General features: G+C 45.7%; 1 protein-coding gene across 2 annotated transcripts; it reads right to left on the minus strand.

The window, feature by feature from the left end:
• Window positions 1-20,907: 20,907 nt before the first annotated feature.
• On the minus strand, window positions 20,908-33,678 carry Apln (apelin). 2 transcript variants are annotated; one of them, XM_052738851.1, is made up of 3 exons: window positions 30,351-33,678; window positions 24,335-24,506; window positions 20,908-23,649 (listed from the first exon to the last, which is right to left on the minus strand). In XM_052738851.1, exons 1-2 carry the CDS (start codon window positions 30,415-30,417, stop codon window positions 24,340-24,342), a joined length of 234 nt encoding a protein of 77 aa, XP_052594811.1. In that variant the 5' UTR covers window positions 30,418-33,678; the 3' UTR covers window positions 20,908-23,649; window positions 24,335-24,339. The 2 variants fall into 2 exon arrangements, with proteins under 2 accessions (XP_052594811.1, XP_052594803.1); XM_052738843.1 differs by having other exon boundaries at window positions 20,908-23,701; window positions 30,351-30,830.
• Window positions 33,679-72,089: the final 38,411 nt, after the last annotated feature.

Consider the following 72,089-nt stretch of genomic DNA (forward strand, 5'->3'; position numbering starts at 1 on the left):
AATTTGGGTCCTCAGCTACTCTGTTCCCTGAAGCACTCCAGCTGACCTGCTGTGAGTCAACACTAGCTTGTTGGTGTACACCTACAGGGTGATGAGCAGGCTGCTCCCTGGTGCTCTAAGGAGGTCGAGCCAAGCATAACTGATGCTGTACCTATTGCCTGGCATCTACACCTCCGGTCATTACTACTCCAACTGGCTTCAGGTGTCTGTGGAAGAACCTTCTACTATAGGGTCCTTCTTATGCATTCCTTAAAGGTACATGTGTTAAAAGACTTGGTACCCAATATGGCATTGTTGTGATGCAATGAAACCTTTCAAAGTTAGGGCCTAGCAGAAGGAAGTTGGGTCACTGGGAGCTGTACTAAACAGACTTTGTGTCACTGTGAAAAAACACCTGAGCAGGTCACTTACAGGAGAAAGATTGGGGGGCTCATGGTTTCTTGGCCCCATGCACTTGGGCAGACCATCATGGTGGAAGGAGTGTGTGGCAGGGGAGCTTCTTCAATTCATGGCAGCCAGGAAGCAGAGAGAATGCAACTGTCCTCTGCTGTCTCTCTCCTTTCTCCCCTTCTGTGATGCTGCTGACATTCAGAATAAGATGTCTCCCTGTGTTATTTTTCATTGTCAACTTAACACAGCTTAGAGTCACCAGAGAAGAGGGAGCCACAACTGACAGATTGCGCTGATTAGATTAGCATGTGGCCATGTCTGTGGGGGCATTGTCTTGATTGCTAATTGGTGCAGGAAGGTCCAGCCTACTGTGGCAGCACCATCCCTAGGCAGCTGGTCCCAGGTTGTATAAGAAAGCCAACTGTGCAAGCCAGGGAGCAAGCTAGTAGGCAGAATTCCCCCATGATGTTTCAGTTCCTGCTTGAGTCCCTGCCCAGACTTCCTTCAATGGTGGATTGTGACCTGGAAATGTAAGTCAAATAAACCCCTCCCTCCCTTAAGTTGCTTTTGGTCAGATTGCTTTATCACAGCAACAGAATAAAGCAAGAGCATCCCCTTAGTCAACCCTCCCTGAAAATAACTTAATGGACACACCCAAAGGAGTGTTTTGCTAATCACATAGGTGCCTCTCAATCCAATCAAACTCACAGTCCAGCCCAACCAGCACAGGGGGTGCTACTCTTGAAGGAGATTGTGGGACCCCAATGTCATCATCTTTCTTTCACTTTCCAGAGATGAGATGAGCAATTCTCTCTGCTACATGCTCCCACAATGAGGTGCTACCTTGCTGCAGGCCCAAAATGATGGGGCCAATTGATTATGAACTGAAATTCCTAAAATGGAACAGACCTCTTCTCTTTACAAGTTGATAATCTCAGGCATTTGTTCCAACAATGGAAAGCTGATGGCCTCTGGTGGAAACCCCTTTCAAACAGCAGAGTCAAGACAGTTGTAGAATGTCATCATAAAGTATTAAAATTTGCAACGAAATGATTTTGCATTACATCTAAGGTTGCATCATGGTGATCTTCACTGCAGGGGTGCAGTTGGAATTATTCCAAGAATGAGGTTACTTTCCCTCCAGTGAACCTTCTTCAGTAGGACAGGAAGGTATAGCTGCTATGCTGGGAATTGCATGTGACCCTAGCTTATCCTCTCCATGCTGAAACCTTGCATAGCCGCTAAGGATGGCTGAGAGCTGCATCCCCAGTGATTTCAAACTGGTGGGGGTGGATTATCATACTGAAAAGGAGCCAAAGGAGCACATTTGGTGTGTGTTACAGTGCAGAAAAGATTTCAGAGTCCTGGAATGGAGTACCAAGGTGGGGAATAAAAAACAAGAGGGTCTTTAAAGAGAAAGGCTTCAATCTGCCTGTGACTAAACATTGTTCACCAAAGCACCCATAGAAAAGATGGAGGCTGGGCAATGAATAGCATGACTAGGAGCTAGGTAGGCCTCAGTGAGAGCAAGAAGGCAAGCACACCTTCAGACTCAAATGCCCTCCTCTCCTCTTTCGGCAAAGATGAAGAAGGGCTACATAGGCAAGCACTTTGAACACCCCCTACCACTTTCCTTTAGGCCAAGATGGTACTCTACGACGGGGTGAGCGACGTGCCTGCTCTCCTCTAGGACTGGGTGGGGTGGCAAGAGTGGACGTGGCTCACTGGGGCCCACAACTCCAGAGTTCTAGAATGGACTTGGGGGGCCGGATGGAAGTTGTAGCATTTGCTTTTGCAGCTGCGGTGGAAGTGAAGAAAGCAGGAGGGCATCCTGAGGCGGGAAATGCCGATCGGTGTCATCTCCAGCTGCTTCCGCCTCTTCCTTCAAGGATTCCTCAGCCCCTCTGTATCCCTGCCAGCCCCCCTCCCCTCCCCTGAGTTCTGGCCAGCAGCTGTGCATTCCCCCTTTAGGGCCCACGTCACAGATCCACGGAGAGGCTGTCAGCTCCCCATTGTTCTTGGGGCTTCTCTGGCATTCCTTTGGCTCATGAGGGGAAATGCCAGAGGCTTGGCCCCCACCTCCTCAAGATGCTTGGCCTACTAGTCACCAGCACTCCTGGCCCCTCCAGGGACACTGGAAGGATATCACTAGATCCTAGTGCCAGCCATACTAAGGACACCTGCTGGATGCCAAGATGTGACCTATAAGGCTAACTAGGCCTCTGGGCCTTGGACTTACCCTTCCCCAGCCGAGCATATTTTACCTCTCCACTCCAGAGCATGAGCACACAGCCCCACAGTCACACCCTGCCTTCCATTCCCAATCCTACCCACATCCACACAGGTCTTCACACACTCTCACATGCGTACTCTTGTCTGATCTATTGTTCTGGGAAGCCTTCAAAAATGGCAGGGCCAGATGCTACCTTTGCTGCAGGTATACAACTGAGCCACATCCAGGAAAACGTCCATGACAAAAAAAAGCAAAATGTCCTAGATGGAGGCTGTCCCTAACCCCCACCTGCTGCATAACCCCTTCAGGAAACACAACAGACAAAAGCTTGTCTTCTTAGAGCAGTGGTTCTCAACCTGTGGGTCACAGCCCCTTGAGGGCCAAACAGCCTTTGCACAGATGCCCTGCGTATCAGATATTTACATTGCAATTCATAACAGTAGCAAAATTACAGCTATGAAATAGCAATGAGAATAACTTTATGGTTGGAAGTCACAACATGAGGAATTGTGTTAAAGGGCTGCAGCATTAGGAAGGGTGAGAACCACTGTCTCAGAGTTCACAGTCTCATGCGAGGAAAGCAATAAACAAAGAAGTAAAACATATCTGATGTGATGGTCAGTGGTGTGGATGAAAAATAGAGGAAGAAAGAGGACTAGTTAGAGCATTTGTATTTTAAAAATCAGAGTGCTTTAAGGAGGTATCATTTAAAACAAATACTGAAGGCCATTATCTGAGAGAAGAACATTCTGGACCAAGCACAAAGACTGTCAGGTGGGACTGTACTGAGTGGACAGGGACTAATCAGCAAGCTGGTGTGTTGGGAGTGCCTAAGGTACCAGCAGCAGAAGGTCATGCTAGGAGGCACTGAGACTAAATCTGGAAGGGTCATTTGTCGTCACACTGAGGGAGATGAATGCTAACAAAGGGTTCTGGACAGACGCCTGGCCATAGACAGTCAGTGATCATTTCAGGGAATAAAGCAAAAGGCTGGAGACAGGGAGACTGATCTCAAGCCTTTTGTAACATGCGGGGTGAAAGTTGATGTATTAGTCCACAGCAGGGATGCTGGGTGTCCAGGAACTTTACTACTGTGATAAAACACCATGACCAAGACAACTTGTAAAAGAAAATGTTTAACTGGGCTTACAATTGGAGAGTTGGAGTCCATGATTGTAGAGCAAATGCTTGGCAGCAGGAACAACTAAGAGGCTACATCTTGATCTGCAAACAGAAGGTAAAGAGAACACTGGAAATGGTGAGTCTTTCGAAACCTTAAAGCCTACCCCTAGTGACATACCCAACTCCAAGAAGGCCACACCTCCTAATCCTTCTCAGTCCTACCAATTGGGGACCAAGTATTCCAACATATTAGCCTATGGGGGGGGCGCGTTTCATTCAAACCACTGCATTCCACTCCCTGGTCCCCATAGGCTTGTAGCCATATCATAATGCAAAATGCATTTAGTACAACTTCAAAACTCCCTAGTCTTTCACAGTCTCAACACTGTTTAAAAGTCCAAAATCCAAGTCTCTTCTGAGACTCAAGGTAATCTCTTCATTGTAACGCCCTGTAAAAATCAAAAAGCAAATTACATACCCAGCATACAATGGCACTGTATATACATTATCATTCCAAAAGGAAGGGGTCAGGACATACTGAGGAAATACTAGGTGAAAGCAAGACCAGACCCAGCAGGAAAAACTAAATTCTGTCATTCCATGCCTGTTATCAGGGAGCTTAGATGGCTCGACCCTTTTGACTTCGTTGTCTCCAACACACTTTTCTTTCTTGGGCTGGTTCCGCTGTCTGTGTGCAGCTCTTCTTGGCGCATATTCCACAGCTTTGGCACATCTAATATCCTGGGATCTCCAATGCAATCCAGGCTTCCCTCTTCCAGCTTGACACAATAGCCTCTCGGGGCCTCCTCCCCGCTGCCACCTGTCTTGCCTCAGTGGCTCTCCTTAACCATGGAGGAAGCCTCCATAGCCCTTTTGCTCATGTATCCTTCATGACTCTGAAGCTCGCCCCACATGAATAACACTATCAAGTCTGGGTGCTGACTTGTCCCCCTTGAATCACATTGGCAGCAGCTTTGATTTTTTTTCTTTTCTAGGAGGAGAAAATTCCTTAGCCCTTTTCCTTTTACAAGTTGGAAGCTTAACTGGATGGGGTCTTGCCCTGAGGGCACCCCTCCCTTTTTTCCAGTGCATATCAGGCCTCTCCTTAATCTCCTCATCTCTTTCAGCATAAGCCTTAGTGCCAACATTAAATTTCCTGGAGCTTTTTCTCTTCAAAATGTTTATTTTTTTATTTGTGTTTGCCCTGCTTGCTCTTTGTCATGGTAGACCTACATAATAATCACAGTGTCTTGAAATCTCCTTTGCCAAAGAAATTATTTCATTACTTTTTTATTTACCCCCCTGCAAATTCTTAGAACAAGGGCAGAAAGCAGCTACAGTCTTTGCCAAAATATCACAGCAATGGTCTCTAGTCCACTTGCTAATATTGTTCCCACCTCTTTAGCTAGGCCTCCACATTCCACATTCCTGTCAGGACTACTGTCTTCCATGTTCCTACTAGAGTGGTCCATCAAGCTCTGTTTTCAACATGCAACCATGTTTCTAGTCCAAAGTCCTCCATATTCCTAAAAAAAAAAAAAAAGTCAGGTTCTTCACAGCAATAACCCACTCCCTGGAACCAACTTCCACCTTAGTTACTTTTCTATTGCTGTGATGAAACACCATGATCAAGACAATTTATAAACAAAAATGCTTAATTTGACATGGCTTCAGAGGGTTAGAGTCCATTATGATAGAGCAAAGGCATGGCAACAGGAACAATCAAATGCTCCCATCTTTATCCACAAGCAAAAGGCAGAGAACAACACAAGTCTTTTGAAATATCAAAACCAACTCACAGTGACATACCTCCTCCAAGAAGGCCACACCACCTAATCCTTCCCAAACAGTTCCACCAACTGGGTACCAAACATTTAAACATATAAACCATTTTCATTCAAAACACCACAGTTAGTATGGTGAGGCATAGGCAAGATTCTCTATATAAAATCATAGAATACTTCACAAATTTGTACAGAGGTCATGTTACTCTATACAGTTCAAATTTTACTGTATGTGCAACTGAAATGAGCATTATTTTAATACTTTTACAATGCATTGCATCTATAAACAATGCAAAAGGTGGTTTTATGAGTATTTGAACTTTATATAAAATGATAACTTGTTGCGGAATATTTGTTTACACTGTAAAGATGTGTCTCTGCCTAAGGCACCTTCTGATTGGTTTAATAAAAAGCTGAACACCCAATAGCTAGGCAGGAGAGGATTAGCAAGATTTCTGGGGAGAGAAAGGAAGAGGAGAAGGAATCTAAGTGCACAGGAGATGCCAATGAGACATGAAGAGGAAACAGGAGGTGCAAGATAAAAGAGAGGTAATGCCATGTGGCAGAATGTAGATTAATGTAAGTGGGTTCATTGAAGTTATAAGAGCTAGTTGAGACAAGCATAAGCTAAAGGCCAAGCTTTCATAATTAATCCCCATGTTGTTATTTGGGAGCTGGCTGGAAGTACAGAGAAAGACTAGCTACAATATCCTGTTCGTATCTTTTTGCAACTTGCTCTTCTTACTCAAAATTAGGTTTTTGAGATTTAGCATGTTGAAACATGTATTTCAATTTAACTCTATAGAATCCTACTATATAAATGTACCCTAATATGTATATCTACCTCTCTATTGAGATAACTTCAGCTGTTTGACTTTTTGAATGCTTTGCTTGTATTTCTATAGATTGTGATGCAAAGCTCTGTGGTACTAGTCATATAGAGAATACATGATTGACACAATGCATGATTTGATACACACCTATAATCCTATCACTCAGGAGGCTGAGGTAGGAGGATTGCAAGTTCAAGGCCTACCTAGGCTATAAGAGAGTTAGAGACCAGCCTTGTTAATTTAGTGTGACCCTGTCTCAAAATAAAAAGTAAAAGAGAGAGGTACTAGAGAGATGGTTCGGCAGTTAAGAGCACTTACTGCTCTTGCAGAAGACCCATGCTTAGTTCCTAGCACCCGTATCAGGTGGCTCACAAGCATCTATGACTCTAACTCCAGATGCTCCCATGCTCTCGTATGGCCTCTTTAGTCATCATACTCATGTACACATACACACACAAAATAAGATAAAAACAAATCCTTCAAAGATGAAAGGAGAGCAGGGCATGGTGGTGCATGCCTTTAATCCCAGCACTTGGGAGGCAGAGACAGGTGAGCCTCCATGGGTTCATGGCCAGCCTGGTCTACACAGGGAGTTCCAGATCAGCCAGGGCTACATAGTGAGACCCTGTTTCAAAAAAGAATGTGATGTAGTTCAGTGGTGGAATGCTTGCCTGGTATACACAAGACTCTGGCTTCAATCTTTAGTACTTCAAAAAAAATGTTTATAATGACTCATAATCACTGAGTCAAGAATCTAGGTGTAGCTTAGCTGGATCCTGCATCTTAAGTTCTCTTCCAAGCTGGGGTCAAAGTGTCAGCCAGGCTGTAGTCATTGCAGGACTCAAGTGAGACTTCACTTCCAAGCTCAACCACATGGATGCTGGCAGGAGTATCCTGGTGCCTGCTGGTTATTGGATGGAGAGTCTCAGTGACTTGCTGGTTTGGGGCAGCCCTCAGTGCTTTGCCATGTGGAACGCTCCAGAGGGTAGCTTACAACATAGCAACCAGCTTTCTCTGAGCAAGGAAGGGGTGGAGAGAGAATATGAGAAAGAGAGATATCACTGTCTTATAGTGTAATCTTAGAAATGCCTGCCTATCCATCTACCATTGTCCATTTGTTAACCTTTCTAGGATCAGTCCACAGTTAAAGCAGGTTAGATTGGACAAGGATAGGAATACCAGGAGCTGGTGCTCTCTGAGGACCATTAGAACCAAAAGGGTCTGATGGGACCATAAAGGAAGATGAGAGGTGAAGAGTGACATCAAGAACCAACAGATAGGAATGTAAGGATGAAATAAAATGAAGGCATATGGTTAAACACCATTTATATGAGAAGTTTGGTTGTGGAAGAATGTTGGAGATAGACAGGGAATCTCTGAGCACATTTGAAGGCCAAGGAAGGAGGACAAGGAGCTGGTAAAGGGAAATACACTTCAGAGCTTGGAGGAGTATGGTGAAAGCCAGATACCTAGGAAAGTTAGAAGGGCATTGTGGTATGTAATTGGCCCCCATAAGCTCATAGGGAGTGGCACTATCAGGTGGTATGGCTTTGTTGGAGTAGGTATGGTCTTGTTGGAGGTATGGCCTTGTTGGAGGAAGTATGTCACTGTGGATGCAAGCTTTGAGGTCTCATATATGCTCAAGCCACATCCAATGTTTCAGACCACTCCCTGTTGCCTGCAGATCAAGATGTAGGGCTCTCAGCTCCTTCTCCAGCACCACGCCTGCCTGCATGCTGCCATGTCCCACCATGAAGATAATGGACTAAATCTCTGAAACTATAAGCCACCCAATTAAATATTTTCCTTTATAAGAGTTGCTGTGGTCATGGTGTCTCTTCACAGCAATAGAAACCCTAAGACAGGCATCTTGTCACCTCCTATGGGTGTTTATAAGCACATTGCAGCTTGAAAGGGCTTTCAAGATGGAAAGATCCATTCTTATGTGAGCCTCATATTTCCCTAGTGAGACTGATAGACTATCGCCTCAATTTCACAGATGAGGAAGCAGTTACAGAGAAGGAAAATGGCCTTCCCTAAGTCATATACACAATGCAGAGATGAGCCAGAATGGAGAATTCAAGTATTCAATTTCAGTGCTAGTTCCTGTGCGCCAGCTCAAAACCAATCTTGGTTGAATTCCTTGTATCTGTGAGGCTGAGGAACTGTCCTCATGGCACAAAGAACTGAATGAAGGACCACGGTTTAGGTCCAAGCAGGAAAATGAGCAGAAATTTCTTCACTATTAAGAGGCTGTAACTGAAATAGTAAGGCTGGAGTATGAGGATGGTGTGTTGGGAAAAGCCTTGCAGACTGGCCTGTTGAACTTGAAGCCACAGGAGTTAGTTGGGCTTGGATAAGACCTAATGAGATAGTGCATGGAGATCAATGCCAACTAACAATGCCCTGCAGGGACAGCAGGCAGGCAGGTAGCCCTGCTTGAGATCTACCTTTCATGTCCCCCTCTCCCAACTGCTCAGTCTCTCTTGCTCTTCAGGAAGCTGCCTTCAAGCCCAGTGCAAGAGTTTTAGGTTAGACCTGGTAGGCACTAGGCAAGCTTGGGAGGGGAGAGGTTGTTTTCATCCAGCCTCAGCCTGTAATGGAGCAGAAGTTGAGATTGGGGTCTCCCTTTAGAATCCCTATCTTAGGCCACATTCCTGCCCTGACCTGGCCTTCCATCCTTCCTCAGGAGAGAGCTAGAGCCCTTGCAGAAGCCAGGGACCCCAGCCCTCCATGCCTGATCTTAGGTAGGACAACCCAGTAGAAACGCACTTCACTGTAACCATCTGTGCTATCAGGGGGCCCAGAGACTATCCAGACTCTCATGTTCTAGAAAATTGGAGTAAAAAGCAATGGGGAGTATGGCTCAATATCACAGTCACTGGGGCAGGGCACAAGGAGAGGGCTGCAGTTGGAAGGAAGGACCGTTAGGCAGCTACAGTAGGAATTCTGAGTGGAGTTAGCATTGCTCCAAAGGACACTCAGGGGAGCATGAGAGTAGTACATAGTAGGCTCTCTGGCCTTTGTAGGAACAGCAAAGCTTTAAAGACACCAAACGAGGGTAGAAACACAAAGGAATAGAGGAAAGGTGTTTATGGCCATCTGTCCTTATCTCTGTTCATTTGGCGTTTATTAGGCACCTAGTGTGTGACCGTGAGAGGTAGTCAGGGAGAGGCAGGAAAGTGACCCTACAACAGATAGAATTCAAGGGAGAACGATGACCTAAATAAGTCCTCTGAATCCAATATGACCGTAGTAAGAGGTCAGGTCTTGGGCTGGAGAGGTGACTCAGCAGTTAAGAGCACTTATTACTCTTCAAGAGGACCCAAGGTGGGTTCCCAGCACCCATGCTGGGTGGTTCACAACTGCCTAGAACTCCAGCTCCAGGGGATCTCATGTCTATGGCCTCTATGGGCACCTGCACTCATATTCACATACCCCCTATGCAGATGTACTTATACATCTTTATGAGGTAAATCACAAGGGTAGAGCCCTCATGGAGACTTCCTGGGAGACTGAAAAGATGACTTGAGAAGGAGATGGGCATCCAGTTCTACTCTTCTGCCATGTGAGGACACAGTGTTCCTCCTCTGGAAGACTTGGCAACAGGTTGCCATCCTGAAGCAGATAGCAAGCCTCACCAGGTACCTAACCTACTGGCACCTTCCTCGTGGATTTCTAGCTTCCAGAACTATGAGAAACAAATTTCTGTGGTTTATGAATTATCCAGTGTTCAATGGTTTTCCCAAACAACACAAAGGGTTCGAGGTTAGAAAAATGTTCATGTAGGGACTGGAGAAATGGCTTTGCAATTAAGAGCACTGATTGCTCCTTCCAGAGGCCCGGGTTCTATTCCCAGTACCCACATAGTGGTTCACAGCTGCCTGTTCCAGGGATCCAATGCCCTCTTCTGACCTTCGTGGGCACCAGGTACAAATGTGGTACACAGACATACATGCAGACAAAACACCCATACACATAAAAATAAATAAAAATAAATTTTTAATGAAAAATAAAAGGCTGTTCAGTGGAGGGAGTGGTACATCCTAGAAAGCTCAGTGCTGGAGTCCAGGTAAAGTCCTGGGGAAGCCACTGGCAAGCAGCCTGAATATTTTGCCAGTTGCTGTAGTACAAACAAAAGGGACTACATCCACCAAACTCATGAGTCAGACACATGGCCCCACAAGTCCGTACACTCAAGGAGTGGGAAAGCGACTGTGCTGCTGCCCGAGACCAAAGGAACTGCAGACCTTTTCAAACCATTTTGTTTGTTCTTACTGTGGGTGTGGTGTGTGTGCAGGTGCCCTCGTGCACAGCACATGTGACAATCAGAGAACTACTTTGTAGAGCCCACTCTCTGCTTCCACCTTTATGTGGTTCCAGAAACTGAACTCAGGCCGTAGGCTTGCACAGCAAGTGATTTACCTGATGAACAATCCTGCCGGCCCTACAAACTGTTTTTGTCACTGCTATTTTAGTTTAGTTTGATTTGAGACAAGGTCTTAAATAGACCTGGCTGTAGACCAGGCTGGCCTTGAATTCTTTATCCCCCCGCCCCCACTCAGCTTCCCAAGTACTGGGATTTTAGGTGTGTACACCACATGCAATAAGTGCAGACCTCTGATGCAACTCATGTTCATACACCTTCCTGAGTTTCCATGGTAACTAGGAATCACCATAGCTATCCTCATACTAACAAGATCGTGTGCCTGTTATGGCCTGCAGCTGCGCAACTTTGTGAAGAAATAATGCTTCCTGCTTTAAAGAGTAGAGTTGCCCTTCAATGCTCCCTGACAAGACAGTGTATTGCATGTGGATATTGGTGGGAGTCTGGGAAGCAGGTAGTAAGGGGTCTCTAATGACTTAGATGAATCTGCCTGCTTCAGCTCAGTGTCACCAGAGAGAGGTCATGGGTCAACACTGTCCACAAAATTCTCTGCTGGAGCTATTAAGTAGCACCCCTGTGAAGTGATAGATGCTCACCCAGGTTGGTGCACTGGGGTTCACTTTTCCCTGCCTTTAGCTTCCTTTTCCTCCGTTAAATGGAGCTGATCATGCCTGCTTTGACGGCTTCTTATGAAGACGACATGTTGACTAGCTCGGAAGCCCGTCTTAGCCTACTGGCTAGCACACAAGTGTGGGAGTCAATTCTGGAAGGACCATCCTAAATGCTTCTCCCTGGCCCCACAATGGAACCTTCTCTCCTCCCCACACACCTTTAATATGAACTCCAGAAACAGGTAGAAAAACTAGTAGTCAAAGAGTCCAAGTTAGAGATCTTCCAGAAGTTCATAGCATCTTGATTTAAGAGAAGCGACTCCACAAACACAAGACCCCCAGGGACTGGTCCTGGCTAGACGAATGACTGCCTATGGGGCTTTAAGCAAGTCAGTCAATCTCTCTGGTTCTCTGTCTCTCCACAAAACGGAACACAAAACGGACTGACCCAAAGTTGGGGCTTTCCAAATTGTGTTCCACAGAATTGTAGGTGCCTCAGGGAGACACTGGTAGGAAGAATGAGACTTGATGGTTGATGCGGAGGGCTTTGATCCTGCTTTCATACAATTTATGTGTTTGGAAAGTTTGAAAACTCTGGCCCCATGGTCTTCGCTTTGCTCCTCGACTACATGAACTCAAGTGGCCTGAGAGCAGCCGCAGCAAGAGGGGTATTCGACTCCAAAGGCACCTGAGCTCTATTTGCTCCCACATCTATCAGGCTAAGCCCTGTTCCTGTCCTTCTTCCAGACCCAGGCTGCTTCAACCAGACACTCTGAGAAGCAGTATGGTAAGCAGAGTGAGACTGAGGGCGGGCGGGGCGGGGGGGGGGGGGGGGGGGGGGGGGAATAAACCTGGACCTTCCCTTCCCTCTGGAAAGGAATGGCAAGGGCCAAATCCTAAGCACACTGGGCTAGGGGGCCCACCTTCCAGGGTGTTCTTTGCTGAGGGTGAAGGGTGGGGGCCTAATCTGCATTCGGGACAAAGCCAACCGGGTGTTTGAGTGTTGTTGTCATAGAGACTCAGAAAGGTGTTATTAGCATCTTTTCAACTCAGCAGCCGTGTGTGGTCCAGTCCCGTGCAATCTTAGCAATAGCGCTCCGTCACCCTGGCAACCCATTAGCCTAGTGTTGTTACCATGGAAACCCCAGCAAGGTCGATGGGCCCAAGAACTTCCCTGAGGAGATATGCTCTGGGGGATCCGCCCTTGGCAGTGCCTACTCCTCAGGTCTCCCATCTAACAGTGGCCTGCTCCTCAGACACTGGAGGCATTTAGGGTATTTTTTCTGGAGTGAGCTCAGATTCTGTGTGACAGAAAAGAATTTGGCCTTAGAGTGGCAAGTCTATGCTTTGTTACCATGGAAATGCTGCTTTTAAGGATCTCAAAGCAGGATGTAAAACTAACTCTTCCAGGAAATTGAGGCCAGCCAGAAAGGAGGCTGTGGGCTTGCACTTCACACTCTTAGAGCCCATTCATTCATTTGGCATTAGTGAGTACCTATCAATACACTGAGTGCTGTGGATGCTCTGGGTTATAACTAGAGATGAAACCTGATTATCCACTGTCCTCAGATGAAAAGAATGCTGAGGCGAACAGAACCATTTTAAATCCTGCTTTAACTGACACAAAAGCTTGGGCAAGTCACTCTCCCTGTCTAGTTTTCGCCACTGCATCAGGACCATGAGGTGGCAAAGAAGCCTAGGTACCTTGGAGAATTCTGTGATCAGGAGAGAGATGTGAATGAATGCCAGCCCCCCCAAAAAAAAGTGATGCCATGATCTATGTGAGGATGCACAAGGAGAATATTTGCTATAACCTACTCCCTGCTTGTATCTACAGGGAACCTAGATCATTAAGGTCTGGATCACTAAAACTTGGCCAGACTTGCCAAAAGAGTCTACCAGTGTGAAGCCACAGCAGGCTACCTTGGGAAGTAATGAATTCCTCATTACTGGACGAAAGCAAACAGAGGCAAAACAACTCCTCAGAAAGGATTGTATAGACTGTTAGATCATAGTAGTGACTGTGTCAAGCACAGGTTCCAGAACTAGGTTACAATCTTTAAATCGTGGCGCAGCTTACTGGCTGTGTGACTTTAGGCAATTTGCTTAGGCTTATGAAGCCTTGCTTTCCCCATCCACAAAAGGAGGGTGAGAGTTTCTACCTGGTGGAGCTGTCTTAGGGAGTCAATGAGTATAGTAGATATAAAGAACACAGAATAGTACCTCATACATCAGTGCTTGATAAATATTGGCTTGCCTAATGGTATGATGGTTCAGCATAGGCTCCCATCAATTGGGGGATGCTATAGGACTGTAGGCTGTGCACGCTCCTGCACCAGCTGGGAGAGAGAAGGCATCCTGCCAAGGACAGGGCTCTGTGCTGGCCCAGGAGCTTTGAACTCTCCACTTGCATGCTTCTAGTAGTGATTTTTCTTTTCAGGTTGCTTTTGGTTTCCGTGTCTTCTTCACGGAGCCTAAAGACCCCCAGCAAGAGCTACTAGGGTCATCTCCACAGTATAGATAAGGGAAGTGAAGGGAGGTGATCAGAAGGGATCCGGTTATCTGGCATGTAGAGCTGGCACAACAGCTTCCTTTCGTTCACAGCACTTCTCAGACTCAGGACCACACTATCGAGAGGACAGCAGATGGAAAGAGCAAGGTGTGGAGTGGATGAGAGAAGAGCCATGCCTGGCAATGGTAAGCCGAGGCAAGCAGCTCCTCCTTGCTTGTACTTGTGCATGAAAAGCATCACAGCCACAGGTGGGGAGCTGAAGAGGGTAATTCCTAGAAATGCTGCGACTGGACTGGTGTGCTTTACCTGCGGGGAGAGGTCAAAGTGATGCCTGCATGTGAGCACTTACTTGAAGCCAGTTTCTAGAAACCCAGTGGTCTTTTCCAAAGCTCCCATGTCTCTGAGCTCACCCAGAAGCTTTCCCTTTGACTGAAGTCCAGGGGTTCATTAGGATCTGATGTGACACTTTTGTCCCAATATAGTGGCTCAAATACTCAGCTAATAACCTCACCAGGGGATTTTGCTTACTGAGACTAGGCAGGGTGGGCTAGTATTGTTAGTCATTTAGAAGAGGCTTGGAAACAGGAATGATTACCCTACCTCATGGTCTCCTAAAGCTCTGGGTTAAAATACACATGATGTCCACGAGAGTGGGAAGTAGGTGGAGTGACACCGTTGAAAATCTTGGGTAACTATCATGGCACAGAAATGTCCAGCGATCAGAATGTTCTCTGGGCAGAAACACCCTATACAGCTTCACCAGCACAGACAGGGGCAAAGACGATCCCAGGGTATGGGCCTTAGCAGAGGCTAGACACGCTCCTTGAGAGGTTTCCCAAAAATACATGCAGTAATATCTGCTGTTGCCTGAAAAAGCTATGCAGCTTCCCTCAGTCACTCCCTGATACGGAAGAGACCAGTGGTAACATGGAGTTCACTGAAGGAAGCATTCATTGAGGGCCAGAAACCAGTCCAGGACAGTCCTGAAAAGACACCACCGAAGGGGCAGGGCTGCTGCTCTTTCGCACCACAGGATTCATGCCCGGCACCCTTAGATGTCAACCTCTCTCCGTGTTTCAAACAAATACGCTGCTCAAACACAGCTCGTACAGTCAGAGGCTGTCGTAGGCGTAAGAGATAGATCGGAAGCAAACAGCATAGTAGCCATTGAAGAGTTCACTGGCAAGTGGGGAGCTCAATGGAGGAGAAAAAGTCGCTGCAGTTCCAACACTGCGCCAGCAGGGGGAAGCCTCTCACGCCACACCAGATTTCACCCTAAAACTGAGCAAGCCCACTGGAGATAGCCCCGCTGAGCCACTGTTTAGGATGGCAGAATTCAGAAGCTTTCAAAGTATCCTGCCAGCCTGCAAGTTGGCCCAGGTGCACTCAACCACCCCGTCCTGTAAAGGGGAGGGGCATTGCCCTTCCTAAGCAATTGGTAAAATTGATAAGAGCATCTGAGCAAATTACCAGAGACAATGCCTTAGCTATCTATCATCAGGTACCCAGCCTTCCCAGTCTACGGCAGGGAAGGGAATCAGTCCAACATGTCGGAGGTCAATGGAATCTCTCATTGGGCAAGTCACAACCTCTCTTCCTTACCTGTAAAGTGGCTTTAAGAAGAAATCATATCCATCCCGTTGTACATCAGTGTTTCAATAGGAGCCCCGGGCTCCTTCTATAAGGACCTCCCTCCTTCTTGCTCCAGACTCATTCCTGAGGTCTCATCTCCCCAGTCTCCTGTAGGAAGCCTTCTGAAAGCTGTACAGTCCCCAGTGAAACTGCCTTAGAAGCCTTGACCTTTCTTCCAGGGCCCCATGGTTAAACATCTACTGTGATTTTGAATGACATCTGTCCCTCTCTCTCTCCAACTTAGACGGAATGTGGTGCATAATAGGCACTCTGTACACATTTGGCAAATGTTAAGATTTCTTTTTTCTAGGGGTGGTGGTGGAAAGCTGGACTTAACCGCATGCTAAGCACACACTCAACTACTGAGATATATTCACAGCCTCAGAAATGAATTTCTATAGCTTTCTACACCTTATAAAACACTTCCACGTGCAAAGCGGGGCGGGGGGGGGGGCTCATAAGCACCTGCTGAAGGAGGCAATGTTTTACACACACACACACATGTGTGTGTGCGCGCGCAGACACTGGCTCATGGCACTGTACCAGGCTTTTTTCTTTCAGGCCACCAATCAGCTCCCAAATCACGACACAGAGACTTACTAGTTTTGAACGCTCAGCCTAGTTTAGACATGTTTCTGGCTAGTTCTTTTAACGTAAAACCTGTTTCTCTTATCTACCTTCTGCCTCAGGGCTTTTCCCCTTTCTCACTTTCACTGCTTCTCTTATGTCCAGTGGCTGCCGGCTGCCTGGCTTCTTGCCCCAGGCATGTCCCTCTTTCTCCTCTTCGTTCTTCCTCTTTCAGCCTAGATCTCGCCTCCTTTTTTATTCTCTCTGCAGGCTAGCCCGGCTTGTCCTTTCTGTGCCTAGCTATTGGCCATTCAGCTCTTTATTAGACCAATCGGGTGCCTTAGGTAGACAAGGTGAAACAATTGCAACACATCTTTACATAATTAAACAAATGCAGCAGAAACAAATGTAACACACCTTTACACAGTTAAAGAAATATTCTGCAGCATAAACAAATGTGCCACATCTTTGTCTTGTTAAGGTGACATTCTACAACAACAGCACTATACCAAACATTTTAACTTCAGGAACTTCAGTTACTATAAGCCTGCAAAGGACTATGATTTTTGTTTCAGGAAGGATAAAATTGAGGCTCAGAAAGACGAAGTGATGGATCCAGTCTCCAGCTCCATTGCCTTCCTTTAAAGCAAAACGACTTTAGTTCTCTGAGATCACCTGCATGTGCCATGCAAGACCCTTCCACTAGTGGGTGATTTAGCTCTTCAGTGCCTCTATCTCCTCGGCTACAGAATAGGATTGTGATGGAGACCAAGGCAGAGCAGGGGACACTCCATGCATGGCACCTGAGAAGCACTCTAGTGTTCCCTAGTCACGTCCTCCTTAAAGTGCCACTCTCCTGGTCTGAGTCTCAATTTTGCCATCTGTAAAAACGAAGGGGTTTGACTCACAGAATGGCCTCCCAGGCTCGTCAGCTCTGACTTTGGGATTCTTTATGGCTGAGGTAGGGAGGCCACTGGTAGATTTTTCTATGCAGATAGATGAGGGGAAATGGGAATCCCAAAAGATGAAGTGACCTGGCTGGAATCACATGGTCAGCTACTGGCCAAGCTGGGGAAGGATCTAGAGCTCTGAGTTTGGGAGTTCCATGCTACTGGGCTCCCTCGACTATGGCCTGCCAATTCTTCAACACTGAAGAAGATAGGAAAGCATTTTGTTTGCACAATGAGAGAAACACAAGGGGGTACCAGCCTCCCTGGAGTAAAGGGAAGTGGTGTAGACACACATAACCCAGCAACGGCCTTCCTCTCAGTCTGAAGTTCATGTCCCACCCTATGTCCATTTCTTCTCCTAGACTGGAACTGCCGCCACCCGACAGCCCAAAGCACCTGAAGCACCTTCACTATTTGCTAGGATCCCAGCTATAAGCATTATTCATTCACAGGTGTTTCAAAGCCATCTATCTATTCAAGCTGGCCTAGTTGGCGGGGGAGGAGGGAAGGAGGAGGGGGTGGGGCTGAGTCCTAAAGCAGCCAAGGAAAGGCATGGCCAAGCTGCCTGGAAAACCAATGCAGAAGCAGATTCAGGACTGGAACCCAGATTTACAGGCCCCTGATCCTTAGAGAAAGGATCCCTAAATACTAAGTCAGTCTCCTGGAACAGGTGTCTAGCTCCACCATTGCATCTCAGGGCCACCAGATTGAGTTCTTGGCGTCTTTGGATAGGCCTTCCGTGCTGCAGCCCAAGCTAAAGCTGGCACAGGGGAGAATGCCGTGGGCCTAATCTGTCCCTGGAGAAGGCCTTGTGTGTTGTCTAGGAGAGCTGAAGTTTCCAGTGACCGAGGCACACTCGGCTTGGCATGCAGACCTTTGGGGAGCAGTGAACCCATGCTGAGGCTAGCCCTGGGTTTAAAGCTTGGCTTGCCAAGTAGAGCTACTCCATGCACTTGAACAAGTGATTTTACCTCCTCAAACCGGTTTTTTTTCCTCCCTGTATAAAGTGGAGGTAATGGCTTCCCTATTCACCTCTCAGGGCTCGTATGAGGCTGATCCATTTAGTGAGCGAGCCAGTCCTGGGAGCTAAGGTCTGTGTGGAACCCTGCACCTGTGGGGTACTGTGCAGTCCTAATCACAGCACTGGAAAGTAAGCAGCAGCAGCCAGGGAAAGAAGGAAAAGAGGGCTCACCCTGGCCATGACCTTGCTTTCAAGGTCACACAGATGAGTAAATGTACCAGGATGGGACCCATGATCTTAAAGCCAGACTTCTCCTTCCACTGAAAGCACTTTGGGAGACTATTATCACATCCTGGCTCAGTGGTCATATCACAGCCAGTTGATGACATTCCCTCAACTGTAAACTTGGCTACAGAAAGTTAGTCTTCCCGCCTTGCCCCGGGCACAGTCTGACTGGTGAGTTGAAGAACTGGCTGATGCTTCCTTAGAGCGGGGTTGGCCAAACAATGGCCTGCCACGTGTTTTTATAAATAAAGCTTAGTTGGAAGAAAGCCACACCCATTGATTTATGTGCTGTCTATGGCTGCTTCTGTAGGACAAGGCAGACGTAATTAATAGGTGGGACAGATTTGAAAACACTGTACAGAAAAAGTGTCTGACCCCTGAGGTGAGACGTTCAAGGAAGTGTCTCCGTGTACCTCTGACCTTTCGGCTGTAGTCCAAAGCAGCAGCACGGGAGTTCCTTGCCAGGCTACCTCTCCAAACACTGGCCACTAGTAAGGGAAAAGTAGGTTTTCAAAGGAGACCTCGCAAGGCCTTCCTTTTGGGTGTTCCAGAGAAATGTTGGCAGAGTGAACGGCCTTTGCTGGCCAGGACAGGAAGGTATTGACTAAGCCTTCTCCACCATTTTCTTTGGTGGTTAGCTGGCACCGGTTCAATCTGGGCAGAGAGAAACCTTGGATTGAGAAATTCGGCTGAATAGTCTTTAGATCTTAGAAACAGAATTATATAAACACCCTAGAATGGCCACTTAGGCCAGGCCTTATGGGATCTCTGGTTGTAGAAGAGGAGCCCAGCCCCAATTAGGGGTCCCAAGTCACTCAGAGAGTATGAAGAGAAAGGCTTCATAGAAGCCATGGCTCACTTGACACAAATACCTGGATCTAAAAAGCCATGCATGTCCCAAATCTTTTCCCCCAATCTCTGTCATTTCAAAGGCTTCCTTGTTTCTAGATGGATTTGGAAGTTGTGGTGTTTTCCAGGTTTTTTGCCCAGCTCCCTCAGCCCCTCAGTCTGGGGCCTCTTGTCCAGAAATAATCAGGTGAATTGCCATTGATTCATCTAGCACAGGTATCTAATGTCGACTTGTAGGTTGGAAGAGTATGCATGCATTTATTTTGTGTGACCTTGACATCTCCACCTGTCACACTCAAGAACTGCACAAGCCTGACCCTCCATGTGCGCACTGCCAGAAGCAAGCCCACAGACATGCACACACATACACAAATAAATGAATAAATGAAAATGAGAAAGAGCCACATAATCAGGTTACAAAGAAAGCTCAATGTTTTAAGTATACCTATGATTCTATGTTGGGCCACATTGACAGCGATCCTGGGCCACGTGTGTCCCTAAGGCCCTGGATTGGATATCTCTAGAAAGCTCAGCATTTTGACAGTCAACACTGCTCTGATTCTATTGTATTTGTTCAAGTCAAGATAGCTCCAATGGATATAATCTATATGGTCCTGCTCTAGTTAGGTCTCAAGTCATCTTTACAGAGGGACATCAGTTTTCCTTCGCCTGTCCTCTGTCCCAAGGAAGTCAAGCCCACACCCACTCACTGGTACCCAGTTCACTACACTTGCCCTGTGCAACCTGGTGGCTGCTGTTCCTTTCTTATCCCCTACTTCCCCTGCTCACCATCCTCTTCCCAGATGCTGTTGGGTCCTCATGGGCCAGTTTGAATCATCACTCAGCCTCTCTTCACTCTCTGATACCACCAGGCCATGCTGTCTCCTACTCTAAAATTCAGTTTCACTTATTGAACCAAACGCTGTGTTTCTCATGATTAGGAGACCTACTCTACAGAGTTTGCATTCTGGAATTCATGATGTGGACTCTATAATCACAAAGTATGAAACTTTAGGCCAAGTGCCTCGCCTCTCTTGGAGTGTTTTCTCACTGTAAGATGGGAGTGACGCCTTTTTGTCCAAGATGTCAAAATGACAAAATGAGTTCGTATTTTTCTAAAGAGTTCTGTTAGCCTACTAAAAGCCTGAATACTTGTGGGTCAGAATACTTGTGGCCCAGTGCCACCCCTTTGCCTTTGAGTCCATGTGAAATGAGAGCTGTTGCGGGGGGAGTGGGGGGAGGATTAGGGTCATGACAAACCAATCACCAATCCCTGTAAAGCCCACCCCAAATCCAAGCTCTGCCTAAATGTGCTAAGTTCCTCTGACAACCAGTTCACTTAAACGGCAAACCAGCGATTTCAAAACTACATGTTTTCCTAAGAGGCAATTCCAACAAAATGCCGTATCTTTAAATCACCATGGCACAATGTGCAGCATTCTGTTAATGATGAGATACTTAAGCATGCTTGTAGGTGACTTTTTCTGTGATATTGCCTATTGAGCAGTTTTATGGCTTTTTAGCAAGTTTGTCTGATGGCATTTTCTTTAAAATTAAATCTCTTTGGCACTAAATACTTGTCAAGTCTACAGAATTTCTCACCAGATTTATCAAACGTATCTATTCTGACAATTTCTGTCTCCTCATTGTGTTTTTCTCTGCATTGTGTTTGCTTGTGCGCACCTAATGGGTTTATTAACCAAATTAGCATGTACCCAATGTTCCTGTCTATTCTGCAAGATATTGACGTTTTGACAACAAGCATGAAAAAGTAAGACAGATGGGGCCGACTTGTATTGAACTCCTTGCATTTTATTTTTCAGGCTATCTCATTCATCAAGCAACTCCACTTTGTGAAACATAAAGTGATACATACAAAGTCATTACCAAATGTATTTATGACTGAAAACAACATTTTTCAAGACAGGCAACCTGGCTAAAAACTCCTGAAAGTATTCCAAAGCAGATAAAACAGTAGACACCCACCAGGGATACAAAACGTTTAGTACAAATCCCACCTTTGATCAGCATGGCCTTAAATGAATCACTTCTGGAAAAAAAAAAAAAACAAAACAAAAACAAAACTTTTAAATGACACTGCCAGAAAAACGGGGACATTCGAAGAGACGCTGAAGGACTTAAAAGGGCTCACATTTATGTGAACTGGCCCTTAAACATAGACAGTCCTTTTGTGAGCTTGTGGCAAATCGGTTTGAGGCCAGTTGACCTAGAACCAATTTGGGAAGCAAGCACTTACCTCCCGACACGTGCAATCTGTGGGCACAGGGACAAGGACGGCCCTTGGGGGAAAGGAATGCCCCTCCTGAATATGACCTCAAAGAGTAAGGGCAAATTGTCAGCTTTTAACTCTTTATTATAAAGACATATTTACACAGAACAATCTTTACAAACACAGCAAACACAGTTAAGGGGACAGGTGTTTTTAACTCAAAAGGCCTTAATATCTTTATATAAATTAGTATAAGAATCATACACAACCACTTTAAATAAGACAGCCCACCAGGCCCATTCACTCCTCTCTTCTCTTGCGATCTCCCCTCTATCTCAGCCGCTGTCCTCTTCTCTCCCATTCCCTGTGGGGCTGGGCATGGCAGGCTGATAAGGCAGGAGACGCAGAAATCACAAAGAGGAAGGAGGCCCGGTCCCTGGTAGGGGTACCAGCAGTAGAAGAGGAACCAGCCAGCCCTCACTTCAAGCGCAAGGGGTGAGGACGATATGCCTGGCCCAGCTCCCCAGGGCGGGCTTTGAAGCGCAGCAGTAGCAGCAGCAGCAGCAACAGCATTAGCAGCAGAAGATGGGAAGGAAAGGCTTTGGGGAGGGGTGGATAGGCAATCTTGGGGTTACTATGGGGCTTGAGGGTCCTGACTCCCCCTGCCCTACACATCTGTAAATGAATATCAAGCTTCTGTCTTGTCTTTTCTCCCTCCTGGGAGGCCTCTGAGAAGAACGTCTGCTCAGGCAAAAGATGAGGGTCTCCCTTCAGGGAAGGGCTGCAAAAGACTCCTGGCAAGATATGGGGCCTCAGCTGGGTGGCGGTGGCGCACGTCTTTAATCCCAGCACTCGGGAGGCAGAGGCAGGCAGATCTTTGTGAGTTCGAGGGCAGCCTGGTCTACAGAGCAAGATCCAGGAAAGGCACCAAAACTACACAGAGAAACCCTGTCTCGAAAAACCAAAAAAAAAAAAAAAAAAAAAAGATATGGGGCCTCTTGGTGGAGTGATAAACCCCACATACACTTCCTCCCATCTCTCCTCCTTTCTTCATTCTCTCCTTCCTTTCTTACCCCTTCTCCATCCTCTGACACTTCCCCCCAAATCCACAAGAACAAGGGTCTACACAGGGGATCATGACAACCAGGGTCAGGGGCTCAATGGTAGATTCAGTGCCTGAGAACCCCAGTTAAAGTAGCTTGAGCCCGAGCTTGTGGCTGGGACCTGGCCTGTGTGGCATATGTCACCACTTAGGGTATCTTCCAGGCTGGGCCGGGAGGGGGAAGATCCATGCTCACACTGGGTAGTTCACAGCTGGCTTACCTCTCCCTCCCCGTCCTTCCCAGCCACCCTCTGCACTAAACCCAACAAAAGGCACTTCATTTGCTTTGAAAGGACATCATCGAGAGGAAAAAAGATATCATAAAGTGGGAGTTGGGGAGACCTGGTCCCCACTGAGACTCTGCAGTGGTCTGAGCAGGTCAGTCCCCTCTCCAGGGCCTCTGTTTGTGCAAGCTTTTGCATAAGGAAGCAAGTGATCTTCAAGGGTCCTTTGGACTCTGACTTTCTGTGATTTTTATTTTTTATTTATTTATTTTTTGGCAAAAACAACTCTCCTGCTTAGTTAGCTTTTACTCCCAGGAGGGAAGAGAACCATGTCAGGCTCAGCACTCTCCCCTTGGGACTTGGAGACTGAACTAGCTGCAACAGAGCAAAGGATGAGGATGGGAGAAGACACAGTGACAAAATTCTTCATGGGCCCCTCTCCTTTGCCTCTTCCTCGACAGGGCCAGAGAGAGCTGAGAAAGAGGCCATGACAGCTATTCTCCTCAGCCCTTCACCATGCCCACATTTCAGTGTCCCCAATGCACCTTCTCTGGATCCCAACACCCAATCCCTCTCAACCAAAGTCTCTTGTTACACATCTCTGTACTCCGTTTTACGTGAGAAGTCCAATCAATAAGAAAGTGTGAATGTGTTTGGAAGGAATGAAGGAATCCCTTGAAGAAGGGAGTGTTCCTGCCCAGTTCCCAAGATAATGAGAAGAGGGAAGGGCCAAGTGAAGGCTAAGGCCAATGGATAGGGACTAGAACATGGAGCAGGCTGAGGAGAAGCAAGGTCTCCAATGGCAGTCCAAGGAGTGGCCAGGAAGATGGGCCAAATGGATCCTTGTGAGAGAAATGGAGTCATCCAAATGAGGGGCAGGACCATGCCACTAGAGGAACTTGGTGGGTGAGAAGAGCCGAGACCATCAGCAGCTAGAACAGGTGCAAGACGTGAAAGTTCCAGAGAAGAGAACGAATCTGTGGAGTAGACAGAATGGCACCGGATGAGCACTTGCAGAGCCCTTCAATCCTAAGAAGACAAAATAACCAGAGAGAAGTCACAGACATATCCTAGGTTAAGGGAACCTCCTAGGAAAAGAGAGGAAATAGAAGTCATGCCCACTCCACCCCTACTCCCAAGACACCAAGATGATCCCCCTTGTTTCCGGCTGCAGTGGGAGGGGAAGCAGGCCAGGCCTCGGGGACCCTGCTCTCGCTGGCCACCTTTCACTCTTCCCTGCTTCTCACAGCTCTGGACACTACCACCCAAGCTCTCCTGTCCGCTGCCTGACAGTCCCGAGGCTCTCTGCTGTCTTCCCATTTGCCCCTGGCCCTGGGAAGTGTGCACGCTGGCTGTCTGTAGGCATGCCCTCCGCACACCTCTCCAGCCAAAGCCTGCTAAGACTTCCAGAACTTCTCAGCAGCACCAGCCTGTCTAATCCCAGGCAGAAGGGTGGAGGAAAACAAAACTCAGCTCTTGGGAGGGAGTCAGGAGATTGGCCTCAAGTGCTAAGCCCTTCTCTGGGCCACAATCTCCTCTTCTATAAAATAGAGGAGTGTGATAAGCACTTTACTAGCTCCCAGGAAGCTCTAAGCCCCTGGTGTCTGCCCTTCAATAGCAGGCTGTCTATCCCCTTTACCAACTGACAAGGGGATCAAATACCTGATTCAGAAAGGCATGGGGCCCTTATGGGAGAGACGCGGGCGCTGTCTGCGGAATTTCCTCCTTCCTCCCTGCCAAGGCCCTGGTCCAGTCCTCGAAGCTCTGGGCTGCACCAGGTAGCGCACATTGCCTTCTTCTAGCCCTTTCCCATCTGGAGGCAGCATCAGTGGCACTGTGGAGAGGAGAGAATCGGTTAGCCAGGAAGATAGATGACGGAGACAGCAAAGGAGGCCACGGTCCACGGAATAGTGCAACTTCTCCACAAGGTGGCGCCCCTCATAATTTTCTTTTGACCCTGATGAAAAGATGTGCCACTTGTACACTGCAAGCAGAGCCACTCGTTTTGCCATTGAGGTCACTGATTTTATATTCTTTGGACAGTTATGTCATGTATCTGACAGGCACAAACAAGCTCTTCCTTTGGAAATGTCATGATTAGGGGTGCACTCTGCAGCATCAAGCCTATCCTTGGCTGGGGTGCACAGACAATGATCCCTACGGCACCCGTGAAGCTGGTGTACTTCAAACATTTCAGACACACAACATCACAATGATGCTCCTTCATGGACTCATGCCCAGATGTCACAATTATTGAATGGAATCATATTCCTTTTTTTTTCTTGGCTGCAATATTTTAAAGCAATACCAAATGCATGACTCCCTATGATTACATCCTTGGACAGGCAGGGTGACCCACTTCTGTGTGCTAAAGATCTCATCTGTCCTTCTTGGACACCTCATCAGTAGTTAGGGATCTGTGAGGCTTTTCCTTGCTCCTGAGGCTTCCTTGTGAATGTGGCTGGGACACAGTTGACTCAGTCTGCTTTGCACTGGGGTCTGTTCAGCCTGTGACCACATTTAGAGGCTAATAATATGGCACAAGTGAATGAATGCATATGTACCAGGAGTGGGGTAGGCTGTTGGGGTTGGCACCACCCCATCAACCTACCATTCTAGATCATACCTCCTATTCAAAATGTGATACAACTTCTTTCCACCTGGCTTCCGTTATACCCTTCCAGGCTCCCGACTCCATCTGCCTACATCAGGCTTAGTGCAGAAGTCATCTGATGCTACTGAGCCCTAATGGAATCCAAGTTGTGCAGGATGTTCTTGGGAAAGATGAGGGAGAAGGCACATTTGCCAGCTCTCACAGCGCCAGAAGTTCAGCCAGGAAAGCTGAGCTAGTACCCAGAGACACCATTGGACACTAGAAGCAGAGAGTGTGCAGGAATGAGATGGTTCTGGGCAAGAGGCAGATGAGTAGGATGCTTATGCAATGCCCAGTATGGGAGTGGCCTTCAGAAACACAGCAGTGCCTAAGGCCAATGATAATGAATACCAGCCTCTGTTCCCTACACCATCAGATTTGCCTTCAGCTATATCCCTATTCCTTGAGTCTCACTGGCATCCACCAAGGAATTCCCACCACTGGCTCAGTTTCCACATAGCAACCAGCTGGCTACCCCTCCTTCCCACAATCCTCCCTGCCTCCAACATCCCCTTACTCTTCCTGGGCCCCTTGGTTCTTACAAGTTTTTCTCAGCTTGCATACAATTTCCAGGCATTTAGCATCCTCTTGGGCCAAAAGTGGGTGAGGTTTGTCCTTGTGGCCCTCTTTGAGTAGACTTTAGGCCTGCTGTTCTTCCTTTCCACTCAGAGCCAGACAAGCACACTACACCTCCCCACAACACACACACACACACACACACACACACACACACACACACACCCTCTCTATCCCTACAACACCCTTCCATTTTTGTCCAAGAAAAACCACCAGGCCCATTAGGACCCAGGGGTTTACAAGGGTTGACTTGCCACACTTTGGGGCTCAGGATTAAAGTGTGTCAATGTGTCAACTGAGCCTCTAAACCTATGATTCATGAAAGCTGAGATTAAAAAATAATATTAGTGCACTGGAGGCAGAAGAACGAAGATGAGAAGGGTTAGTGACTGCTTCCGTTGGACTAATCTAGAGCTGCCCTCCTGCTACCCTCCGTGAAGGGGCTGGGGGGGGGGGACCATTACTTGGTCCCCATCAGTTGATCTAGCTGATGTCCTAAGTTTTAGGATCTCATCAAAGCTTACCCTGAGCCTTGAGGGTGATTCTAAGTGATGCTGATGAGAAGTCAGAACCACAGACACTTTTGAAGGACTGTGTCCAGCACATGGCCATACATAAGGGAAGGACCCTAGGGGCATTAAATAGGTGAGACCTTGGTTCTCATGCCCATGCCTTCAACTACTGGATTTGGAACAACGGTCCAGGCCATTGTACCCTAGAGGTATAGCAAGCATGGGTTAAATAGGTATGGATAGTGCCAGGAAGGAGAAAGTATCACACACACACACACACACACACACACACACACACACACACACACACACACACACATCCCACCATGTCTTCATGGCCTCAGACTGTAAGTGTCTACGACAGTCAGAGAAGACTGGGGGAAGGGCCCTATAGGAAGGGAAGTCAAGAGCCAGGATGAGCAGCATGCTGACAGTGGCTCGGACTCAGGCCAGGAAGATGTCTAGACTCTAGATCTGCAGAGAAGATCCACCCTGAGCTCAGCCAGGCCTGGGAAAGTGGCCGCCCCAGAAGCCACTTGGCCTCTTCCATCCTATTGGGTTGGAGCGCATTGTCCTCCCCATCGCAGGAAGTCTGTGCTCCTCCTGCACTCTGATCCCATCACCCACTCATTTCCTACTTTTGCTGCAGAGTCTAGTCAGATAAGCCGATACCTGAAACCCTGGCTTTGTCCTGTCTGAAAGAACAAATTAGAGGCCGTTGATTCTCATCACTGCAGAGATCCTGGCTGTACAAAAGGCATTCCCCTTTAGAGATGGGGAACACCCCAATACACTTCAATATGCCCTTCCAACTAATTTTCTGCTTAAAAGGAAGCAGGAGCTATTTCCCAGAGAATCTCAAGCCAAGAGGATTGGAGCCCTTGTTCATAGGAGTGAGGCAACAGCATTTCCAAGCTGAGAATTGCAGCCAGGGGAAGAACAGGATTCGATTTTCATGCAACCTGAACTGCAACCCTGCTGAGACACAAAAAGGAGTCTGTGAAACTTTTCAGGAACATGCCGACCTCAGCAGGCATGGTGCAGCTATCTTCTTGTTCGGGGTCTGGTCTGCAGAGCGATCGCTTTAAAAGCCCACCCCTAGGCTCTGGTAGAGATTCCACCAGTGATGCTCTGTCCACTGCTCTGCTTGTGTCTCTGAGATATGAGACACTCTTCTTTGACTGTACATCCACCTTCTCCGAGACTGTGCTGTCTTCCAGTGGCACCTTTGCTTGTCTGGACCAGGCTCTGGAAAGGCTGCCCTTCGCTTGACTAGCCTTAGGACTTTACTGCTGACAGGCCTGGCTCAGGTTACAAGGATACCTAGAGTTTAGAACTGGAGATGGAGTGGCGTCGATGTCCTCCATAGTGGGAGGGGTACAGTAAGCTGTCCTTACACTGCATGCTGGAGTAGAAGCTGCCAAGGGGGAGGAGAAAGAGAGAAAGCGGTGCTCAGAGACCAAGGGACACTTGGCCAGGACTCCGAAACTCTCAGACTCAGAAGAGCAAAGTATATCCTAGGTCAGGAGGTGGTGAGAAGTCTGTGTAGCTGGAGGAGGGGAGAAGGCAGGTGAACATTCCAAGTCAGAACAGAAAGCGGAAGAGAAAAGGAAGCATGGTTTTTGAGCCTGAAACTTCGAGGATTCTAGCTGTGGAGAGTTCGTGCAAGTCTGTGCTAAGGACAAGGTTCTTCTAGGGCTCCACTTTCTAGACCAGGACACAGGAGAAGTAGAGTGCACAAATCTGAAGCTCTGGCTGCTGGCTACCTCCACGAAGGTGCCCTCCTTGGCTCGGGGAGTGATCAAGAGGTGGGAAAATAGTGGGAGTTTTAGAAGTCACCAATGCTAGTCTTAAATAAAATGTAAGGGTGATGCTTATACCCACATTAGGGTGTGCAAAAGACTTAATGTAACAGGACGAGACAAAGCGAGAAGTTTCAGGGTCTGGACCAGAAATCCAAGGTGTTCCGGCAGCCTGCTTAACTTCCTTGAAATCAGGTCACCCCTGTACTAGTAATACCTCAACAGCTAGACCCTGAAGGGCCCACAGAGTATCTACTAACCTAAGTCTCCCTTATACCCTCCTCTCACCCTCTGGGGAAGTTTGCAGTTCCAGGTGGTCCAGCCTCCTCTGGGGCACCCTTTCTGTACCCAATCATGTTCTCTAAAGGCACCACTCAGACTATTTGCCTGAAGTCAAACTATGAAGGTGTGGTTGTCTTGCCAACCATGTTGGCTGTGTAAGCTCCAGGATGGAGGGCCAGGCTGCTGTGGTATCTTTATTCATACCTTCCTGCCATTGCCTGACCGGCAGGAGTTGCTGGGGAGAAAGTCTGCACCCTTCTTCCCAAGGAGGAGGCTGCCCTGGTGCTAGGGTCTTTCAGGAGACCACTGGACAGCTACCTAGAGGCAGGAGGCATCAACCAGGCCAGTGTGCTTTCCTGAGAAGCCTGACAATGTACTGAGTGCAGGGCAATGCCAGGAACAAGAACACAGAAAGGAGGTGGTTACAAAGAGAGGCAGGCAGAGTTGGCCAGGACCCCAGAGGCTCCCGGGCAGCGGGCCATCCTCCTGTTCTGGAGGGGTTCAAACTAAGTAAGTTCCTGAGCTCTTCCTCTAGGAAGCCCACTGTCCTGTTCTCTCTCTCTCTCTCTCTCTCTCTCTCTCTCTCTCTCTCTCTCACTCTCTCTCTCTCTCTCTCTCTCGCTCTCTCTCTCTCTCTCTCTCTCTCTCTCTCTCTCTCTCCTCACTCTCTCTCTCTCTCTCTCCACTCTCGCTTCCCTGTGACTCCAGCCCTGGCACTGGCAACCGTCCACCTGGTCCTGACCTTCCCTTTCTGCTGTGCCAGGCAGGCTGCAGTGACAGCCAGATCACAGGACTGGGGGCAGCTGAAGGTGGGAGCTGGCAGCTTCAGGAAGCTCTGACGCACAGAGGACAGGCAGCCTGGGCAGGGGCTCCTGGGACACTGAAGACCCGAAGTAGGCAAGGAAGTTCCAGTGCCAAGAATTTCCAGGTGGAGGGTTGGTCTAGGTGGAAGTGAAAGGAAGCCCCTTCCTGTGCTGGTTTGGTATCTGGAGCGGGGGGGGGGGGGGGGGGGGGGGGACGGGACACGACGGGACCGGGACCAAAGTTATACCTGGGGCAAGAGAGGAGGATGAAGCCAGAATATAGAAGAAGCAAGTCTCTGGAGAGATGGAGGCTGTGGGCCAGGTGTCCCACAATGGAGCAGGGAACGAGATCATCCAGGACCTTGGGGAGTACAGGAGGAGACCAGCCGAACCCTGTCCAGTCCAGATATGCCTAAGTAGGCTGCCTCTGCTTACACAGAGGCTGGAAGGAGCAACAGCTGGGATCCACTAGCCACTGCGGTCGCCCCCGCCCCCGCAGCGTGCTCCTGACTATGCAACAAGTGTCACGTCTACATGTTGGCACATCATGCCCAGCCGCTTGAGCCCCTGAACTTGCCAGCAGCCCCTAAACTACAAGACCCAGAGACCTTCAACGTGGAGCGCTGGCTACTCGGCTCAGGTCAGTCGCCTCCGCTGATCCACGAGGTGAGCTGGACATGCCCCCATCCTCCTCTCCCGGCACCACGTGGGGTGCAGGGTGCAGGACACAGGGTGCAAGTCTGTAACCCTGAGAGCCTTAAACTGCGCAGGGCATTCAGGAGGGGCCAAGTGGGGATGTACGAGATAATAGCGAACCCCGCACGGTCCGATGATGAAGCGAGTACCTACCTAGCATGTCGCCCCCTGGCCCCGGATGCCCTGTCAATCGGCCTCCCAGTGTGGCTGGCGCGTGGCTGCTCCTGCAAGACTCGCGCCGGGCTTTCAGGGAGGCGGGAAGAGCGCGAGTGGGGCAGAAAGAGAGGAGAGCGCAGGCTGCAGCTCCAGAGAGCCCCGGGGGAAGCCCGGGCTAGCGGGAGGGCACGCACTCACCTCCACACACAGCAGTCAAGGAGAGCCAGAGCAGCAGCAGCGCCTGCACGCAGAGTCGCAGATTCATGCTGCAGCTCGGTCTGCAGCGGCCCTGAAGCGCCGAAGCTGGGCGGTGAGAGGCCGGGGTACCCCGGACGCTGAGAAAGGCGCGAGCCGGGGCTGGCGCGTGCGAGCACGGAGTTCGCGTGGCTCCCGGACCACGGGAGGGTGCGCTCCCCAGCAGTGGCGCTCGCTGCTGGCCCCACGCCTGCTCGCCGCCTCTGCTCTGCAGCAGCCTCCTCTGCCTCCGCGGGGGTAGCGCCGCGAAGCTGGCCTAGGTGGCTCTGGGACAGCGGCAAAAACTCTCCAAGTGGACGGCTGTGCTTGCTCCGCTACTCGCAACTACCCGCTGGTCCAGGCTGCTGGAGAGACTGCTTCCCGGCTCACTTCGGGGGCTGCATTTTGTAGCTTGTGGTTTGGCCGCGAGCCCACTTGGTCATGTGGTCATCGGGAGGGGCTGGGGGTGGGGGGGGGAAGAGCAGGAAGAGGGAGAGGGAGCGAGCCTCCCGCACCGCCCCCCTCCCGGCAAGCACGCTGCAGCCCTATCCAGGACGCGAGAGGGAACCCCCGAGGTGGCCCCACAACAAAGGCTGAGCGACTGCTCGGACAACCCACAACCGGTCCCCGGACAATGCCTGCCTGGCCGGGGTCCAAAGGGTTTGTAGGGACCTGAAAGATTTCAAACACAGGAAGCATTTGGATCAATGGAGGGGCACACTTAACCCTTTCTCACCTGGTTTCCTTAACAGCTGTTAGGATACCTGGGCATTTGGAGGAGGACCCTATTTGGGATTTCCACTACACCCCAATCCATTTCTGACCCTAATCATGTTCTTTTTCCCCTTGTCGCTCTGTAGTCTCAAGTAGGGGATTTACTCAAGATCTTCCCTGACTCCGCCTCCTTTCTCCTCTGCGTCTTCAACTGAATTAAATTGGAGGTGATTGCCTAGGTTGAGCATAAGACTTGGGTAACTGCCTGCCACCCTTATTTCTCCTGCTGTCTCTCAGCAAGTACCCTCTACCTAGACTGGCCCCGTGAGTGAGCTCTTCATGCGCGCAGCAAAACCTCAAAATCCCACCCCAATCTAAAAGGCGTCCTTCTGTCCCTGTGCCCCAACCCGTCCCGTGGAGATGCTGCCTCCTGGTTCACTGTTGGGAGACATTCTGCAGGTACTGTCATGTTCCCGTTCTTGTTTGCTTGGAGCTGTCCCCTACCTAGTTTTGTCTCGTTGTGGGGAGGGGTCTCCCAGCTCCTTCCAAACTCAGCTGGATTTCTTTTACATTCAACTGGGATTCCCCATTATAAAAGGGCCCTGGGATCGGTTGTCTTTCTACTCTGGACTCTTAGCTTCTTTTACAGCCTGGGGGTTCCCAAAGAAATGCACCTCTTCTTTCCTCAGACTGGGAACCCCCTATGGTCTCAATCTTCTGGATCTCTCCAAACTCCCCAATATCATTCTCTGCACATAGGTGGCACTCAACACATGTTAAAAGACTGAATCAAAAGGTGTTTCCACCTTGCATCGAGCAGGTTTGTTCCAAGTGTACATCCAAATGTATGTCTCTATGTACCACAGAGGAGGCGAAAATCCATGGTATATACTATGAAATGTCTTTGAAATGTTCCAAAATTCTAAGGCATACACTTTGTCAGTCTCCCTTCGCCAAAACTGTCCACAACAAAATGACCTTTGTCTTCCTTATAAATGCAGCTCCAGATCAGAATGGTGCCTCGGAGATAGCCGGCGCTTCTGAATATGGGATTTTGAACATATGAGTAAACGATTGAAAGAAATCAAGGGAGTCGGATGTGGGGAAGTCAGGGTTCTTGATAATGGCCTGCAAGCCAACTGGACATGTTGAGGAGGAGAGGCACCAGGAAGGAAAGCATCTCTCTTCATCTGAGGGACCCAGGCTGTGAGCAGGCAGTGTGGCTCATTCATTCTTTGTGCTTTCCTACCAGGGAAGAAGAAACATTGTCCTCTAGACATATCTGCTGTAGGCCATGGCTGCCCTTACCCAGACTTATTGGATAATCTCTGCTCTCCCCACTTCAGGGTGCTATGGGAACAAATGAAATCATGTGCCTGAAGGCACTGTACCAACTGGGAATAAGACCTTACAGAGCCTTTTTTTTTTTAATCTTACTGCCCCATTTCTTGACTGAGCAAGCCTGTGCATATCCAAATATGTGCCCCTCAAAGCCTAATAGAAACTTTCATATTTAATCGCATGTTTACTAGGATGTACGTGGCTATTGCTGAGGCAGGGGCAGGGGTACAACTTGGTGCATGTATTGTTGGGAAAGAGATGAGATGGCTGACCTATGTGAGACCAGCATGTCATTAGTACCCACATGAACACTACGACATACAGTTCAAATGTCATATGTCATTACCATCAGCTATTTAGCTGCCCAATTGACTTATCTACCTCTACATACTATGAGTTTATTGTTTTTTTAAACCTCAGATCTTAATAAACTATTTTAAATTCTGCCCCTCAGTACCTCACATTAGCTGTGTGGCTCCAGGTGCCTTATTTATCCCCTCTAAGGCTTCGGAGCTGCTTCTGCACAATCCAGGTATATATCCCTTTAAACTCAGATGCTGGAACTAAACCCAGATGATAGTATTAAGGGGAGCCTTTTGGAAGGTGATTAATTCATGAGGGTTCCATCCTCATGAGTGGATTGGAGCTCTTATAAAGGAGGTTGAAGGAAACAATCCGATGTTCTTTTCTTTTTCTTTTTTATTCTGAGATAGTCCTGATTGTCCTGGAACTCGCACTGTAGTCCAGACTGGCCTCGAACTCAGAGATCTGCCTCCTCGAAGTGACATATTGAAAGCAAAAAGAGTTTGGAAGCTGTCACCAGACACTAAAACCTGTTAGTGCTTTGATCTTGGACTGTCCAGCCTTTACAACTGTGAGAAATATATAATATATTTCTACTGTACACAAATTACCCTGCCTCTGACATTTTGTTATAGCAGCAGGAACAAAGAGTTATAGTTGGGCAGTTCAGTGAGATAATACACATAAAGTACTTAGCAAGTCTCCCTCTACAGTAGGTGCACATGCAATGTAAGTTCCTCCTTTGCCTGACCTACCCCCATCCCCACCTTGGAGTCTGGCCTCTGGCCTCCTGGAACTGGTCAGGTAGGAAGAGCTCTGTCTTTTCCCTGCTTCCTCCACATCTGTCTTCTTAATAGCCAGCAAACTGATCGTTATCTTATTGCCTCAGAGCACTGATACTTTGGAGGGTTAATCTGATGAATCCAACTGATCTAGGGAGTTGAAGTGTGATAGTGACTTAAGATTATGCTTTCCAGGTACGAAGTTCATTCTAACAGAGCTTTTGGGAGCCAATGCCCCCCCCCCCCCCCCCCCCGCCTCCCCACGCCCTGCGCGCCCCCTCACCCCAGGGAAAATCAAGCTCTACCTTGTCAAGCAAGGAGACTCCCTGGTGACTTTAAATTTACATTTTTCTACCCAGAGCTAGCTTGGTTTCAAAAATCAACTTTCAACTCAAAGGTTCATCCACTGAAGCCTCCGAATGCAAGCCTATTGCAGTCCCTTCCTCTCCACCTGTCCCCATAGATGATGATAACATAACAGCTAAAAATTTATTATACAAGTACTATGTGTTAAGCACCATCCTGAGTGTGTTAAATATATTAAGTTATTTAATCCTTCCATCTGTGAGGCAGGGCTGATTCTTTATCAGCTCCACTTCTTCGATGAGTCACCTAAGGCTAACAGAGGTCAAACCATTTCCTCAGGTCTGTCTAACCTCAGAGCCCATACTCTCCTGTTACTGGGCATCAAGAAGCAATTTTCCACTTCTTGGGTCCATATATTGCTTGATTTGAGCCTCTAACATCTAAGTCATACACTCTTGAATTAGGAAGTAATGAAGCATAGTGGGAAAACACACAAGGCTACTGTAGCAGCCCTGTCACTTACTAAATGGGTAACTTTGGACGAAGCATTAACCTTTTCTGAGCCTTCACTGCCTTATGTGGAAAACAGGCTGCCCTGGCACTGGCTCCCTAGGTTTTTGGAAGGTTTAAATGAATCAGAATCTATGAAGTACTTGGAACAAGGCTCAGTTTTCATGATGAGGTGAGCATTGTATAATTGTTCCGTACTCTCATAGATGTGGATATAGCAATATAAGGTAGTAAGACTGTGTCTTACTCTCTTTGTCTTCTCTCCAGCAATACTGTTACCCAAAGTCAATTCTCAGAGACTGTTCACTGAATGAAAGAAAGAATTGTATGTATGATCATACTAATCACCATTCTAGGTTTCAGACATACCAAGAGTCCTTATTTTGGGCAAAATCATCACAACTTGCCCACAGGATTTTAGATGAGTCAACACCAACAGTTAACAGAAATATTCAAAGACGTGACTACCTTCAACCCTAATTGGACAGTGGTTACTTTTTACTGGAGCAATGCAAATAATGGAGTAAGTGAGGAGAGAGGTCATCTGGGTAATGATGGGCCTGACCAGCAGCAACCAGAGAAATGTCATAATAACAAGAATTCCAATCCCCCTCATGATGCAGATAGAAAAACTGAGGCCCAGGAAGGAAAAGTGGTGTGCGCCAAACTGGTGCAAATGCAGGACTGGGGCACATGAGCGCCCATCCTTGCTTTTCCTCGATACCTTTCCAGCACTGATCTAAGAGGGCACGTGCAGGGCAGTTCCCAGGGGCTGTGGTTAGACACGGGGCTCTCAGTTCACAGTCCAGTCCTTCTCCAGCCAATGTTGCTCACCAACTTGTCCCCTAAGACATAACAAACTTTGCTAGCCGAGTTCAGCAGCAATGGCACTATTTCCTGTTTGTTTGTTTGTTTGTTTGTTGTTATTGCTTTTAAGGCATTTAAGAAGAGCATCAAATCTCCCCGTCTCCAGTGCTGCTTAATCGAAACCTGATGGGCAAACCTAAGGGGTCAGCTGTTAGCTGATGCCTTGCTAACTGGATCCATGACAAATTAACTTCACTTGCTCAAGCACAAATAAAGAATGTGATTTTTCCTTCTCTAGTGTTCAAACACCTGGGTTTGGGGTTTTTTTTTTTTTTTTGGGGGGGGGGGTTCTACAGAAGACAGTTGTGCTCTTTTCCACCAGAGTGACCACCACAGTGCTTGCCATATATACCATGGCAGACACTAAAGAGTTAACTTTCCCATATGAGCTATAAAACCACGGAATGGAGAAGAGAATAATAAGCGTTAGCATTTAGGCATCTGTATTGGCCTGCCCTTAGGGTCCTGACAGGATACATCCTCAGCTGCAGCCACTAAGAGCACCCCCGTGTGCCTTTGCTACACTCCTTTATAAAAGGCAGGCCCTGGCTGGCTCCTGTCTTTTTCTCTTTCTCTTCCTTCACTCTTGTCCTCGGGAAGACGGGAAGACGGGAAGACGGGTCTCTGCCCCTTCCCTCCCCTCCCTCCCTCCCCTCAATAAACCTCCCACGTGGGCTCTGTCGTATGGTGTGACTCCTTCCAGTCATTTTTAAAATACAATATGTATATGGAACCTGGCCTGAAATGTGAATCAGAAGAACCTAATTACCATTCAGAGGAAGTAGCCATATTGTTGAGGTTTCAAGGATTTTTTTTCCATTATTTCTTCTTCAACTAGCCATATGATTCTTCCCCTAGTCTTGTGCCCAATACCTCCTTATCCTCATCACCTATCCCTGGCCACAGAATGAGATCTTGTCTTTCATCCGAACCCTTTTCCCAACCACACAGATTAAAATACTAACCTTTTATTGTGATTAACCTTGATTGTCAACTGGATGGGAATTAGGATCACCATGGAAACAAACTTCTGGGTATTGACTAGGAAAGATTGTCTATATTAGGCTAATAGATGGGAAGACCCACACTAAACAAAGGTGGCTGGGATTCTGGATTAATCATAAATGAGAAAGTAAACTGAGGTGGAGAGATGGCTCAGCAGTTGAGTTCTTCCTGCCCAGTCATGAGGACTAGAGTTCATATCTCAAAACCCATGTAAGAAGCCAAGCCTCCTGAATACTCCTGTAACCTCAGCCTTAAAGGGGGGCAGAGACTAAAGGGTCACTGGAGCATGCTAGTTTCTGGCGAGAGAGAGAAAACACAAGCCTCAGGTTCAGGGAAAGAACCTGCCTCAAAGAACTAGGCAGAGAATGGTAGAAGAAGACATTCGGTGCTCTCTTCTGGCCTCTAAGCAAACACATAGGCACATACACCCATACTACATACACACACATTCAAATACATTTAGATGGTGGGGGGGGCACACACACACAATGAATGAATGAATCTTCTCTAAAAAGATAAGACTGCTCTACCACGATGAACTAACTATACCTTCAAACATCAACACAAATAACCCTTTTTCTTTACATTTCTTTTGTCAGATATTTTGTCATAGCAACAAGACAAATAGCTAATAAAACATCCATACAGTATCCTACCATCCAGAACAATGTCATGACTTTTAGTCCCTTCCTCGGCATTTAATAGTGCTGGTCCATGCTAATTCCTTCTACAGGTGCCTTTTTAGCCACTTTCAAATTGGCTCCACACACCCTGGGAATGTTCAATCCACTTCCACTACATGCTTCTTCCAAATTTCTCAAAAACTATATTCATTCTCAGGTTGTTTAATATATTAAGGAGGAAACATAGGTTCCCACAGATATGTCTCACTTGACTAACAACTGTTTCTGAAAAACCTTATGCCAGTGGGATTCAGATAGTCTACCATATCTCAATTGTCTTTAAAGGGTTCATTCTTAACAACTCAATAGGTTCTAAGAAGGATCTTCCAAGAAGAGCTCCACCTCAGCCCCGACCCCATGACCCTAGCCTAAGCCACACCAAGGTGTGCTTTTTTCCCCCTACATCCTGTCTGATTCCTTCTGATCCTGCCTCTCCCAGAGCCACAGAGATCCCTGCTCCTCTTGTTTGTCTTTCAGAGCAGTTTCATTTCCTCTCTACATCCTCTATGACGTCTCCCAGGAGCCTCCATCCTTCCTCTCCCCTAGGGTCTATAAATACTCTGGTACCCCGGGGAGGCATGGGAATTCTTTCCTCACCAAGCAAGGCCCACTGAGCTAGGAGGGCCACACCCAAAATAGCAGGTTTCTCTCCAAGGTCCCATGTGCCAGCAAACCTTTCTTCATCTTGCATTGCTGGCTGTTATCAAGACTTGAATTAGACAAGGTATTATATGATCTTGAATCTGGAAATGTGGTGTGCTGAGCCAGGGCAATGACTGTTGGGGACTGGGTGTTGGGTCTACGGCCAGCTGGGTTGTGTACTTAATAATAGCATCAAAGACAGAGAGATGATGAGGTCATCTTTCAGCTCCTCAGGGGCAGTCTAGGACTGTCTTGTTTTATGACTGTCCTCAGTATCTAGTTGGCATTTGACAAGTACTAAGTATTCAATTGCTTTCTGAATGAATATATAATGAGCAATGAATGAATGAGTCAGAGCATCTGTGTTTTGGTACCTCAAATTCTTCTAAAAAATAAGAAAACATGCCTATCTTACTGGATTCAGTAAGAATTCAAATGAGAAATGTGAGGCGGACTGGCGATATAGCTCAGTGGTGTAGCCCCTCCCTAGAAATGGAAGGGAAAGGACTTTGTAAACCGAGAGTTACTTTCCCAGCTCAAGGAATCAGGACACCAGTTAATGTAACTAACCATTCCCATGAATGAGACATGAACTGCTCAGGTCTTCGGGACTGCAGGAGAAACAGAGTTGGAACTGGCACAGGACTTGATGTAGGCTTGATGCCTACATCCTTCCGGATAAGAAGAGTTTGTGTAGCTCTGCCATAAAAGAGACAGTTACAAGAACATCCAATTCCCATGCTTTCAGGCTTAATGCTCATAACTTATCAATCACCCTCCGAATCAAAAAGGAAGGGCATTCTCAGCTGTAAATATTGCCTGGAGCCATCTCAAGTATTTAGGGTTTTCAATGTCTTCTTTTAAAACATCTGATCGGGTCAGGTTGAGGATAGGGTGACAGCATTCTGGGCTAAGTCTGTCTTTGTGGTGCTTCCCATTAAGTGATCCATCAGCCATGGCACTGGCTTAAGGCATTGCCCAGCTGACAAACGACTTTGAAGCATGCCTCTTGGTTTTGCATTCTACTTCCATGCCTTCTTGGCTTTCACTGCGAACAAGCAGGGAGGGTATTCACCTCCTTCCCCTTGCTCCTGTAGCACATCCATCTAAGGCATCCCTAGAGGCTCAACATTCCAGGTTTGGTTTCTTCCATTTGATTTCCACAGACCCTATCAAGTCATAATCTCCTTTCCTGCAGGGAAGGGACACTTCCACCTCTTCCTCCATATCCTCTTAGCTGCTTGCATTTGGGTCTGGAGACCTTAAAGGGCCGTTTCTCATTTCCATCTTGTCTTCCATTGTTTTCTCCCCTGGGATATCTATATATTCACAGCTCTGAGATGTCTCACTGGTCTGGAATGTCCAGCAAGCTGATCCTCTGAATCATATACTTAAAGAAATTGGACAAGAGCGGTGCTCATTAGACTGTCATTTCCCCAGTTTCCTCCTCCAACCTGGATGTCTTCCCACTTGCTTGATGGTGTGCTTTCCTGTTCTGTCCCCTGGCCTATGCAGCCCCAGAGAGGTGGGCAGAGACATATTCCTTGCTTTGTCTCACTGACTTAGATATCCCAGGAAAAACATATTTCAGTAGAAGAGTTCAGGGTAATTTCTTCCAATGGGCACCACAGAATCAGAGCTTGAAAGGATCTTCCCAAAGACCTCCTCCTCTTTTATATATGGTATTAGTGAGATATAATTGACATATAATAATTTATATAATTATGGTATACAAAGTGCACAATTTACTAATTCTTCATGTGAGTTAGTGTGTGTCAGTTTGACACAAGCCAAAGGCATCTAAGAAGAGGAAGCTTCAGTTGAGGAACTGTCTCCATCAGACTCCCCTGTGAGCAAGTCTTTGGAGGCATCTTCTTGATTGATAACTGATGCAGGAGTGCCCAACTACACGGACAGGTGGTCTGGGGTTGTATGAGTAAGCCATTAGAGAGCAAGCCAGTAAGCAGAATTCCAGCATAATGTCTTCTTCAGTTCCTTCTTGAGGTTCCTACTTTGGGTTCCTGCCCTGACACCCATCAGTAATGAACTGTGACCAGGTAGTTGTAACATCAAATAAACCTTTTTCTCCCCAAGTTGCTTTTGGTTATGATGTTTATCACAGCAACAGAACACAAACTAGAGCACCGTATAAAACCATCACCATCATCAAGTTTCCGTCGTTCCCTAAAGCTTCCTTCTGTCCCTTCAAATCCCTCCTTTAAGCCTCTCTCTTCTCCCATGACATCATGAAACTACTGGTCTTTTTCCGTTACTATAAAGTTGACATTTTCTGAGATTTTAAAAATGAAACAAAACAATATGTATTGTCCTTATTGTTGATTTCTTTCATACAATGAAATTGTTTTTGAAATTCATCCATGCTGTTGTACATATTAATGACAGCATAATTTTAATTTCTGAAGTTTTCCACCATACTTTGTTCATCCGCATGCCTGTAGATGGACATTTATTATTTTTAATGTTTACAGATAAAACTGCTATGGACATTCATGTACTAGTCTCTGGATAAAGAGATTTTTCAAATGGGTTTACACTGTTACACCCTGGAACCTGCCATGACTGTGGCAGGTCACCTTTCCTAGCATTCCAGTGCTGGATGTGAGGTCTGTCCTCAGTTGCATCAACCTCTTCAACAATTACAGCAGCTTTGTCTGAACCTGCCCTCTATTTGCAACTGTAACTGTGTTTATCTTCCTTTCCTCACCAAACTGCATATTTAGATATCTTTCTGCTTCACTTTCTGCTCCCTCTCATTACGAACCTGACTAAGAGTAGCGAGCAGTAACTGTGCTATAGCATTAATACAAAGCTGTCTTAAAATTTATTCCCCCAAGGAAATCATTACTTTTGAATTCAGCCTCATTCAAGGTTTTAGGACATATGGAGAACACAGCTGGATTCCTTGCCAGAATGTAATATGAATGGCTTCCACTCCTATTTCTAATAAAGTCCATGTTCCCTTCTAAAACCTCATGAAACCAATCTTCGCTGTCCACATTTTTATTGGCATTCAGTCTTCTGAACTCACATCAGAATGGCCCATTAAGTTCTGCTTGCAACATTTTAAGGCTTCTTTAGCCTGCAGTCACAAATTCATCTACATTTCTCCCACAAACCAATTCCCAAGGCCTATGAATCACCCAGGTTATTCACAGCAACTACCCTACTTCTGAGTACCAATTTTATGTTAGTTACTTTTCTTGTTGTTATGATCAAATGCTTTGACAACAGCAACGTGAGGGATGATGGTTTTATTTTGGTTTATGGTTAAAGGGGATGTATAGCCCAACACAATGGGGAAGACATCACAGCAGGTGGCTCCATGGCAGAGGGAATGTGAGCTTTGGACTCCTCATGTTTGAGACAGGATACAGCGATTAAACAGGAAGTGAGACAGGCTATATTATACCTCAAGGTTTGTCCCCACCATGACTCACTTCTTCCAGCAAAGCCCCCACCTTCTAAAGGGCTCACAAACTCCCAAAACAATACCATCAATTAGAGAGCAAGTGTTCATCATATTTACATCATCATACTTGTTAAGTTGTATGTTCAAATATTTAGTACATATTTTATTGGCTAGTTTTCTTATAGCTGGGTTAAGTATATTGAGATATAATTCATATGCATGAAACTTACTCATTGAAAATGTAAAATTTAGCCGGGTGGTGGTGGCGCACGCCTTTAATCCCAGCACTCGGGAGGCAGAGCCAGGCGGATCTCTGTGAGTTTGAGGCCAGCCTGGGCTACCAAGTGAGTTCCAGGAAAGGCGCAAAGCTACACAGAGAAACCCTGTCTCGAAAAACCAAAAAAAAAAAAAAGAAAATGTAAAATTTAGTCGTTTTTAATGTACCTACAAAGGTGGGGGACTATCACCATAATCTAATATTAAAATATTTTCATCATCCTAAAAGAAATCTCCATACCCATCACCCATCACTCTTTATTATGCTCTTTCTTCAGCCTCTAGAAACCACCAATTTACTGTCTCTGTAGATTTACCACTTCTGAGCATCTCATATGAATTGAGTCATACAATAAAGATGTCTTTTTTTTTTTTTTTTGGTTTTCTCTGTGTAGTTTTGGTGCCTGTCTTGAACCACTCTGGGATCTCACAGAGATCCGCCTGGCTCTGCCTCCCGAGTGCTGGGATTAAAGGCGTGCGCACCACTGCCGCCTGGCCTATGTCTAGACTTTTTTTTTTAACATAGGTTCTGGGAATCAAACTTAGGTCTACATTTTGCATGTCAAGCACTTTACCAACCCAGTGAGAAGTTCTTTATACAGAATGGGTAGAAGAAGTTTATCAGATAATTTCCAAATAATTTCTTCTATTTGGTACATTGTCTTCTCACATTTTTCATGCCCAAAAGTTTTTAATTTTGATAAATTTCAATTTGTCTACATTTTTCTTGGTGGCATGTGCTTTTGGTATCATATCTAAGAAACAGTTGCCTAATACAAAGACACACAGATTTATTCTTATATTTCTTTCTAACAATTATATAGATTTTCCTCTTGTGTTTAGATCTATGATCTGTTTTGAGTTAATTTTATGTATAAAGTAGGGTGATTTGGATATTCATTTGTCCTAGCATCATTTATTGAAAAGTATATTCTTCCCTCTATTAAATTATAAATGGTACTATTTTAAATTTTAACATTTCATTGTTTGAGGCTTGTAAATAGAAATAAAACTGATATATGTATATTGATCTTGTATCCAAAATCTTTGCTAAAATAGTTTAATAGTCCTGGTAGATTTCTAAGAGATAGTCTTAGAGTTAACAGAAGTGATTGTCACCAGCAAATGAAGAGAGACACTGCTTCCTCTCCTATTTGAATGCTTTCCATTTTACTTTCTTGCTTTATTGCACTAGCTGGAATTTCCAGTGAAACACTGAATAACAGCAGACATTCTGTCTCCCTTCCGACTTTAGGAGAAAAGATTCAGCAGTTGATCATTAACTGTTGAAGTGTAGTTTTTTTTCCCACAATAGCCTTCAAAATAAGAATATTTCCTTCTATTCCTACCTTGCTTAGAGTTTTTCTTAGATACAGATGTTGTATTGTGTCAAATGTTTTTCTGTGTATGCTAAAATAATCATATGGCTTTTGTATATTTTTTTGCGTTGCAATTCTTTTTTTATTAATTTTTTATTTTTATTTTGCAATACAGTTCAGTTCTACATATCAGCCACGGATTCCCTTGTTCTCCCCCCTCCGGCCCCCCTCACCTTCTCCCCAGCCCACCCCCCCATTCCCACCTCCTCCAGGGCAAAACCTCCCCCACGGACTGAGATCAACCTGGTAGAATGAGGAGGGTTTATATGAACGAGAATTGTTGAGACCAAGGTTGGATAAAGCACAGGGACAAATAGCCAAACGAATGGAAACCCATGAACTATGAACCAATGGCTGAGGGGCTTTTGTATAATTTTATTAATATGGCCAGTTATAATGCTTGACTCCCAAATGTTAAATAAAACTTGCCTTGTGGGAATAAATTTCACTTAATTATGGACATATTCTCCTTTTATGTATTGTTAGATTTGATTTACAACAAGTTTTGCATGTTTATCTTTGCATGATCTGTATTTATAAAATATTTTTCTGCTTTTATTATCAGAATAATAAAAGGTAATAAGCCTTTCTTTTCATCTTTACAGAAGAGTTTGTATAAAGCTGATATTATTTCTTTAAATGCTTTAAGAATCCACCAAGAAATCCATCTGCCTCTGAAATTATCTTTGCTGATTATTTAAACTATCAATGCAGGTGTCTGTAGCAGAGGGCTATTCATAGTACCTATTTACTCTGAATGAGTTTTTTTGTGTGTGTACCTCTTAAGAAATATATCCACTTCATCTAAATTGTCCAATTTGCAGGCCAAAGTTGTTCATAACATTCCCTTAGTACCACTTTAACATCCACAGACTCTGTAGTTACTTACCCTGTCATTCTTCAAACTGGTAATCTGCGTCTTCTTTCTTCTTGTCCTGATCAGTCTGCCTGAAGATTTATCAGCTTTATTGATCTTCTCTAAGAACCAGCCTCTGGGTTCATTTATTTTTGTACTGTTTGTTTATTTTCCGTCTTCTTGATTTCTGTTCTGATCTTTATTTCCGTCTACTTGGGGTTTAATTTGCTCATCTTTTGCTAGTAGCTAATGGTGGAAACTGAGGCCATTGATTTAAGACCCGTATGATTAATTTTATGTGTCAGCTTGCCCGGGCTACAGAATATCTCTAGATAGTTTGTGACAGTTTTTCCAGAAGGGATAAGGACTTGAAAAAAAAGATCAGTCTCATCAACATGAATAGAAATCCTCTAGCCTGTTGAGAGCCTGAATGGAACAAAAAGTTCCAAGTGTTCTCTCTCTCCACTTGAGTTGAAATATCCTTCCCACCCTTGACACTATTGTTCTAATAGATTTTACACTTACACATATTATAAATTATACTCCTTTGGTATTACTTCCCCTTAAACAGTCTCTTATTTTTAGAGCTAGTTAGACACTGTTTTTGTTGCTTCTCCATCCTTCCCGGATCCGTGTGGTTACCTGTTGTCTTTTTTTTTTTTTCCTACTAGTGAGTCTGCTAGATATTAGTTCTTTGAGCATTTGTATACCTGAAATGTCTTTATTTGGCCTTCAGTTTTGAAAGATGATTGTTTTCATGAGGTGTGATACATTAACAGAATACCAAAGACTGGGTAATTTATAGTAAACAGAAACATGTTGACATATGATTCTGAAAGCTACGAACTCCGTGATTGCGGTACCAGGAAAGGATCTTTCCTTTGCATCAATCTGTGGCAGATGAGCAAAGAAAGGATAAGAGAAGGCAAGAAGTTAAACTTCATTTCAAATGAGCTCAAATAAGCCTCAAACTCATTTAGAGCTGGCATCAATCCATTCCTCAAGGCGCCTTTTTTTTCACTAGTGGAAACTTTTTTTTTTTTTTTTTTTTTTTTTTTTTTTTTGGTTTTTCGAGACAGGGTTTCTCTGTGTAGCTTTGCGCCTCTCCTGGAACTCACTCGGTAGCCCAGGCTGGCCTCGAACTCACAGAGATCCGCCTGGCTCTGCCTCCCGAGTGCTGGGATTAAAGGCGTGCGCCACCACCGCCCGGCCACTAGTGGAAACTTAACCCAGCACCTAGTATATTGCTAGGCAAGTCCTCTACAACTAAACTATATTCCTCCAACATCAAAGTGCCTCCTGGGGCTGGAGGGATGGCTCAGCTGCTAAGAGGATTTGCTGATCTTCCAGAGGACCCAGGTTCAGTTCCCAGCACCCACATTGTGGCTCACAACTGTTTATAACTCTAATTTCAAGGGGATCTGGTGTTCTCTTCTGCCATCCATGGGCACTTACATGCATTCAGACAAAACACGTAAACATCTAAAATAAAAATAATAAGCAAATATTTTTAAAGTACCTATTAATAGTTCTACAATGATAATCAAATTTCAGGGGGAGTTTGATGGGCAAAACTCAAACCACAGCAATATTTTTGCCTGTAATAAATCTGTGACATTTTTCTTTACTTTGGTATTTTGAAGATTTTGCTCCAATCCTCTCTATACATAAATGTGCCCCCTCCCTCTGGTAGCTTATAATATGCCGTGTTTTGAGCAATTTGGTTATAATGTGCCTCTGTGTAATGTTCTTTTTGTCTCTCGTACTTGGAGTTTGTTGAGTCCCTCAGGTCGACGAGCTTACAGTTTTATAAAATTAAAATAAAATGGTTACTATTTCTTTGGGGTTTCATTTGTTTTCTTTTCCCTCACTTCTCCTTTTCTCCTTCAGCAACTCCAATAACTGTATCAGGGTGTATGATTTCCCTAACATTCAGAGGTGCCTGTGCACTTTTTACATTTGCTTGTCTACGCATTTCACTTTAAATTGTCTCTGTTGCTTTGAATTCAAGTTCACTAGTCATTTCTTCTTCAATGTCTAATTTGCTGCTAATCCAATTCATTTTATTTTTTAACTTCGTATGTTGTAGTTTTGACTTCTATAAATTTTAATCAGCATTTTCATCAATATCTTCCACATCTCTAATGATTTCAGCCTACAGAATACAATTATAGTAACTGTTTGTAATGCCTTTGTTTGATAATTTTGTCATTTGTATTAGTTCTGATATTGTTTCAATAATTTGACTTACATTCTACTTTTGGTCAGCTTCCTATTCTGGCCATGCCAGGTAATTTTTAACTGAGTTCCAGACATTGTGGCTTCTACGTTATTGAATTTTTATCACTGGATTCTTATAGTCAGTGGTTCTCAATGAAGGATGATTTTGTTTGTCTAGAGACGTGCTTGGTTGTTAAAATTGGAAGGTACTATTGGTATTTAATGGGTAGAAGTTGAGTTTATTAGTAAATATCCTACAACACACAGAATAGCCTCCACAATAAAGAATTCTCAGGCCCAATTGCACTAAAGTTGAAAAACCCTGTTCCAAATCTTTTGAGATTCATTCTGGGATCTGGTTAAGTTTCTTCTAACGTGTTTAGTCATTTTGGATCCTGCTGTTCAACTTTGTCCGATGAAACCAGAGCAATCTGAAGTCTCAGGCTAATTATTCCTGGCTCGTTTGCATAGATAGATGTCTTTCATTACATCTTCACATGGGCAGAAGGAGGGAGTGAGAGAAGAGTATGGAAGGAAGGACAGGTGGAGAGGAGAAAGGGGGGTGCAGGGGGTAGAAGGAGAAATAGAAGAGAGGAAGAGAAATGGAAGAAGATAGGGATGGAGGAGGGAGAGAATGAAAGAGAGAGAGAGAGAGAGAGAGAGAGAGAGAGAGAGAGAGAGAGAGAGAGAGAGAGCTCTTATCTCTTCATATGAAGGCAAGAATCCCATTTGTGAGGGCCCCATTCTCCTTCCAATCATCTCCCAAAGTCCCCACCTCCTAATAGCATCATGTCAGTTGTTAGGAATATAACAAATGGCTTCGACATTCAAGCCATAGCAACACCCCAAACCTTAGCTGGTTGGGAACAGGCACTCTTACCAGCTCTGAGTTCTGAGTATAGTTTCCTCTAACCATTAGTAGTGGTGCCTCCACAGCTATGAGACCACTCCCTTCAGGTGCTCTGGAATCTACATAGTTTGTTCTAACCCCCATTTCATCCCCAGCATCCAGCCCTGACTCATCAGTAGAGTCTAGAGATGCTTCTACTCTTGCCCTGACCGCTTCTCTTGTGTTTTAACGAATGGGGACAATCCCCTAAATTAACAATCTGGTCTACCTTCCTCATCAGCTCACCATTCCATCAGCCATCAAGCACTGTTTAATTCAGTCTTACCTATGTCTCCTCGAGCCTATCTTATCTTTCTTCTCCACTGTCATTGTGCTACGTTGGATTCTTCATAAAATGACATCAACTCCATCATCAACATTCCTGCCTCTTGCCTTACAGACCCTTACCTCCAGCACAGAATCTATCGCTGCTTTTGAAGTGAAAAGATACTACTACTCTGTCCCTTTGTGCATGTTAAATTTGCTTTGCCTGGAATTTTGTTCTTCTGTCAAATTATTTCTTTTCTCTAAAGGGCCAGGTCAAATAGGACCTCTTGTAGCAAGTCTATCTTGATAGTTTGTTTTTTCAAGACAGGGTTTCTCTATGTAGTCCTGGCTGTTCTGAAACTCACTCTGTACCAGGCTGGCCTCGAACTCAGAGACCTACCTGCCTCTAGAGGATTAAAGGTGTGTGCCACCACCACCTGGACCCATCTTAACATCTTTAGGCACCTGTTCATCTCTGACCCTCTGTATTCCTACTGTTCTCTGTTCACACTTTAAGAACACTGGCTGCATTTCTTTATACCATTGTCTTATCCCTACTGTAGCTTTTTATGATCAATGATCCCTACAGGAGCTTGCTATGGACTCAATCCCACCCTTGTATGCTGAAGTTTTAATCCCTCCAATGTGTTTCTGTCTGGAGATGGGGCCCTCGGGAACTAATTAAGGTTAAATGAGATCATAAGGGTGAGACCCTAATCAGACAGAAGTGTGGCCTTGTAGAAACAGGAAGCTAATCTCTCTCCCACACACATCCCGATTCTCTCCTTGACTATCACCTGACCTCCCTTGTATCTTGTGCTTGGACTCCCTGGCCCCCAGAACCATGAGAACAGTAACTTATGATGTTTAAGTCACCCAGTCTGTGGTATTGTGTTGCACAGCCGGGCTAACACTTATTAACGGAAGATTGGTGCATTATTAAAGGAATCAGAGGAAAGAGCACAAGAACAGGAGGGGTAGAACAAACAGGAAGGGACAACTAAGAAATCTGGTGGCAAGACAAGCAAAAGAACAACTGTGGAGGCTAGAAGAAAGAAAATGGGAGTGGGGGCTTGAAGGAGCCAACACGTCAACGGAGATCATACCCAAGCTACTACCAAGGGGGGAAACGTGTGTGTGTGTGTGTGTGTGTGTGTGTTTTCTTTATCCTTTAAGATTGGCTTTTGCTTTCTTCAGAATCTATGTGTCCTTCAACAAAAGGACCAAAGCCTAAAGCTTTGACAGGAGGTAGGCTGGCTTATTGGCCAGGCAACAGCTGGGTGCTCTTGCCTCCCAGCCAAAGGCAACTGCCTCTGTTCACAACCAGCTGCCTGAGAGACAAGGAGAGTGTTTACCCAATGGCCTGGGTGTCCTCAGAGGACTCGGTTCTCAGTTACACAGCAAACAGCTGGCTCCGAAGAAGTTAGCTTCTGGACACTATAACCAAATGGCTCTGGTGGTGTTTAAATGTTTCCTCCACTCTCCTGCCTCCCAGGGCGTTGTTCCGCTGACAGGTGACTTTGTTTAAAAAACAAACAATAACAAAAATCCAGAACTGGCATTCTGGGGAAACATTCTCCAAAAGTAACACAAGGCTTTCTGTCGCCCAAGGCTTGTGCAAATTGGTTTCACACGTTTGCCACACTCTGCAGCAGCAGACAGCAGGGTCTTTCCAGTCCGAAGACATTTCCTGGCGCGGTAATTAGACAGACCGGCGGTGGCGCAGGGCTGTGCCAGCCAGACCCAGAAAGAGGATTAGTTTGGTCTGCAGAGACGCTTGTCGCCCGCCCGGAGGGGGGCAGTGAAGTGCCCGCACGCACGCACGCCTTTGCCAGTCAATGGCCACTCCTGTCCCAGCTTCAGGAGCCGTGCCCGGGCGCTGCTGCCCTGGCTGAGGACTGGGGGAGGCGTGGGCACTGTGGTGGCGACAGCACTGCGGGCCCTGCCAGGTCGTGAGTTCCCATGCTTGCTGCTCAAAGCCCAGGAACTACGCAGCTCAGCTCGAAGGATCAAGACTCTTGAACAACAAAAATTTTTAAAGAGCGGCGGAGGGGGTGGGGAGATGACATTTTAGAAAACAAAAGTGAGACACACTGATCACTTGTTTTACTTTTCTTTTAGGAAAAGAGATAAGCCTTGCGGGTGGAGCTGATGGAGCAGTGGCTTTGTGAGCTGGTTCCAGGCAGCGAGCACTGCTTGCAGTGCTGGCGATTATGACCAAGCTAGGCCTGTGGTTAGTTGGGTGCGGGGACGCGACAGGACCGCTCGTTCTTTATTCTATTGTTTCCAATCATTAAAAAGAACTCTGGGCTAGCATATTCCGCTGAGCTTTCTTGGTGGAACAGGGTGCCTGCCTTGCTTGCGCTTGCTACTCAGAATGGGGATTTTGTCCACGTGAAGACCTTATTCACACTGGGACGCAGATCCAGCAGTCTGGCAAACGCCTGAGCCAGCCATTAGCTTAGGACCTGGAGAGGAGTGGTGATTTGCTCCCGCTCCAAGCAGCTACACCCCTCCCTGGAAGCTAGGAAGAGCACCACTAAACTCAGTGCCCTCTTGCTTGGCTCCCTGACAGCATTTCCAAACACTAACTATTTCCTTGTTAAAACGCAGGTTCTGACTTAGAAGAGCTGAGGCCCGAGACTGCATTTCTAATAACCTCTCAGTGGTTAAGAGCACGTACTGCCCTTGCAGGGGACCCGAGTTCCATTCCCAGTACCCAGCGCCTTACCTGCCTGCAATCACGTACATGCACCCCGCTCTCACATACACATAATTAAAAGTAATAAAAACTTTAATAACCTCCCAGGTGATGCTACTGCCTGTACACTTTGAAGAACAAGAATAACACTGGTCTGGACTGAAGCTGCACATAGAAATCACTCGATTCTTCAAAACCTAATTAAACCGGCTCCCATCCCAGTACTATGCTGGCTTCATTCTGCCAGGGTTGGATGGAGGCTTTTTGTGCGTGAGGGAGACACATCCTGCTGTGTAGCTTGGGCCCAGCCTCCCGACATACTGCTGGACTATAGGCATGTGCCACCACACAAGGCAGGGAGCAGTATGTAAATCATTATTGTAATAAGCAGTCAGGATTGAGAGCTCCTGCTAAAAATAAGCAGCTATGAGGAGGGTCTTAGGCTGTAGCCTGGCATTCTGATTTCATTCTGATTCTGAACCCTGACTGTAGGGTTCAGTTATAACCAAGATTAGGAATTCAGTTTGTGATCAAGGAACATACTTAATCTGCCTTATTTCAAACACTTCATCCCACATCCACTCATTCAATTATCAAGTATTCATTAAGCTATTGTATTGCACTGGGCACAATGCTCCTTGTATCATGAAAGAGACAGACATGGGAAGGCCATGACTTGTTCAAGTAGACAGATGATGGACCAAATTTGCATTTTTAAAAGACTGCTTTGAGGATGGAAAGATTGCTTAGCAGGGAACAAAACTTGCCACACAAGCTTGATAACCCAAGTTCCATCCCTAGAACCCAGGGTGGAAAGACCGAACTGTCACCTGAAAATTACTCTCTAACGTCCATATGTGTACAGTGGTACGTGCACACACATACACACACTAATAATATTATTGTTATAAAATAAATAAAAAGATCATTTGGACTGGTTGAACAGATTAGACATGGGCCGAGTGGATGGCTGAGAGTAGTGCATTAGACCAGGTGAGCCAGGATGGTGGAAAGAAGTGGGTGAGTTCAAGAGCTACTTAGGTGAAATCAAGGACTTGATAATACATTCGACATGAAAATAGAAAGAAGAACTCTATCTAGGATAGCCTATGTAACTGAATGGTTGCCAGTGCCATAGAGATGGAAAAGATTAAGGAAAGTATTTAAAGCCAAACAGTGAAAAGATCACCTGAGTAAAGACTATAGAATGACAAGGGAAAACTAACATAGGTCTTGAAGAATGCTAATATTTAACATCTGGCTTTTCCAACATCCAGACTGTTGCCCCTGCCTCCATGGCTTTCACTTTTTATCTCATTCATGACGATCTTTGATAAAATAGCTCATGGTTTCCTCCTCTTCCAGAAGACTCCCCCACTCTCATTATTATGGATGACATTAACATTGATACAGATATCTCTTCTGTGATGCTTAATCTTCACTGTCAACTTCACTGGATTTGGAATCACCATGGAAACACACCTATGGGTATATCTATGAAGGCATTTCGAGGAAGGTTTGAATGACAGAGAAAGCCCACCCTGAATACGGGTGACAGCATTCCTTTGGCTGGGATGCAGTACTGAATATAAAGGAGAAAGATGGCTGAGTACCAGCATTCATCTTTATCTGTTTCCTGACTATAGATGCAGTGTGACTAGGTGTCTAAAACTCCTGCATCAGGCATGCCTTCCCTTGTGGAATATTCCTTTTCACTGTGTGAATATATGTCACGGTGATTGGTTTAATAAAGAAGCTGACTGGCCAATAGCTGAACAAGATAAGGTTGGGGGGAGCCAAACAGAGAATGCTGGGAAGAAGGGCAGAATCAGAGGAGTAGCAAACAAATGCAGAGAGAAGCAAGATGAACATACCATACTGAGAAAAGGTACCAAGCCACATGGCAAAGCGCAGCTAAAAAAAAAATATGGGTTGATTGAAAATGTAAGAGTTAGCTAGACAAGGCTGAGCTATTGGCCAAGCATTTATAATTAATATTAAGCCTCTGTGTGGTTACTTGGGAGCAGCTTGCAAGACAGAAACTTCTGTCTCCATAACCTGGCAAAATAAACCCATCCTTCCTTAATCTGCTTCCTTAATCTGTCATAGAAACAAGAAAAGTAATCCAATATACTTTCTAACATCTTGATGTCTCTGTTCCCTGACTTCCTTATCTTACTCCTCCCCTCTGGCAGCTACATCTTGAGCCTTGACATGTCTCTCAACTGAGCCACTTTAAAAAGTCTTTTGAAGAAGCAAGGGGGAAGGTTCAATTAGCAAAGTGCCTGCCATACAAGGATAGGTAGCTGAGTTTGGATCCCCAGTACTCAAGTACACCACACACACAAACACTATTTCAAGCCTCCCCCTCTGCTATATCTTCATCTTCCAGATTGCAACTTATTTTGTTTATGCCCATGGGAACTTCAACCTCATTGGCTTGCCCAGTCCACAGAACTTTCTCTTTTTTTCTACTTTATCACCCCTCTACTTTTCCCACTTCTTTATTCTCCAGCTTAAAAATCCATGACCTGTCACTTCAATACCAAAGATTAGCAGTGGCTGTCATGCCATCCCCTGAACAAGAAAGGTAAAGGCTGGGCTCTAAAAGTAAGTATAGAAAGTGTGGGTTTCTGTGCTATAGATGAAAATTCAAAAGTTCATTTTCTGGGTAATAGGAATGGGAGCATAGGTAGAAGAGTTGCTATTTGTTTTAATAATAAACATTCCATTATTTTAAAAGAATTTAGATTATTTTATGTATTTGAATGTTTTGCCTGCTATGCATGTGGGTCTCCCAAGATTGTAGTTACAGGAAATTATGAAATGCCATGTTGGTGCTGGAAACCAAACTGCGAGAGCAACAAGGGCCCTTAACAGCTGAGCCATTTCTCTACCCCCTTATTTACCATTCTTACCCGGACCAATCACTGCCCACCGCTATGCTAAAATCCCTGGCAGCAAGGGAGGGGGGAACATGTCCCTTAAAGAATCAGCTACAGATTAGTTCAACTATTTGGACAATTGTTCAGATGGAGTTTCAGAGTACTGGGTCATGGGAGATGAGACCATATTAGCCTGGGCCATTGAAAATAGGTATATCATTGGTTATTTGCCATTAATGACAGAAATGATGCTTGGGCATCCTAGACTTGAAGCTTGGGCTGGGTCCACATTCTAGCCAGAGTGAAAGGCAAAGGTAAAGAGGTGGCATGTGTGGTGTGCTGGAGTTTGGCTGATAATGAGGTGTCTGGGAAAGGAATTGTAGAAACCACTTCCAGTCTTAATATAACACCAGTGGGCAAACTAATGCATAGACATTCATAATGGTATAAGATGAGCCTGTTGGGGGACACTCTGCATGCAAGACTGACTGAAAAGGATCTGTGCTAGCCAGTTTAGGGCCCACCTGGAAGAACTTAGCTGCCTAGGAAAGCTGGAACAAATTGCAATCGGTCTATACTCTAGCAGGGGAGTCTTGGCCTTTTCTTTGTGTTATGAGCTCTGAGGAGTAAGTTAACATCTGTGATCTTCATAGAATGTTTGGAGGTTTGTTTTTTTATTTTTTTTGAGACAGAGTTTCTCTGTGTAACAGTCCTGGCTGACCTGGAACTCACTTTGTAGACCACAGTGGCCTTGAACTCACTGAGATTTGCCTGCCTCTGCCTCCAGAGTGCTGGGATTAAAGGCATGTGCCTCCACCAGCCATGGAGGGAGGGTTTTTTTGTGTGTGTGTATGTGTGTAACAGCCCTAGCTGTCCTGGAATTCTCTCTGTAGACCAGGCTGGCCTCAAACTCACAGAGATTCATCTGCCCCTGCTCCTGAATGCTGGGATTAAAGGCATGTGCCACCACGCCCAGCTACAGAATGATTTTAATTGAATTAAATAAAATACAAAGAATTTTAACAGAAACCAATCATACTGAATGCACCTGTCAACATATTTTTAAAATGAGTGATATCTGTGCCTCATTGTTAGCACATTAAGTAATACGATCAATCAGCAAACTTGTAACTAACATAATTTCAAAGTAATGATGAACATATTGTTACCACAAGAAATCTGCTTCAGCCTAAAGTGATATAAAGATGTGTAATAATTTCTGTTGGGACCAAGCAACAGAACCTCTGATACTATAATGCTTTGTTGCTTATATCTTGAAAAGAATGTGGAAAATGTAGTTAGATGATATAGCAGAAATAGAGGACCCAGGTTCAGTTCTTAGGCCCCCATCAGGTGGCTCACAACCTTCTATAACTCCCTTTCCAGGGAAGCCGATACTCCCTGGCCTCCATTGGCACCAGCATGCGTGTGGTATACATAAACTCACACAGGCACACACATATGAATAAATAAAAATGAAGTAGTTGCCCTGTGTCTTATTGTATTTGGGCTGCTAAAGTAAGATGCCATAATAATATGGTCTTTATTTATGGCCAAAATTTATTTCTCACATTTCCGGAGTCTGGAAACACAAAGATGAAGGTGGCCACACTATCTAGTGGGACTTCCTTCCTCACATATAGCACCTTCAAGCTGTGTTATCACGTGGTATAAGAGGTGAAGGATCTCTGTTGAGTCTCTTTCATCAGGGCACTAATCCCAAGGGCTTTTCCCTTATAATCTAATTACCTCCAAAGTCCCTACCCCCGAATACCATTCTCATTTATTTATTTATTATGTATGAGTACTCTGTCCACACGTACACATGTGTGCCAGAAGAAGGCATCAGATCCTGTTACAGATGGTTGTGAGCCACCATGTGGGTGCTGGGAATTGAACTCAGAACCTGTGGAACAGCAGCAGAGCAGCCAGTGCTCTTAACCTGAGAGCCATCTCTCCAGCCTGGAACACCATTCTCTTAAGCATTAAGGATTTCAGAATGTGAACTTTTGTGGTGTTACAGACTGAATGTGCCCCAGAGGTCCATGTGTAAAAGTTTGGTCAGAAGTGGTGCCTAGTGCTAAGCATCTGGATCATTGGAACATGTCCCTGAAGCAGATTATGGGATCTGGGGCTTTCCCTCTCTATTTGTTCTCTGGCTTTTGATAGGAGAACCTTTGCTCCACTGCAAAGTTGCACCATGATGTGTTTCCTTGCTACATGTCCAAAAGCAATATGACAAATTGATCAGGGACTGGAACCTCCAAATTATGAGCCAAAATAAATATTTTTTCTTTGGAACTTAATTATCTCAAGTATTCCATCATAGTGACTGAAAACTATTATGGGGGATATAGACACATAGACCAGAGAATACTTGTTTCAAAGCCCCTCGATGGTAGACACTATCCAAGGAGCTATGGGCACAGTGGCAAATACAGTAGGTAAATTCCCCATTCCCATGAAGCTTACACTCCGATGAGGAACACGGAGGTTTTTCAAAATGAGAAAATGATAGTGCTATAGTCTGATAAGTGCTTAGAGAAGACAGGGCATGTCCAGAAACGGTGTGAACTGAGTGGGAAAGGTCCCAGTGAGAAGGCAGAACACTGAGAGTAGTTCTAAAGGAAGCAAGGCAATGAGCCTTTTCAGATATTTGGAGGAGGAGTATCATCAGCAGAGAAAGCAGCTATTCCAGGAGCCTGAGATGGACACGTGCTTGAGGAAAGAGGGAGTGAAGAGAAGAGTGGTGGGAGATGAGGGCGGAGCAGAGGGGAAGTGGGCAGAGGGATGCCAAACAGTGCTCGACTCTGGATGCTACTGCAGGGATCTTAGACAGAGCAAGATAGATGCTTTAGAGTGACTGAACCGACGTCTCCGATAGCAGTTAGGGCACAGTTATCATCGTTTTCAAACAAGGAACTGCTGCTCAGGAAAGTGAAACCCCTTGGCTAGTCAGCAGCAGAGGTTGATTTATCAGAAGCTTCTGTGGAGACCATATGCCTCCTTCTCTCAGCCCAGCCCCAGAGAAGAGCTACCATGGTCTTTCCTCCAGTCTGCTGCTCCCAGGCCATTTGTATTCATCAGTTTCCCAAGGGTCTGCTTTCTGCCCATGACCCGAGAAGTGTCCACCAACCTCTGCACTGGACCGTAATCTCTTCACTGATGGAGCCCCTGCCATGCGCTAGCCACTGTGTCATGTGCTGAGAATAACAGAATGACAACTAGGAAGCCAGCTTCTTACACTCCTGGAGATTTTATTCTAATAGATGGGGAAATGGTGTGTAGCAATTTCCTCCTAACTGAAGCATTCCATCCCGGAGGGAGGCCTTTTGAGATTCAGGAAGTAGGTAGGGCCTGAGAGACACAACTCTGCTGGTACCTGCCACCAAGCCTGACGACCTGAGTTCAATGCCCAGGACCCACATGGTGGAAGGAGAAAACCAACTCCCACAAATGGTCTTCTGACCTCCACACATGTACCAGGGCAAGATCGTGCACACGATCGTGCAAGAAATAAATGTAATTTAACATTTAAGACTCAGGAAGTAAACAAAGCTTGCAAGGCTCAGTAAGCAAACCACACACAAGGCTCAGAAAGTCTCCCAAACAAAATTCACAAGGTTACATAACCAGTAACAACAACTTAGTAGATGCTCCATGACAGTTGTACAGGGAGCCCTAGGGATGCAGGTTTTGGGAGTCATCACCCATGCTGGAATGCCTTTTTGATGGAACTGGCTTTGAGTCAGTTGTACCATACACTGGTAAATACTCCCTCACCCTTACTCGTATAAGTAACCCCCAAAAGATCACTGGTTCACTAAGCTACACTTGGTGAAATCGTTTATTTGATTGATTGATTGATTGATTGATTGGTATGACTTGGGTAGAATCTGTCTCCAGTGCCCTTTCTGGGAGTAAGAAAACATTTATTCATGTCTCCCTAGGCAAAGTCACATGCAACAGGTAGGAAAATAATGAACAGAATATTCCCCTCTTTCAAATGAAATTTCCTTCACTTTTAACTGGCATAGAAACTATTGTGTGCATTTGCGGCCAAAGTTTGCTCTTGTTGCTTTTCCTCCTACCTCTCGGCCCCATCTGCCCGCTGCCCTGGTACCCTTCCATCCCCAGTAGCCTCTTTTCGGCTTTCATACACTATGCTCCATCGCCTTCTCCCCGTCATTAACACCCCACTTCCCTCCCTATGGCCCCCTTTTTAGTTTCAGAGTCTAAATCCACACTCACACCCACACATAGAAACATTAAAAGCTAGGATCTACGTACAAGGGAACATATGCTATTTGTCTTCTTGAGCCTGGGTCAACTCAGCCTAATACTTTCCAGATCCATCTACTTTCTTGCAAATCTCATAATTTCATTCTTATTTACAGTTGACTAAAATGCCATTTTGTCCATATGACACATTTTCCTATTTATTCATCCGTTGACAGACATCTAGGCTGTGGCCATGTCCTTGCTGTTGTGAGTAGTACAGCAATAAACAGGACTGTGCAAGTATCTCTGTGATGTGATATAAAGTCCAGCTAAGGAAACTGAGTGGCAACTTCATGTTAGCTGAATAGGGAAGGTTTACCTAAGGAGGTGACATAATGAGGAGTCACCCTAGAAAAAGAACATTCCAGATAGAGAGAAGGCTGTGCCCAAAAGCTCAAGGATGGACACAGCATTGTCTATTAAGGGAGCAGAAAGCTATGGGAAATATGTGGGTAGGAATGGGAAAGAGGCCAGAGATCTGGGTAGAGACATGGAACAAACTCGAGAGGACCTGGTAGTTCATACTAGAGTATTGTAAGCTGGGGCAAGAAATTATCTGCTAGATGATTTACTTGTGGACAAAAGTTTGGTGCAGGAGGGACAATGGAAAAAAATGAAAGTTGTAGGATATGTTTATAGAAAAGGCAGCTAGACAGGCTGATAGATTAGAAGTAGGTGAGAGGGTCAGAAAAGAATCCAAGACAGCCTCTACATAGTGGCTTGAGCAACCACATGGATGATGTCTTCATTCATTTGGGCTATACAACAAATAACAGAGACTGAGCAATTTATAAACAGCAGAAGTGAATTGATTGCAGTCTAGAAACCTAGAAAATGAGAGGTTCAAAATGAAGGTGTTGAGGGGCTCACTTCCTGCTTTCCAAACGGTGCCTTCTCATGGCATCGGTGTGGCAAAGGAGTCAAGCAAAGTCCCTCGGGCCTCTTGGAAGGACACTAGTCCTGTTCATGGGACAGACCCTCATGACTTCGTTACTTCTTTAAAGGAATTGTTTCAACAAACAAATTTTGGAAGGCTATAAGCAGACCACACAGATGGTGAAGTCGTTTATACAACCGAGAAAGGCACTGGGAAGTGAACTTGGTGGAGCTGTCACGTTGTTCTGTGCATGGTAGTTGGAGACTTACTGAACATTCACGGGACAATAATGTCCAGTGAGCGGATAATCACAATTGAAGAGGGCATGCTAATCTAGAGATGCGGAATGTTTTCGTTTGGTTCTGTTTGGTTTGGTTTGGGGGTTATTTTTGTTTTGTGGTGTTTTGTTGTGATTGTTGTCATTGTTTTGAAACAGAGTTTTACACTGTGGCTGGCCTAGAACTCACTATGTACTCCAGACTGGCCTTGAACTCAATCTGCCTGCCCCAATATCCTGAGTGTTGGGATTATAGTTATAAGCCACTATGCCCAGCTTTAGAGTTGAAAATATTGTCACTGTGTATTCCTACTTCTGTAAAGTATAATGTCTGGCATAGAGTGCATGACCCATAAAATTTTGGTTGCAAACTATAATATAGCCCTTTGTTTAATCCTGGCGCACATACACAAAATGGTGACTGACTGGTTGCCTGAGTATATTCCCCATCAGAACACAGACCTTAATTCAATTTTAAATCATGGCTCTGTTATGCTTAATACCTTGAACAAATCATAACCATTAAACAATCTACAGCCTAAGTTTCCTCACCTGTAAGGTAGAGGTAGTGGCAACACCTATACAACAGAGTCAGTCAGTGACTGTGTAATTATAATATCTGGTGCACAGTATAAACACTCAGTAAACAGGTAGCTGTTAAAATATCCAAAGCATGAGATAGGCTTCAAGAAAGCAAAGCTCAGAAAGACAGTTCAGAAAACAGACACAGAGTGTGGACAGTATAGTCCAGCTCCATGTGAGAGGCAACAACACCTTGGTGTGTTCGCTTTCCATCACTGTGAGAAACCATCTAGCAGGAAGAGATTAAAGGAGGAAGCATTTCTATTGCTCTCAGTTTCAGAGATTTCAGTCCATAGTTGCTTGCTTCATGCACCCAGGTAGACCATCATGGCAGGAGGATCATCACTTCATGGTAGCCAGGAAGGAGGAAAGGAGAGAATGGGGAACGGGAAGAAGGAGAGTAGGTGGAAGGAAAGAGTGAGAGGAGGAAGGGAGAGAAGGGAAGTGGAGGGAAGAGGAGGGGAGGGGAGTTCTAGTCCACCAGCCTAGGGGTAGCACCATCCACAGCGGGTTGGGCCCACCCCCATCAATCACCAATTAAGAAAATGCCCTCCATCAGGATCTTATGGAGGCATTTTCTCAGTTGAAGTTCTATCCTCTCAGATGACTTTAGAGTGTATCAAGTTGACATAAGACTAGCCAGCACAAGGCCCTCCATTCCAAAGATACAGGGAGATCCAGCCAACAAGACTGCATCGCCAGACTGCATTCACTTCCTTCAATCAGGTCTGTCTTCGGGTTACTACTGCTGTGATGAAACACCATGAGCAAAAGCAACTTAGGGAGGAAAGGGTTTATTTCCCTCACAGTTCCACATAACAGTTTGTTATCAAAAGCAGTGGGGGCAGGAACTGATGCAGAGGCCGTGGAGGAGTGCTGCTTACTGACTTGCTCTCCATGGCTTGCTCAGTCTGCTTTCTTATAGAACCCAAGACCACCCAGCCCAAGGATAGCACCACCCACAATGGACTGGGCCCTCCCCTATCGATCACTAATTTTTAAAAAGTGCCCTACATCAGGATATTATGAAGGCATTTTCTCAACCGAGGTTTCCTCCTCCTCTTAGAAGACTTTTAGAGAGTGTCAAGTTCCCATAAAACTATCCAGCACAAGGCTCGGCATCCCAAAGTTTCTAGAACCTCCTCCAAATAGTACCATTAACTAGAGAATAAACTTTCAACAAGACACATGAGCCTTCTGGGAGGGCAATTCATAACCAAACCATAAGGTCTAATGGTTAGTACAGCCCCACTGAGCCAAATTCTCTGCATATTTAATCCTGGCTCAGCCTCTTCCTAGCTTACTTGACCCCTAGGTACTTCAGGGAGAGCTAAATTATTATTATTAATCTCTAAAATAGGGATAATAGTAGTCTCATACCGTAGTGCTGTTGTGAAGGATTAAATTAGAAAATGCATTTTTAAAAGACAGAGATGGCTGCCAGGATCTTAGTAACGATTCAGTACATGTTAGGCGCTGTTATCGAGGACATGAAGGAGGGAGATGACAGGAAACAGCTTCATCTGTGTCTTGGACCTCCCTCCAGAGCAAAACCGGTCTTGAACCTTCTGCAGCAGCAGAGCCTTTTCAAACAACCCTTCTCTCCCAATCGTCTCCCTCCTACTCCTCCCCGCCTGGGGCCTCCCAGTTTTTACAGCTCTCTGAAGAGTCTGTGAGCCTTTGCCAGGACTGGTGGGGAAAAGGCCAACACACCCAGCTGAAGGCTGCAGGGACTCAGCCTCCTTCCACAGCGGGAGCGGGGAAGTGTTAGCCACAGGCCACGGGGCAAGGGACTCCAGATCCCCATTGAGCTGCCTGAAGCATTCCAGAAGCAGAGAGAAATAAGCAACTGAGAATCCGAGGCAGCTCTTCCATTCAAATGCTCCCTTTGTTACTAAAAGGCAAACCTACTCTGTCCGCACTGGCACTGGCCTACCCATTGTTTTCCTCCGAGACTGTCTCAAGCCAACAGCTGGGGCTACCTCTCTCTTACTGGAATGATGGCCTGCAGGTTCCAGTATAGTGATGGTGGCTTATCAGCAAAGTCTCCACAGTGAAAAACTAGAACAGAGACTGGGGTCAGGTGCTATAAACAGGCCCAAAAGAGGACACTAAAAGTGTTTGACCTGTGCCTTCCCCTGGGTGTGTAGTGATGACAACCTTACTGTCTGAGCAATGGGTTTGAGACTAGAGTCGAATCCCAGCAAAATCTGAGCAAGTTGGTAGCCTTAGGAACATTCCAGAGCTGAGAAAGCCCAACATGTATTTCCCTGGAAAGAAAGAACCCAGAAGCTGTTTAAGTAGCTGGCCCTTCTGGCTGAGAAGTGGATGGGTCTGGGAATGGAAAGAGCTGGAGGAGTCTTCTCTTCCGACAAGACAGGCCTCTCTGGCGCTCTTGCTGTGCTGACTGACTCTGGCCTCTGACCGACCCAACCTCCCATCCTTATCCCTCCTGCCGCGCATCACCTTCCACTCACCTGAGAAAAAGGAAAGATTTCCTAACCCTATCTCCACCATCTTCACCTAGAGGGCCTTATCTCTGCAGCCTTCTCTCAGCAGGTTATCTTTTACTCAAGAGTTCCTGTTGCGTAAGGGCAAAGTTCAAACTCCTCCAAGGCTTTTCACTAGAAAGGCAATTTTTAATACCAGAAAGGGCTTTCTAACCTCTTGTTTTTACAAATAATGAAACTGAGGCCAGGAGGGAAAGATCTTGCTCAAGTTCACACAGCGAGTTGTTGACAGGGATAGGCAAGAACAGACCTCCCCTGACTTCTAAATTAGTGCTCTCTCTCTCCCTTTCCCCCCTCTTCCTCTGTCTCTCTCTTTCTCAAAGGAGATTTATTCATTGTGAAGAGGAACAAAGAAGTCCATTGACCCTTCAAGTTCATCTTTGGGGTCCTGACATGAGGTTTACATTTGAACAGAAGGGCAAGAGGCATGCATAGCTAAGCAGCCCTGGTCAAGGTGTGGTCACGCCCATCATTGCTCTTGTCTTTGTACCAGTTTCCCCTGCGAGATTATTTGACAAGTTGTCAGAACTGTGTGAAATCTCTTTCCCTGAGACAGGTTCCCATTCTGGCTGACACCAGGCCCCGGCTGTTTCCTTCTCCCAGCATGAGATTCCTGAGAAAACCCCAATTTCTTAGGGGCCATTCACTGTCTCAATCCTGTGATAGTGAATAGGAGAGCCACAAGTGTCTCTTTGGAATATCTCCATTCCTTCCGGGTTAGTTAGAAAAAGAGTTTGGAAGATTCAGTAACATATTAAAAACTCCTGATAAGGTCTCCACTAAAACATTTTAACTGGGCCAAAAGTGCTCTTTCCACACTATTACTCTGCTTACTCATCTTAAACCTCAGTGGCTTCAGACATAGTATTCAAGGCTGGGGAGCTGGTTCACTGGGTAAAGTACTGGTTCCAATTCAGATCCCTAGCATCCACATTAAAAAAAAAAAAGGCACAGCACAGTGTGCCTGTAATCCTAATGCTGCAGAGGCAGAGACAGGAGTATCCTTGGGGTTTACCGGCTGATTTGGCTAGCCTGGCCAAATTAGTGAGCTCCTCGTCCAGTAACACCCTGTCTCAAAAAATGAGTTGGACAGCAATTGAGGAAGTTTCATGATGTTGTCCTCTGATCTACACACACACACACACACACACACACACACACACACACACACACACACACACACAAACACACATACACATACATACACACACACACCTACACATACACACACACACACACACACACACACACACACACACACACACACACACACACTATTAGCAGTCATGTCTGTGTTTCTTGTGGCTCCTGCCAATGAGAGATTGGAAAGTGCTTAGCTTGGCAGTTCAGTTCGGTGTCCCCCCCATTAAGTGGGTTAAGTACTGTGGTGAAAGAGGGGATCTGAAACACTGCATGAGGAGGATGACAGGAGCAGTGAGGGGCAAGTCAGGCCCCTTCTGCTTCTTGGAGGCTCTCTAAGACGCATGGGATCCTGCTGTGTGAGTTCCTTTGGGTTCCCTCACAGCATGGTGGCTGTCCAACTAATGAGTGCCACGAGGTCACAGGAACAAGCAGACAAAGGAAGAAAAATTTTATGATCTCACCTCAGAAGTCACCTAACTCCATTTCTATCTAGTCAAAATCCCACCCAGCTTCTGAGGAAAGAAACATAGATCCCATATTCCAATGGGGGTGTGTCAAAGTCATGCATCTGAGCCATGTGGGAAAAACACTCCCTGCCACGCCAACCGTATGCCCGATGTTATTCACATGATCCTTAAACGAGATTAGCTGTCATTGAGGACCTTTCCATTGGTGTCCTTCTCTTTTCAGGCCTCAGGTGAAGTCTCACATCTAAAAGTTTCCCTAACAATTCTTGTAAGCACCTCAAGCAACAATTTTTACTCAAAGCATATAGACACATGCATGTTTGACAGCCCAAAGAATTTCTCCATGCTTGCTTGATAGGGGCCAGCTTGACCAATGGGTAGATTTCCATTGCTGGATCCTTTCTTCTGACCAGGTGAAGCACTGGATTTCCTTGGCTGAAATGTCTTCCTCATTCTTCCAGGGTCACAGAGCCTCAGGGTGACGTGATATCTAGCCATAAAGGGCAGGATGGAGCTGTGCTTAGAGTATGGTGTCTCTTAGGTGGGCCCATGAGCACAAGACCTTGGCAGTCAGTCAGGGGAAAAGAGGCAATTAAGTGTATTGGTAGGAGTCTTGGGCTAAGAAGCAGGAAACCAGGGGCTCTATCCCAGCTCTTTTTGTAATTTGATGTATAACCTGAGGCAACCCCCTTAATCTTTCAGTGGGCCTCAGTTTCCCTGCCTCCTCAGCATACAACCTAGAATTTGCTCTTCCTACTGATGAGTGGATAAAAAGAGAAATAGAAAAATCTTTCTGAGATCAGAAAGTGGTTTGTGTCTTGTAAAATATTTTTATCAATTCTTTGAGAATTTCATGCATGTACACAATGTATTTTGATCATATTCCCTGCCCCCTACTTCTCCCCCAACCCCTCCCAGATCCCCCCCACCCCATCCCTACTTCTATCCTCTGATCCCCTCCCAACTTCATGTCCTCCTTTTTTGTATAACCCACCAAGTCCAGTTTGTACTGCTCATGTCCAAACGGGTGGAGGCAATTCACTGGCGCATGGCTGACCTATCAAGGACCATACCTTTAAAGAAAACTGACTATCCCTCTCCCAGCAACTACCAACTGTCAATAGCTCTTCAGATGAAAGTGGAGGCCTATACGCTCCTCATTCCTCCATGCTGAACTGTGGACTGGCTTGAGAAAATTGTTTTAATGTTTATAATTTCTATATTTGTTTCTTTTCTCCTCCACCACTTCCTTCTTTTTGGCACACAGGCTCCAGGGTAGGGGGTGGGTACATGATTATGAAACTGGGATTGGTCAATGGTCAATTCCCCATACACATATAGCAGGACTCAAGTAGACAGAGCTTGACCATATGACCGTTTCCCACTTACTGAGGGACTCATCCCAGGCAGGAGCTAATGCTCCCTCCACACTGCCCTGCTCCAACACCCATCTGCGTCCAGTCTGAATGTGTTTTATGAGACATCTAATTAGCTGGACAGCCTTGGGTAGGTTAGTTCTCCTCTCTGGCCTTGGTTTTCTTTGAACAAAATGCACTCATCAGCACCTCTACCACTGGCTGTGCCAGGATGGCATGTGGTTTTTCCAAAGCTAGGAAGCATTAAGTCAAAACAACCATCATGCAAACCATACATGTTTTCCTCAAAATGGAAGAAGGTCGCTTAGGTCTCTCCACCTTCAGAGCCGACTGAGGCAGAGTGGAGACCAAAAGAGACTAGTCTGGGCATGTGCAGGCACCTGAACTTAGCCTGGCAGCCCCAAGCCCCAAACTGCCAAAGCACACAAGTCTATCAATGTCAGCCTCCATCATGAATGTGTCCCAATGATGTTAACATAGGGGCCTACTGCATGGCACAGTTTGTGCCACTTGTCTGTCGGGTCACTGAGACTTCATGTCTCTTTGTCATGCTGTAGAAAGCACAGTTTGGTTATACACTGGAGAAATCTAAAGTGTATATGTACACAGAGGCCTCACAGAAGTGTATGATAAGGATAAAGGAAGAAAACCTAGACAACTCAGCATAGGATTGGTGCATTATGAGTCAAGGTGTGGCTATGGAAAGCTATCCCAGATACTTTTCTTGATGTGGTACCGAGGATCTAAGATCTTCAGAGCCTCATATTCAACCACTAAGATACAAACCCAGCCTCTGATTTATGTTTAGTTGACAAGTAATTATTGCATATATTTATGGAATAAAATGTATATGGTTTGAAATATATGCATATATATATTATGCAATGATTAAGTCAAGCCAATAAAGATATCAAGCAACTCACCTATTTATTCTTTTTTTTTCCAGATAGGGTCTTACTGCATAACCTGGCTGGTCTAGAATTCACTATTTACACTAGCCTGGCTTCAAACTCACAAAGATCTGCTTGCCTCTGCCTCCAGAGTAGTAGGGTTTTTTTAATTATGTATAAGACTGTTTGCCTGCATATATATATATGTCTGCACATCACATGCATACACCTACCTGGTGGCTGTAGAAGCCAGAGGGTGCTTGATCCTCTGAAACTGAAGTCATAGACATTGTAAGCCTCCATGTGAGTACTGGGAACTGAACCAGGATCTTCTGTAAGAGCAGCAAGGGTCTGTATCCACTCAGCCATCTCTCCAGCTCCCAGAGTGCTAGGAGTAAATGCATATACTACTAAGTTCACGTTATTAAATTTTTTGTAGTAACCTATGTTAAGTAAAATACACCATGCAACGGGACAGTGCACACAGTATATGTTAAAACCACACACACACAGCTATACCTTTCTCTAGTTACCTTTCACAGGTATAGAATATCTGTATATAAGCAACTGTATCGGCCAATACTTGGAATATCTGAAAATCTACCTGTGACTAACTCCAGTAAAAGGCCTGGAATGAGAACAGAGTTTGAAGGAATTCTTTCAAAATACCTGAACAGTTTGTTTTTGTTTTGTTTGTTTTCCAATGCGAAAGTATTCTTTGGTCTATTTTCTAACTAAAAATGCACTTTCACAATAATGGGGCACAGAAAATTTGGTGGTTGTCAAGGGTTAAGGATGGCTAGAATGAGTGGGTGGTGTGGTTGTGAAGGGATGGCATGTGAAAGTTTGTTTACTGTGATGGTTACACAAAAATGTACACATAATGAAGCTGCATTGAACCATACGCACAAATATTCACCCATGACTGAGTGTATAGAAAACCCACAGATCCCGAATAAGGTCTATAATCCATTTAACAGCTTTATGCCAATGTCAGTCCCCTGGATTTGATGTTCTACTGTAGCTATGTAAGTTATAACCAGCAGTTACAGCTGCATGAGAAAGACATAGAACCTCTCTGAATTGTACTATTTTTGCAACTTCTTCTGAGTGTATGGCTATTGGAAAATACTACGTTTGTAAAAGGAGAGCTAATAGATCTTTTGAAATGTTTGGAAGTGATCACAGTGTTTCCAAAACGTAAGGTAGAGTTACATAGTTGTATATATTTGCTCAACCTCATTGAACTTGTACACATAAAATTGTGAATTTTAATATATAAAAAGTATGCCTTAATAAACTCTACTGATCTGGAGTCAGGATCAGGCAGCCTGAAGATTGACTTTTGAATTTGTCAATATCTAGTTGTGTGTGACCTTAAGCAGGCCACTTCTGTGAGCCTTGGAGGTCTTGTCTGGAAAATGGACAAATAATTAACTTATCTGAAAAGAAGATATGAGAAGCCGGGCAGCAAAGGCGCACACCTTTAATCCCAGCACTCGGGAAGCAGAGGCAGGCGGATCTCTGTGAGTTCGAGGCCAGCCTGGTCTACAGAGCGAGATCCAGGACAGGCACCAAAACTACACAGAGAAACCTTGTCTCAAAAAATCAGAAAAAAAAAAAGAAAGGAAAAGAAAAAGAAAAAAGAAAAAGAAAAGAGGATATGAAGAGCAAGGAAGGACATATGCAAATCGGGAGGGAGAGTAGGCAGAATAATGCTTCTCAGAAGACGCACACACACCCCTGTCATCAGAACCTGTGAAAACGTTATGTATAGCAAGGGGGCATTCGAGCTGCCAATCAGCTGTCTTTAGAACACAGAGGTTTAGGAGCTACCCTGGGTTGGCCAGATGGGCCCAACATAATCAAGATGATCTTTATAAATAAAAGCAAGAGGCAGAAGAGTAAGATTCAGAATGATGTCACAGGAGAAAAGACAGTTGACCATTGCCATCTCTAACCATGAAAAGGCATGGAGAGCCAAGGCATGCCATAGCATCTAGAAGCAGGAAAGGGCAAGGAACCAGATCCTCCCCTGGAGACTTCAGATGGAACTTAGCCCTGCTGACATTGATTCCCTGTGTTTAGTTTAGTGAGATCCATTTTGGAACCTGTCCTCCAGAACTATAAGAAAATACAACTGTGTAGTCTGAAACTAGGGATGTAGCTCACTGACAGAGTTCTTACCTAGCATGTGCAAAGCCAGGGTTAAATTCCCAGCACTACAAAAAAGAAACTACAAAAATGCAACTTTCAAATATGTAAATATTGCATTATTCCATTCATCTAATACTATAGTTATAAAAAATTCAACCTGTAGAAACTCAAAGGAAATACTCTGGGGTCAGATAGGGAAAGGTGGACTGGTATAGACCATGGTGAACTTTGGGGTAATGGAAGTGTTCTACATCTTGATGATGGTGGAGGCTACTTAGGCACATAAATTGTCAAACTCATCAAGATGTACAGTCAAAGTAGATGCATACAATAATGAGAACTAGAATTATAAAGTAGATTAAAAACTGAAAGGAAATATATTTGTGTTGTTTTGAACCCAGTATGCTGTGGGATGGTCTGTATGTCAAATGTGTTGCCGATTGGTCAATGAATAAATCACTGATTGGCAGTGGCCAGGCAGGAAGTATAGGCGGGACTAACAGAGAGGAGAATTGAGAGAACAGGAAGCTGGGTAGGGGAGACACTACCAGCCGCCATCAGGATAAGGAAGATGTAAAGTACCGGTAAGCCACAAGCCACGTGGCAAGGTATAGATTAATAGAAATGGATTAATTTAAGCTGTAAGAACAGTTAGCAAGAAGCCTGCCACGGCCATACAGTTTGTAACCAATATAAGTCTCTGTGTTTACTTGATCGGGTTTGAGCGGCTTGGGACTGGCGGGTGAGAGAGATTTGTCCTGACTGTGGGCCAGGCAGGAAAACTCTAACAACACCAGTATGTGGTGATTTGTTATAGCACCAATAGGAAACTAACCCAGGACAGCCCAAGCCCCTCCTGACTGCTCTCCTTGCACAGGGACTTTTTTTCCCCTTTGTGAAATAGGGTCTCATTACAGATACATGCAGAAGCATCAGACACATGTCTGATACAGTTCTTTGTCCTGTTCCTCAAATGAGCCCTGAGGCTTTTGAACTGCTCTTTTCTTTGTTTCAGAATTTCCATAGGTCACAGCATTCATAAATGAACTCACAGGTGAACAAGCAGTTTCCTCAAATACGCCAGCCCAGAGTCTCTGACTGCATCAGGTTGAGTCATTAGCCGTGTCCTGAACTCCTCTGAAGCTCTGGCATGTATCTGCTTTAGAATATATCATCCATGCCCAGAAGACTCAGAAGCCTCCTGAAGGGTGGGGACAATGTCTGTCTTAGCTCTCTTAGTCCAGTGTCTAATACACAGGAACCACTCAAGAAATGGGAGCTACAACTGTTGTTTTATTCCCGAGTCTTCCTTCATTCTGGTCCCTCTTCACACTGCAACTCTAATTGCAGAGTCCTCTTTGAAAAGTGATACCCTCACATTGGGTCACTCCTCCAAGGGTGAAGGCAAGTGGATCTCTGAGTTTGAGGCCAGCCTGATCTACAGGGTGAGTTCCAGGACAGCCAGGGCTACACAGAGAAACCCTGTCTTGAACAAACAGGAAAAAAAAAAAGGGAAAGAGCAGCAAAATGTAGAAGTTGACGGTGCCATTTCCACTGATTGAGACCTATACCATTTCTCCTAATGTAATAGAAGGCTTTCCTTTAGCATCAACTGTATCACATCCTCGGCTCCAGGAAAGCTGGAGGTTATGAAAACCTACCCACTCATCTGCTGCAATTTCTTTCCACCAAACATCTATCATTCCATTTCTGTATGCTTGCTTTCTGTAACCCTTGTAGATCTTTATTCGCATTCCTGTGGGGTTCCATTATTGGGTTAGGTCATTGTTCTAGCCAGCCCAAATCTTCTAGAGTCCCTATACAGCCACCTTTCATACTAAGCAGCACCTACCTCCAACCTTGTGCCGTCTACATGCTAAAGCTGTATGTCCTAATGTCCGCCTCGAAAGCCTAGATAACAGTGTGGACCAGGTTAGAGCTGAGGAAATAATGCTAGAGACTCCCTGAGGCTCAGCGTCCATTGTGGGGTGATGAATCAGTCCTAACTGTGCCTATGCCGAATCCTAGCTGCCACATATGTGAGTGTGAAATTGGGAATAATCACCTACTAGTTTCCTAGGGCTGCCACAGCAAAGGGCCCGTGTCTAAGTGGCTTCAAACACAAAAATAATTCAGGCATAGTGATACATGCCTGTAATTCCACCACTCAGGGGGTGGAGGCAGGAGGATGGAGAGTTTAAGGCCAGCCCAGACTTCAGAACAAGATTGTCTCAAAAAAACAAAACAAAACAAAAAACAAACAAACAAAAAACAACCCAAAACAAAACTTAAGGCTAGAAGTAAGATTCAGCTCAGTGAAATGGCAATTGCTCAGTATGTGCAAGGCCCTGGGTTTGATCCTACTAAGAGAAAGAGGATGGAGAGAAGAGGAGGGAGAAGAAATAATTCTCACAGTTCTGGAGGCTAACACTCCAAAATCAAGGTATCAGCAAGGCATGTTCCCTCCAAAGGGAATTTCTCTCTCTCTCTCTCTCTCTCTCTCTCTCTCTCTCTCTCTCTCTCTCTCTCTCTCTCTCTCTCTCTCTACTGGAGATGGAACCTATGGCCTTGGACACATGCTAGTAAGCACTCCACTACTGACCCACATCGTGACATCCCTCTTCCCATCCCCCTCCCCACTTCGCCCTCTCTTCTTATTAGAATGCTAGTCATTGGATCGAGGGCCCATTTCTACAGAGACATCAGGCAAAGGGACACATCCTAAATTCTGGGTGGCATGAATTCAAAGGAACGCTATTTAGCACACTACAAACAGTGATAAGGTCTCCCGGATCAGGTCGTGTGGGGGCCGGGAAGATAGCAAGGTAAAACAGAACTACCCAACTAGTGTCCGCACCAAGCCCCTGCAGAGTTCCAACAGAGCACCTGCCGAGAGCTCCTACACATGTAGATTGGGATCCAGCCAGCTGGGTGGCTCTGCATTTCTCACTAGCTCCCAGGTGATGGCCTTGCTGCTCCTCCTGCTTTGAATAACAAGGAGGTGCGCCAAGGAAAGAGCTTTGAAAACAGATGTCCAGCAGGGTTATTACATTTCTTTTGTAACGAGCTTTTCTCAGGCTCTTGTTTCCCTACACCTGGATCTAGTGTGAACGGTAGAAGAAATGAAAGGTGTTTTTGTTTGGGGTTCCTCCCTTCCCCCTTTCCAAAAAAGCAGACCTGCACACAGACACCTGGGTTACGGTAGTTTACTGGGGAGTGCATCACATGAAGCACACGCAGGGGGACTGAACGGGAAGAAAGAGAAAAATCAACGAAGAGCTTGTATGGGCAGCGCTGGGGATGTAGCTCAGTTGCTAGGGTACTTGCCCAGAATGTACTGGATGTAGGATGATTCTGGATTTGATCTCCAGCACCACATAAACAGTTGGGTGTGGTTGTATGTGCCTGTAATCCCAGCACTTCCTGGAAGTGGAAGCAGGAGGATCAGAAATTCAAGGTCATCCTGGGCCACACAGCAAGTTTGAGCCTGCCTGAGCAACATGAAACTCTTGTCTTTAAAAAAAAAAAAGAGAGCCTAGCTGGGTGGTGGTGGCTCATGGCTTTAATCCCAGCACTCGGGAGGCAGAGGTAGGTGGATCTCTGTGAGTTTGAGGCCAGCCTGGTCTACAGAGTGAGTTCCAGGACAGTCAAGGTTCCACAGAGAAACACTGTCTCAAAAAACAAACAGAAAATACAAACAAAAAAAACCAGAACATGTGAATTCTCGGGTTGCTGCCAGAACATGCAGCATCCTTCTGGGAGCCCACCAAGAAATTGCACTCCTAAAACTCATCCTGCTGGAGGACTGGAGTATTTGTCCGCTGATTCCTATCTTGCATCAGCTAACGGCTACCCTCCGGGTTTCTGTGTCCTCCACCCTGCAGAGAACCTGCGGTGCTAGGGGCGGTAAGGCAAAGGTTGAAAGCAGTCAGAGGCTGGGAGTGCCTGCAGCCGTAGGTGGCCTGAGCTAGGCTGAGGTGAGGAGGAAGAACAGCTTCGGCTACTGCAGAAAGCTTCCAGGATGTGCATGGCGCTTGGATTCTGACTTCATAAGCTGCCCACACGAGCTCTTGCTTACAGTGATGTTCATGACTGTCATCATCCAGCTGTGTTGGACATCTTGCCCACAGAGATGTCATGGAGAAATCTGTCCATTGCTTTCCCTGCCTTTCAAGTCCCATCAGGAAAAATAGGTGACACCATAATCTCATCGTGGTTCTTGGTCACTGTAGGAAGAGGCTACTTCAATGCCTCACGGAGCCTGCCTTCATCTACTTCAGTCTATCGCCACTCTTGACATCGAGAGTGGCTTTTCATTGACAGAACAATCCTTTGAGGTAATGGTTAGGATTGTCACCATTTTATAGCCAGGAAAACCTGAGGCTCAGAAATGCCAACTCACTTGCCCAAGGTCATTCAGTAAGTGGCAGAAGAGAGATGTAAACACAACTCACAAGGGGGGATTTAAAAAAAAAAAGACCCTGTCTGTAGTCATCGAGACTAACACCCTTTCACTCCGCAACCCTGTGCATTCTCTGAGTTATTTCTCTTCACCAGCTTATCTCTGATAGATTCATAACATGCCCCCACGGTTGGGCATGCCAGCGGACCTAGACACTTCCGCCTAGCCAGTTCTGGGTCAAAATAGCCATTTCTGGGTCAAGATGTCTCTCATGACCAGGACCCCGTGACTTTGCATGGTTGTGTAAGAGCTCGCAACGCAACCATGTGATCTACGCGCATGTGTGGAGTAGCCACATAGACCTGTGTACACGTGTGCGACCCAGCCTTTATAAGCCGGCGCCATACTCCCGGCTTCCTTCTTCTTCCCCATGCACGTGTCTCTTTAACAGGCCTGAGCACCCCTGTCTTTATCTCTTGTCTTAATAAAACTCTTATGAGTGGATTCTGTCGTGTTTCGTGACATTTCCTCGCAGGATAAGAGCGCCGCCAAATAACTAACCATCTCAAACTCCAGGAATGCTTAGCTCCAAGGGTGTTCAACTTGAATTGCTCCCTCAAGCAATAATGACTGCCTGGGTGCCAGTCAGTGGTACTTCCTAGAACCATATCTAAGGATGAAGTGA

This window comes from Peromyscus californicus, unplaced genomic scaffold (genome assembly GCF_007827085.1).
Source record: "Peromyscus californicus insignis strain IS unplaced genomic scaffold, ASM782708v3 Scaffold_10__1_contigs__length_136768540, whole genome shotgun sequence".
NCBI classification, from domain to species: Eukaryota; Metazoa; Chordata; class Mammalia; order Rodentia; family Cricetidae; genus Peromyscus; species Peromyscus californicus.

What these genes read in the sequence shown, in the direction of transcription:
- Apln (XM_052738851.1), bottom strand. Translation starts at nt 30,417, where the DNA reads ATGAATCTGCGACTCTGCGTGCAGGCGCTGCTGCTGCTCTGGCTCTCC. An exon ending in CTTGACTGCTGTGTGTGGAG is followed by an intron (nt 24,507 to 30,350) that starts GTGAGTGCGTGC and finishes TCCTCTCCACAG; the next exon opens with TGCCACTGATGCTGCCTCCA.